This window comes from Moschus berezovskii, chromosome 6 (assembly GCF_049115385.1).
Source record: "Moschus berezovskii isolate FMDL1 chromosome 6, NW_MosBer_1.0, whole genome shotgun sequence".
In the NCBI taxonomy this organism is placed as follows: domain Eukaryota; kingdom Metazoa; phylum Chordata; class Mammalia; order Artiodactyla; family Moschidae; genus Moschus; species Moschus berezovskii.
The window spans coordinates 92,315,890-92,387,978 of NC_142465.1; the positions used below are offsets into that span (position 1 = coordinate 92,315,890).

At 39.9% G+C, this 72,089-nt stretch overlaps 1 non-coding gene and 1 pseudogene across 1 annotated transcript; both read left to right on the plus strand.

Moving 5' to 3' along the window:
- Positions 1-6,130: 6,130 nt before the first annotated feature.
- Positions 6,131-52,090, plus strand: LOC129536116 (poly(A) polymerase alpha-like; annotated as a pseudogene).
- On the plus strand, positions 27,154-27,260 carry LOC148777682 (U6 spliceosomal RNA). Its single transcript, XR_016037750.1, has one exon. It is a non-coding gene; the product is annotated as a U6 spliceosomal RNA (small nuclear RNA).
- Positions 52,091-72,089: the final 19,999 nt, after the last annotated feature.

Here is a 72,089-nt window from a genome sequence, read left to right on the forward strand (position 1 = left end):
CCCTTTACTGTTATCCTTACAACTCCCACAGCAGCTAAACTCTTGGGACACGAGTCCTGGTATCATTTGACCTGACTGAAGCCAGCACACTTACATGGGTTGCCTCCCCAGCCTTCTACTCCAACATACTCATATACTTCAAAAAGTTTAACCCCCACTAAGCTTATTATCTCCAAAACCCCATTACCACCCATTGCTGAATCTGAGTAATGATTCTTCAGCTTACTGGGTGGGATTTAGTTCTTTTATCCCTATTAGCTATAAGATGGCTCTAGACATCCTTACAGTGGCCCAAGGGGGAACATGTGTTATTATAAAGGTTGAATGCTATGTATATATTCCTGATTTATCAAATAATGTGTCATCTGCCCTAAAAGATATGCAAACTCAAATCCAAGCTATGTCTAATATTCAACCCCCATTTTGGGCTTCAGTTCTGGCCTGGATAAAAGGCAACTGGTGGAAATCGATTTTAATCATTCTTATTTTCATAATAGTGCTCTTACTGTTCGGACCTTGCATCCTACAATGTATTGCTCAAAGGATTCAGACGATGGTTCAAGCTGCCACTGGAAAAATGATGCTACTAGCTACATATTCTGGAGTCCCCTGTCAAAGACCCAACAAGACCATAAGACCTCAAATGGAGTCAAGACCACTTAGAGTCCAACCATGATCCCTTCCCACGATGCCCCTGTTCAGCAGGAAGCAGCCAGAGATGACTACGTCACCCCTTATCCTATAAAAAGGGTCAGAATGTAAGGTCGGACCCTGGTAGCCTTCTTGGCTTCCCCTTCCCGGTGGCCATCTTGGCTCCTTCTTTCCCTCTTCATCTCCCACCAGAGGGAAAAAGTCCCGCCAAACCACTGAGGAATCTCTGACGTAATAGCCCTCTGCCGAGATCTACCCTCCTTCCTGACCTCCAGAGCGACCAACCCGGTCTCACCACCTCGACTAGCTGACCATTCACAATCTCGCATTCCCGAGCTTTGCCTTATTTAGGCCTGTCAGGTTATATGATGTCACTTCCTGCCCCAAAGACATAAAAATCGCACTCTGCCTTTGTTTGGGACAGAACTCCTCGTGGCCATTCTTGCGGTCAATGTGTTCTGCCTGGGAGCGCACTGCCAATAAAGCCTGTTACTTTCCCTTGGTGTCTGGGTTATTTCCTTACAGCTTGAGATGCCTGTTTTCGCGACCTTACAGTCCAGTGGTTAGAATCTGCCGGCCAATGCAGGGGACATGGGTTCGATCCCTGGTGTGGGAAGATTCCATGTGCCACGGGGCAACCAAGCCCATGTGTCACAACTACTGAGCCCATGCCCTAGAACCTGTGCTCCACAACAAGAGAAGCTACCACAATAAAGCTCACCACAACCAGAGAGAAAGTCCACACACAAGAAGAAGACCCAGGGCAGCCAAAAATAAATATTTTTTAAAAACTGAAACTTCTTATATTAAAAAAAATGCTAACAATCAATGAAAAGACCTTTTTTCCTTTGGTAGATAAAGAAACTAGCAACAACAACAAAAAAAAAAATATATACACAACTTTGGGGCCACTGATAGTGAAGGCATGGAACGAGAGCTCAGGATACTAGTTCCTGTTTCCTGTGTATCATCTGTCAAGGGAAATGTCAGCTAGCCCAGAAAGGTAAGAATGAAACTCAGAAGGTAAAATTAAAGACCAAAACTGACAAAATCAAGTTCACAATGCCAGGCATTTTTAAGATGAGCGAAGCACTTCTGATCAAGTGAGTTCATCTCAGGCTTCTGAAAGAAACCATACAATAAAGTGGCTGAACCTCAGTGAAATTTGCATTAAGGAAACTTGGAGTAAAAGAAAAGCACCAGAAGATAGAGACAAGCTAATATTAACTTAACAGACTTAAAAGATGAGTGTAAAAGAGTGAGTTTTGTTAATTGAATTCTTAAATTCTGTGTTGATTTGAGCAGGATTAGAATTGAGAAAGTCAAACAGATCTATATGGAGCCAACTTAGATTTGTGATGAACAATTCAAGCCAGACCTAGCTCATTTTTCTCTCTTGATAAATTACTAGAGTGGGAGACAAGAAAAATACTGTGGACATATGGGTCTGAGTTTCAGCAAGGCATTTGACGGGCTCTCTCATTTTACCTTTGCAGGGAGTATTTTCCAAACTGGTGTCTGCAGAGAATAGACTTTCACGGGATATTCATAGATCTTCCAGGAGCAGAGTTCATGCACAAGTACATTTGGAAAACATGAGTTAAACAAAATACAGATTTTGAAGAGAAATATATAAAATAATATGCACCAAGGCTCTCCAAGAATAGAATAGTGAGGAGCATCTCCAAAACTTCTTTAAATGTTTGTTTACTTATTTATTTTTGGTGTGGCACATGGGTTTTGTGGCCCTGTGACATGTGGAGTCCTACCAAACAGACCAAGTATCGAACCCATGTCCTCTGCATTAGCAGGCAAACTACCAACCACAGGACCACCCAGAAAGTCCTCCAAAATTTTTAAAATGTGGCACTGAATTTTGTTTAGGTATATCTCAATGTCTTCTTGAAGTAAATTTGAGAACTGCCCTACTGAAACAAGAAATATGTGTGGAATAAAATCCACAATTAGAAAGTTTCCTGATTATTAGATCAAACATACCCATAAAAAGTCCTGAGCTGAAGAGAGATCTTCAGTGAGGGTAACAAGGCTTTGTCCTTAATGTTGCCCTTAACATCATCATCATCAACTTGTTTGAAGAATTTGGTGGTACTTTTAAAAACTATGGATGCCACAGACTAAGCACAGACAGCCAATATGTCACCACGGAGAACTAAAATTTTTTAAAAAACTCAATTGGATGCAACCATGAGTTGATTCTAACAAGATGAAGGTGAATAACGTAAGATCCAGAAAGGGTAGGGGAAAAAGAAGGGTGCGAGTGAAAAACAGAAGTGGGTTGATGGAGGAGAAAAGTTAACAGCTGGATATATGAAAAAATTTCAGATTTTGGCACAAAGCTCATTATACATTAACAGCACAGTGTAGCTGACCACAAAAACCATAATATGCTCTTATATTAACAGAATTATAGAACCAAGGATTGTTTTTGTCTCCTACAACTTGGACATTTTGTGAAAAGTACAAGCCAGTCATTTTGTAAAGTGTCCCTCACTTTGGATTTCTCTGCTATTGTCTCATAGCTAGAGTTAGGTTATGCAGTATTGCAGGAATACCACAGAAGTGATGTTGTATCTTTCTTAGTACATCATAGTAAAAGGCAATGGATGTCCATCTGTTCCCACTACTGGTGATACTATTTTAATTTTGATCATTTAATTAAAGTGGTATCTATCAACTGTAGAGACTTTCAGATGATCTGTTTATCTCAACCCTGGGGGAGAGCATGGAAACCCACTCCAGTATTCTTGCCTGGAGAATCCCAGAGGAGCCTGGCAGGCAACAGTCCAGAGGTTTGCAAAGAGTCGGACATGACTGAAGCGACTTAACACACAACACACAGAACCACGGGCAATGGAAGCAGTAGGCTACATTTACTCTGTTCTGGTCCTACCATATCTGGGAAACTGACTTCAAAGGCACATAACCAAGCTGGAAGAGTCCAAAGACATTACCCGTAGGGTAAAGATGTAAAACTGCTTCGTCTACACAAGAGGACTGAGGGAGCACAATCTGTGTGTGTGTTAGTCGTTCAGTCGTGTCTCACTATTTGCAACCCCATGGACTGTAGCCTGCCAGGCTCCTCTGTCCATAGAATTCTCCAGGCAAGAATACTGGAGTGGGTTGCCATGCCCTTCTCCAGGAGATCTTTCTGACGTAGGGATCAAACCTGTGTCTCCTGCACTGCAGGCAGATTCTTTACCAACCAAGCCACCAGGGAAGCCCAGGGAGCACAATAGTTGCCTCCAAATATTTGGAGAATTGTCTCCTAGAGATAATATAGTTAAACTTGTACAAGACAGAACTGTGCTGAGTAAAGGTGTCAGGAAGTACACTTTTGCCTGAACCTATTCTCATAATTGAAGCTTCCCTGGTGGCTCAGATGGTAAAGAATCTGCCTGCAATGTGAGAGACTGGGTTCAATCCCTGGCTCAGGAAGATCCCCTGGAGAAGGGAATGGCAACACAATCCAGTATTCTTGAGGTGGGCATTCCAGTATTCTCATAATTAGAGCTGCTTGAATATGAGCTGACTCTGACATGTGCAAATTCCCTGTCCTTGGTGTGTTCAAACAGAGGCTTGACTAACGGTGAATGAAAACAGAGTGGAAGCCACTCATATGGGGAGAGAAATGAAGTCTAAGGTTTTAGAACTTTTTTCAAATCCTACAATTCATACTTTGGTTGCAGAACATGGGCATGACAGTCCTCACTTGATGTCCTAGAATTACTAGAGAGAAGCAGAAAGCCAGAACCAAGGCTCATAGATGAGGACTAAACTAACATAAAGCACAGTCCTAAAACCTTTATTTCTTTGTCTTAGTCTTGGGCTTATTCTTGGGCTTGAGGATAACCAGTCCACTCCAGGAGCAAAGTGGAGCCTCTACCTTTATGATGGGGTCACCAACTGCTAAATCTTACCAAAGAGGATGAGTTTGAGGATGTTGACTTGCCTTGAGTTATAAATTCCCACCACCAGAACTAGCCCAGAAATGGAAATAAAATTGGGTAGGGAGTGGGTTAAGGAAGTAACAGATCCTTCCACCCATGAGAAGGAAGAGGAGTAGACACTGGGAAATGGTAAGTTCATTATTTATGAATCTTGGATCTATCATTTTTACCTGCAAAGAATATTATCTCCAATGTTACAGTTTCAGATTAAACAACACTATTTTCTGTTTCCACTTGAGTCCTAAGATAGAATAAAATGGTTCCTTTGGGGGCACAAAAATGAATTTGAGTATGAATATGTGAAAGAAATCATGCAATATATGACTAAAAGAGAATACATATATTAAACTTAAAAAGATGGCCACATCCTGGAGCATACACTAAAATTCAAATACCCAAGAAGGGCTGGATTATCTAACACATAAACATAATTTTTAAAAATAGAAAAAGTAATAATAATGATAGTAAATACTCTGTGGCAAGCACTTTTCGATGCTGTATGTACATGAAAAACTTTTATTCCCACAACAACCCTAATGTAGCTACTATTATTATGTTATTCTTACAGGGAAAACTGAGGTAGTGAAAGACAAGGTAACCACAACAGAAAGGTAATCCATTGACACAAAAAACAAAGAAGACACACATTTTAAATGGGGCACATATTAAAAAGGAAAAAGAAGAGAACAACAGAACCCAGTGATACTCAGGGTATAGGAAAGCAGACATTTCATATGCTGATGGTGGGAGTACAAACTGATATAGCATTTCTGGAAGGGAAATTGGCAATAGGTATAAGAGCTCTTAAAAATATCCACTCTCTTCTTCAATCCAGTAATTCCACTTCTGGAACTTTTCCTAAAGAAAAATAAGTATGTGAACAAAGGTTTCTCCACAAGATTATGCATTGTGTCATTGCTTATAATGGGAAACAAATTGTTCCAGTACATATGATACTATAATGCTAAAAATACTAAAATGCAATGCAGTCTCTAAAATTGAATCAGTAAATATATCTATACACATGTAAAGATACTTCTTATATTTTCTGAGTGAAACAAGCAGCAAATTTATTCTGGGAAAAAAAATTCTGGAAATGTATGTAATCAAAATTAAAATGACAGTGTATCTGAATGGTGGGATTATTAGTCAATGTTATTTTCTTCCTTTGAACTTTTTTACATTTTGGGATAGTGTGACAAGGAACCCATAACTTGAGAAATAGTTAAGTGTGTAATTAAGAGCGGGTTCTGGAGCCAACACATTGGAGTTCAAATCTTAGCTCCACTGTTACTCAGTTTCCTCATCTGTAAAATGGGAATAAAAATGATACTCACTTCTTAGGATTGATATAAGAATTAAATGAATTAATATAGCTAAAGCATTTAGAACAGTGCCTGGACCCTAATAAACAACAAAGAATGAGTATTGCTTATCATATTAAGCAAATTCTCAACAACAAAAATAATATCATCAACCAAGTCATGTGTTCAGAATAGGAAGTCTGCAACATGTACCTTTGTGAATTCTCAGATAAGAACCAAGCAACACTATACTTCAAAGAAGGGGGAAAAAAGTCAACAGATATTGGAAGTTTCACATCTAGCCACTTCATTCGCAGACAGCACCTGTGTGTTGTGTCTGTGTCTGGTTTTGAGGTATTTTACAGTTGTACAACTATTATTAGCCACACCATGTCCAGTTAAAAAGCAGCAAGTTTGAAGTATGGTAATAAGAGGCATGTGATTATGATAGAAACAAAAAGAGAAAACATTTTTTAAAACTGAAAGTAGTGAGAAGATGATGAAACGTTACACATCCAGGTGAGACGAATCATTGGACCAAAAGGGAAATTCTTTAGGGGGAAAAAAAGGCAAATCATGTGGCATGTGAAAAATGCCAGACCTAACTGATCCATAGCAATCAGCAACAGATGAGGAAAAGTGTGTAAGGGCAATGAAAACTTTGAGGGCACAGCCAGATGATAAAGCCTCAAAACTGGACATCAGGCAAGCTAATGGTAATTCACTGGCCCTTCATTTGAGAACTTAAATGCTAAGCATGGTCAATACTCTGTAGATGAAACCTTTGTTATAAACCATAGATTAGTCCATCAGTCAAGGCCTTGTTTGAATCTGCCCAATTTCCTTACGGAGCTGAGAGGTGGGATGAACTCCACCCGAAGCTCTGTGTCCCCCCACACCAGTTACACAGAGAAACAGGTGTGCATGCGTGCTGAGTCACTTCAATCATGTCCATTTCTTTGTGACCCCATTGACTGTAGCCGGTCAGGCTCCCCTTTGCCTGTGGGATTTCCCAGGCAAAAATACTGGAGTGGATTGCCATTTCCTCCTTCAGGGATCTTTCCCACCCAGGGATTGAACTCAAGTCTCTTATGTCTCTTGCATTGGCAGGCAGGTTCTTTATCACTAATGCCATCTGGGAAGCCCAGAGAACCAGGCAGGGAGCTTTTAATGGCCTCAACAGAGGCCATTTTTTGTCTACATTAGCTCTGTAGACAAAACCAGTATTTGGAGGAAAGGTATCTGATAGACTGCGTGTTAATCAGGAGAACAGCATGCCTTGTGTCAACTCTCCCAACTTACATTTTGTAAAAATGCACTTGAAAAATGCAAGCTTAAACTCTTTGTAGGAATATTGCTATGGCTTTGTTATTAACCTTAAAGCTAATCCTAAAGCCTGTATTGGGCTTCCCTGATGCCTCAGTCATCTGCATATCTGAGGTTATTGATATTTCTCCAAGCAATCTTGATTCCAGCTGGTGCTTCTTCCAGCCCAGCGTTCCTCATGATGTACTCTGCATAGAAGTTAAATAAGCAAGGTGACAATATACAGCCTTGATGTACTCCTTTTCCTATTTGGAACCAGTCTGTTGTTCCATGTACAGTTCTGACTGTTGCTTCCTGACCTGCATACAGGTTTCTCAAGAGGCAGGTCAGGTGGTCTGGGATTCCCATCTCTTTCAGAATTTTCCACAGTTGATTGTGATCCACACAGTCAAAGGCTTTGGCATAGTCAATGAAGCAGAAATAGATGTTTTTCTGGAACTCTCTTGCTTTCTCCATGATCCAGCGGATGTTGGCAATTTGATCTCTGGTTCCTCTGCCTTTTCTAAAACCTGCTTGAAGATCGGAAAGTTCACAGTTCACATATTGCTGAAGCCTGGCTTGGAGAATTTTGAGCATGACTTTACTAGCATGTGAGATGAGTGCAATTGTGCGGTAGTTTGAACATTCTTTGAAAGCATTGCCTTTCTTTGGGATTGGAATGAAGACTGACCTCTTCCAGTCCTGTGGCCACTGCTGAGTTTTCCAAATTTGCTGGCATATTGAGTGCAGCACTTTCACAGCATCATCTTTCAAGATTGGAAATAGCTCAACTGGAATTCCATCACCTCCACTAGCTTTGTTCGTGTGATGCTTTCTAAGGACCACTTGACTTCACATTCCAAGATGTCTGGCTCTAGATCAGTGATCACGTTATCATGACTATCTTGGTCATGAAGATCTTTTTTGTACAGTGTATTCTTGCCACCTCTTCTTAATATCTTCTGCTTCTGTTAGGTCCATACCATTTCTGTCCTTTATCGAGCCCATCTTTGTGTGAAATGTTCCCTTGGAATCTCTAATTTTCTTGAAGAGATCTCTTGTTTTTCCTATTCTGTTGTTTTCCTCTATTTCTTTGCATTGATCACTGAGGAAGGCTTTCTTATCTCTCCTTGCTATTCTTTGGAACTCTGCATTTACATGTTTATATATTTCCTTTTCTCCTTTGCTTTTCGCTTCTCTTGTTTTCCCAGCTATTTGTAAGGCCTCCTCAGACAGCCATTTTGCTTTTTTGCATTTCTTTTCCATGGGGATGGTCTTGGTCCCTGTCTCCTGTACAATGTCATGAACCTCCGTCCAGAGTTCATCAGGCACTCTATCTATCAGCTCTAGTCCCTTAAATCTATTTCGCACTTCCACTGTATAATCATAAGGGATTTGATTTAGGTCATATCTGAAAGGCCTAGTGGTTTTCCCTACTTTCTTCAATTTCAGTCTGAATTTGGCAATAAGGAGTTCATAATCTGAGCCACAGTCAGCTCCTGGTCTTGTTTTTGCTAACTGTATACAGCTTCTCCATCTTTGTCTGCAAAGAATATAATCAATCTGATTTCAGTGTTGACCATCTGGTGATGTCCATGTGTAGAGTCTTCTCTTGTGTTGTTGGAAGAGCGAAGAATTGATGCTTTTGAACTGTGGTGTTGGAGAAGACTCTTGAGAGTCCTTTGTACTGCAAGGAGATCCAACCAGTCCATTCTAAAGGAGATCGATCCTGGCTGTTCATTGGAAGGACTGATGCTAAAGCTGAAACTGCAATACTTTGACCACCTCATGCGACGAGTTGACTCACTGGAAAAGACTCTGATGCTGGGAAATGTTGGGGGTGGGAGGAGAAGGGGACGACCGAGAATTAGATGGCTGGATGGCATCACCGACTCGATGGACATGAGTTTGAGTGAACTCCGGGAGTTGGTGATGGACAGGGAGGCCTGGCGTGCTGTGATTCATGGGGTCGCGGAGAGCCCGATACGACTGAGCGACTGAACTGAACTGAACTGATGCCTCAGTGGTAAAGAATCCACCTTATAATGCAGGGGACATGGGTTTGATCCCTGGGTCAGAAAGATCCCCTGGAGAAGGAAACGAAAACCCACTCTAATATTCTTGCCTGGAAAATCCCATGAACAGAGGAGCCTGACAGGCTACAGCCCATGGAGTTGCAAAGAATCAGACACAACTTAGCAAGTAAATAACAACAAAAGCCTGTATTATAGTTTCAGGCTTCAAGTCATATTGTGTCATACTGATTTATGTTCAATGCACTTAGGAATGACTTTTTCCATAAGTAGAAGCACATCAGTACTTAGCCTCAATGAGGTGCCCAGAAAACTCAGAAAGAAGGAAAATAAAACCAGCTGATGAATAGACCATGTATAGATATACTAGTCACCTGGAGGAAGTAGAATGGTACCCATGCAAGCAAGACTCAATTATAACTATAGCAACTTTGTAATATATCAAAACAAACAACAAAGTAGGCAAAAAGAAATGTTCAGCGTGGAAATAAAAAATTCATTCAGGAAAAGGCTGGCAGAGTCCATCCTAACACAGTCCAATAAAGAAGAGATGAGACTAATGGATAACTCCAAACAAAGATGGCAACATCTTACTGCATCAAGCTGACACCATTAAATATGAAATTCCTCTAATTCTGCCCATTCTGTTGACTTGATCAGCAAGCAACTCTCAATTATGAGCTGGCTTCTTATGTAGATATTCCTACAGAGACATAATGCTGTGTTGACAAAATCCATTATAAACATTATGGCCCTGATGAACCATAATTTCACATTGTATATTATTAAATTGGCTGATTATTGTTTTGCTGTCTATCTAGCTTGACAACAGAAAATCCATATTAATCCTGTTGTCTATACATTTGAAGGCTTCCCTGGTGGCTCAGCTGGTAAAGAATCTGCCTGCAATGCAGGAGACCTGGGTTCAATCCCTGGGTTGGGAAGATTCCCTGGAGAAGGGAATGGCTACCCACTCCAGTATTCTGGCCTGGAGAATTCCATGGACTGTATAGTCCATGAGGTCGAAAATAGTCGGGCAGGACTGAGCGACTTTCATTTTCACTTTCTGGTGGCTTAATGGTAAAGAACCTGCCTGCCAATCACTCCAGTATTCTTTCCTGGAGAATCCCAAGGACTGAGGAGCCTAGTGGGCTGCCATCTGTGGAGTCGCACAGAGTCAGACATGATTGAAGTGACTTAGCAGCAGCAGCAGCAGCCAATACAGGATATGTGGGTTTGATCCCTGGGTCAGGAAGATCTCCTGGAGAAGGAAATGGCTACCCACTCCAATATTATTACCTGGGAAATCCCATGGAGAGAGGAGCCTGGCAGGCTACAGTCCATGAGATGACAAAAGAGTCAGATACAATGACTAAACAACAACAAGCATACATGTAAAGCCATTCCTCACTGAAATTTTAAAAACTGACATTCTTATTTTATACATCAGTCTTCCCAAACTTGGTTCATGTGAGTCAGCCTCTAAGAAAATGATCCACTCTTCTTAAGGAGAAAATGCAAGACTGAGGAACTTGACCTTGGGCATAGGTAACTAAGGTCATCCTGTTCAATCTCGATTGACTTTCCCTAGCAGAAATATCCTGATGTTGTTGATAGCTGCAGGCAAGCAGTCTACATTTTTCTAAGGAACAAAATCAAGAATTCTCTCTATACCCAATGGTGTTCCACTGAAACACTCACAATTTGAAAAGGAACCACGAGGAAGCAACAAATAAGATATTCTCATTAAATATGTGCTTTAATCCTGGGAAATATAAGACAGAGGGGAACAGAGAAGTGGTCAGAGCTGTGTTACTGCAGAGAAGAGTGGCCCCAGCAGTAGCGAGTGCATGTGTACTGTCACTTCAGTCCTTGACTGTGGCCTGCCAGGCTCCTCTGGTCATGGGGCTCTTCAGGCAAGAATACTGGAATGGGTTTCCATTCCTCTGCCAGGTGATCTTCCTGACCCGGGGATCTTCCTGACCCAGGGATCCAACCCACGTCACTTACATCTCCCGCATTGGCAGGGGGGTTCTTTACCACTAGCGCCACCTTAGCTAAGTAGACCACAGATTCCAATTACAATCCTCCCTTGGTATCCATGGGGAGCGGTTCCAGGAAGAGGTTAGTAAAATCCAAGGATGCTCAAGTCCGTTATATAAAACAACTAGTATGGTCGACCCTCTGTACCTGCAGGTTCCACATCCCCAAATTCAACCAACCACAGATAGATCCCAAATTTCGGTTAATGAATGGTGAACTCGAGGATACACAGGGCTGATTAGACTCTTTAAATATGATGCTCCTTTGGCACTGGTTTAGGAACACAGATCTGAGTGAATGTATTGTGAGTCCCTATCTAATATACAATAGCACTGCTTCTGTCCACGATTGTTATTGATCCTATAGAAGCTACTGGGCCAAGTCATAAGAGTCTATCACTTTGAATCCACTGCAGAAACTTTACAGTAAGTGGCCCACAGTCTTTTGAATGACTTCATCTACACACGGAGATCTTCTATCCTTTCCTTTACTTCCTTGAGACACTGTTTCTGACACGTTCACTAATACAACTGATTCTCTCATTAAGTCAGATTTTTTTTTTTCACCGCAAGAATGAGAATAACCAACAAAAGCTCCTCGAGAGGTTCGCAGAAAGGAAGTAGTTAAATGATAAAAATGTGAAATGTTATGCAGCAAGCTGTGTACAATTAACTAGAATTCAAATATACACCTTGTTCCAATCCAAGCCATTTATCAGATAAAAATAGTCGGCTACAAGAATGTCATGATTAATGAGGTGAGACTCCAGCTAATTACTGTTTCCTCCAGAAGTAATTAGGTTGGCATTGCTAATCAAGATGAATGAACACTCTGACCCGCTTTTTTAAATGTAAAACTATGAGCCGCTACTGCAATAACATCATTTAGTTCAGGCAATGTAGTCTTTATTAGGCTTGTAGTTTGATTAAATTCTTTTGTTACACTAGGCTTTCCACACATGAACAGATGAATGCTGTGATCTTCAAAGAGTTTTTCACCCTTAATTAAAGACTGAAAAGGCTTGTTCAATTCACAGGGCGATACATAGGACAGCTCTAAATTGATAGCTTTTAAGTAGAGAATGAGGGAAGGCGGCTTAGGGCTTGTCCACCTGAGAGAGGTTTCCTCCTCCTCTTCCTCCTTCTATAATTCCACTTATTATGGCTGAGAAATGAATGTGAAATACTTTTATTATATTTTTATTAAACAGCTTTTTCATTTCATCGCAGCCTCTTTGAAGGAACACAATGCATATATCGGTACTTAAACTTATTTTTTAATGCCATGAATATACGCAGGAGGAGTTATAGCTGATTCCATGCCATTAACAGAACAAACTGAGGTGTGGTACACAGGTCTGTAACAGCAGCACGGTCCACACAACTCATTCCTGCCACTTACAGCAGAGCAACTAACGTTTCATACTATGGTTATAATGAATATAATCATATCTCTTATGATTATATTTCATTTCCATTTGAGCAACAGGACTCACACCTTGATAAACCAGATGAACTCTGTAGAAGATCACTTATTAATCCTCTACCAAAAATGTCAGTATCTTTACCCCCAAATTAGCTTGCTAGAGGTTTGTCTTAGATGCTGGTGACTGCATCGTTTCCACGCGTTTAGGAACTTTTCTTCATCTGCCTCTCCTGTCTTTACTTCTCCACAAATTTCCATTTTCTGATTCTTAATGTTTTTCTATAGTTATTCCAAAGGGGTGGGATTATCCTCTCTACTCTTTCTTTGCCAGTTGGTTTATATTTCCACTTGCCAGGTTGGGAAATCCTATTTTTATATCTTCTACTTAATTATATTCCCAGTCTAGAATATGCTGTCTCCTCTTTGATTGACATGTTTAGACCTCCTGCTGCTCTGTTTTTCTCTGCAATTTTGTATACAGGAGGATAAAATAATCTTAAATTTTGACACCTTGTCTAGGCCTAGGAGTCAGTTTCTTTTTCGGGGTTTTTCCTTGTTGTCGAATTTTATAAATGGCTTTTAGTATTAGTGATTTCCATTTTTTAAAAATTCTGTCTTCATTTAGAAAGAGATGAATCCAGCTGACCTGAAGGTCCTACACTGTCCGTTTTGAATGCCTTTTAACAAGCAGCAGAAAGCCAGGCATTCGAAGCCTGACAGAGACCCAGAGATGGAAAATGGGCCACTGTGGTACACAAAGCCCCATTGTGCAAACAGAAAGCCTAGACGCCAGTGCCCACGGCACGGGGATAGGTAAATGTGTCAGTACATGCCCCACTGCTCCAGGGTAATTGTCAGGGTGTCATTATCCACGACACTTCATTCTCTTTCCTAATTTTCCAGTTGGGTTTTGAATTTGTCATAGTTCCGTGTCATTTACTTTACTCCATCATTATTCTACACCAGGCTGCCTTTCTTAAATGCGGCTCCCCTCACGTCTACGGGTAGCGTTAGATTTCGTCTTAGGATGTTGTATTAAATAGCTCCCAAGTTTTTTTAGACTTGTCTCTCGGGTTCTCTCTTTTCCTTGGTGCCTGTCTGTTTAGCACAAGGATAGCTCCTGTTCTGCCTGATAAACCCAAGCTGGTATCTTGTGCTTTCTGCCATGTGTTATTTAATTAAAACATGTAGTTCTTTCTTGGTCTTCTAAATAGTTCTGGCACCATAATAGTTGCTGAGACTCAGGGCAGCAAAAGGACTTATCATTGAGCTCCTGACCTTGATCTAGCCTTTCCCAGTTTCACAAAATTTTCTTTGCTGATTATAGTATGTACTCTCAACTCCCTGGCAAGAATTAAAGATAATCACTTTGGGTTCAGGTTCAATGCCAGGGACTTTCAATATATATTCCTAAGGCTACAATATATACAAGAAATTCTTATTGTACTGAATTATATTTCCTGGAAAAAAAACTTTGGAAGAAAGTTTCTATGTGAAGGTAATGTTTTTAAGCAGCACTCTTTGACTGATGGACTGGTTGAGTCTGTTCAGCAAAAATGAAGTTAAATATTAAACATGTATAATTCATACTATAAACAATATCTGTCAATAAAGTCATCCACAATGTTACCTGCTTCCTTAATTCTTTTTAAATAACATCATATTTAGTGTAATTATTCTGGTGTCTCCCAACTCTACACTTCTACAAGTTTGTTTTGAAAAATATTGCATGGAAAAAGAAGGTCAATTTAAACCTCCTCGGGCTCCCTGTTCATTTATTTTTTTTTTTTTTTCAAATTAGAGCTACTGTGTTTTTAACCCAAGATTCTAAGTTTTGTGATTTAATTTCCTGATTATAAGGCAGAATTTTTTTAAACTGACTTTTACTGAATTCAGCAAAGGTGTATGAATCCCCAGTAAATAACAACGGCTGGTCCTGAGAATCATGACCTCTAGGTGTAAGAAGGAAAGAAATTTCTATTAAGGCAGCAGTGATAAGTTTAGAAAGTCAGAATCTCTTTTCTCACAATATTATTTAGGGGTTGACTAAGGATGGATAAGGGATTCCCAGGTGGCTCAGTGGCAAAGAATCCCTGCCTGCCAATGCAGGAGACATGAGTCAGGAAAAGCCCCTGGAAAAGGAAATAGCAACCCACTCCAGTATCCTTGCCTGGGAAATCCCAGAACAGAGGAGCCTGGTAGGCTACAGTCCATGGGGTTGCAAAGTGTCAGACACGACTTAGTGACTAAAAAACAAGGATGGTCAAACAGTGGTTTCTTGAGTAAAACAGGTGAGGAAGACAGAAGTCCATACACAACAATCTCCCGAGGCCAAGACATAAACCCAGCCAACAGCAGGGGCTCCCTCAGTCAAGCAAGGCAAATGTCCAGAAACAGTGGCTAATTCTGTCTTGATTTAGCTGACTGTCAGCACTAGGGTTGCAACAGATGGTGCAAGGTCCCAGCTCGATGGATAGAATCCAGGGGACCACTGACATTTAGAAGTTTTAAGATCAACCGTTTCTAATCTAAGGCCGTCTATTCATTTAAATTATAGTCACTGGGAAAGAGGAAAAAGGACCAAGAACAGCAATGGCCTTACCCCCTTGCTGAGGTTCAAGAGCAAGGCTTCATAACCTTAGGAAGAGACTATAAGCCAATATCAAAGAAATCAAAACATTAGTCCACTCCAAGACAGTGGGACCCATGGGAGAAGAAAAGCTATGACTTCAAGGAGCAGCTCAGTGGCCAAACTGGCCTGCCAAGGGATAATCATTCATCCAACAAGCATCATACGTCAAGAATGAGGGTTCCATATGTAAAACAGGTAATCAGTGTGAATTTACTGTATAGCTTAGGGAGCTCAAACCTGGTGCTCTGTGACAACCTAGAGGGGTGGGCTGGCATGGGAGGGGGGAAGGAGGTTCAAGAGGGAAGGGACATATGTATACGTATGGCTGATTCATGGTGATATATGGCAGAAAACAACACAATATTATAAAATAATTATCTTCAAATTAAAAATAATTTTTTTAATTTCCATTACCATAAAAAAAAATGTGGGTTCTGCAGTCAGAGAGTTTACAAATGAATAGAGAAGTCACTCTAAGTTACTAGCAATAATAAAGTGTGAACAAGCTGTAACAGAATAATAGGAGTCCCAAACCTTGTCTGAGATGGGGAGGAGAAGACATCAGGAAAGACCTCTCCTGGAGGAACTCGTGTTTAAGCTGAAGTCAAATCAGAGTCTGATCTGCTGTGAAGGAGAGCCTGGGAATAATTCAGGAGACCCACATTCAACCACACCTGCTAGATCCATGAGAGTACGATAAAAAAAGAGGAAGTTAGGAAAAAACACATTATTTTTTACTGGCTAAGGATATGACCCTGACAAGTATGTGGAAACCCTGATCCTGGTGAACTCACGTGAGCAGAAAGTAATATTTTCTTCTTAGAGGATAACAGTTTAAGCCATCTAGACTTACATTTATCAAACTGTATTCCAAGGACAACTAGTCCCATAGATTAACCCACATCAAAAAGGTATGCGGTCAAGTGCCTTTGAGAGACTCTGAATATTATTACCACCTCTTCAAGAATCACAAATCATGCTATATACATTTAATTAGGCTTCCCTGGTGACTCAGACTGTAAAGGGTCTGCCTGCAATGAGGGAGACTTGCATTCAGTCCCTGGGTTGGGAAGATCCCTTGGAGAAGGGAATGGAAACCCACTCTAGTATTCTTGTCTGGAGAATTCCACAGACAGAGGAGCCTAGCAGGCTGCAGTCCATGGGGTTGCAAACAGTTGGACACAACTGAGCAACTAACACACCATATAATCTAATTTATTAAATAATTACTTTGTATATACTTATAAAATTATGCCATTTATAATATTTCTATAAATATGTCTTAATTCATTTAAATATAAAAATAAAAGGACATATTAATTAAATATATATACATTTAAGGCACCAAAAAGATTTACAATTAATAAATGTACTTAAATTTTTTAACCATGGTAATTCACAAACTTATTTAATCATGAAACTCACTTTCATGTAAAAAACTATTAATATTTCTTCGAATTAGTGTTCTGTGCATCGTACATCAGCCAAGTTTTTTTAAGGGGCAAAACAGTAAATATTTTACGTATAGAGGAACGTAACTGTCACACTAACCAGTTTTATTATAGTGCCAAACCAGTCATGGACAACATATAAATGAATGGATGTGGCTGCTTTCTAATAAAATTTTAGTTATGAACACAAGCAATAGGCCAGACTTGGCTCCTGGGTAAGGTTTGCTGAGCCCTTTTCTAGACAGTGACTCGCTACCATAGGCCCCAGGCCAGGGATTACCCTTAGCCATTCAGTGATCAGTGGACTAAGGGGAAGAATGAGAGCCAGTATAAGAGGCAGTCTTAGGCCTATAATACCCAGAGGGAAGAATCCGAAAAGAGGAACTCAGCGAGTAGAAAAGGAAAATGCCTAAGAGATTATGGTGAATGAAAGCAAGATATTTTATGGGGGATGAACCTAGAGCCTATTATACAAAGTGAAGTAAGTCAGAAAGAGAAAAACAAGTATCATATATTAACACACACATATGGCATCTAGAAAGATGGTACTGACGAACCTCTCTGCCAGGCAGCAGTGGAGACGCAGACATGGAGAACATCCTTGTGAACACAGAAGGAGAAGAAGAGGAGGAGAGGGGAGGACAAATTCAGAGTAACACTGAAACATATACATTACCATATGTAAAACTAAATAGCCAGTGGAAATTTGCTGTACCACTCAGGGACCTCAAACTCAGTGCTCTGACAACCTAGGGGCTTCCCAGGGGACTCAACGGGAAAGAACCCGCTTGCCAGTGGAGGAGACATAAGAGACTCAGGTTCGATCCCTGGGTTGGAAAGAGCTCCTGGAGGAGGGCATGGCAACCCATCCTGTATTCTTGCCTGGAGAATCCCATGGACAGAGCAGTCTGGCAGACTACAGTCCATAGAGTTGCAAAGAGTCAGACACGACAGAAGTGACTTAGCATGCACGCAAGTGACAACCTAAAAGGGTGGGTTGGGGTGTGAAGAGGAAGGGAGATTCAAAAGGGAGGGTATATGTATACCTATGGCTGATTCATGTTGCTGTATGGCAGAAACCAACACAATATTGTAAAGCAATTATCCTCCGATTATAAATTAAATAAATACATTTTAAAAGAAAGGAAAAAAGACCAAAATATTTTCATGTATTTGCTGAGCACAAGACAGCTCCAGCACACTAGGACCGTGAACCAGGCGTATCCGTGGCCAGATCCCTCATCAGCATTTTCCTGGATAGAGCAATTGGGTAGCACTTGAAATTCCCCAGCATGAACATGCAGAAATACCTGAAGTGAAACTGAAACATCAAAAGACTGGGAGGTAAAGGCAGGGACTGACAATGGTCAGACATGCCTCTTTTTATTCCTGCTCCCGTCTTCAGGCAACCAACCACCAGGGTCTGTCCTAAATGTGGGGTGATAGCTACATACCTTTTGAGATTGCTGCAAATCTCTCCCAATGTCCAAAATTCTGTCTTAGAGATGTAAATCTTGTAGGAAAACAGAAAAAAACAAGGGAACAGGTGTTGAAACAGTCAGATATATGCTGTCCATGCCTCTAGTCAATGACATCAGAAATACACCTGTAGTTAAACAAAGAGGGGTTTACTGACATGTTGCAATGGGGGAGATCACACACATGGAGAACCATGGGGCCCTCCCAGTAAGAAGCTGTAATGGGACTGTCAAGGAATATGCTATGAGACTGGGAGTTTGTCTTAGATGTCTGTGGGGAGGAGTCAAGAAGTGGGGCTCTGCTTTGGAGTAGTAGTTGGACACTACTCAGGTTTGGGGCAGTGTTTGGACATAATTATGGAGTGGTATGATTTGTTGTGATCCATCATAGCCACAAAGTGGTCTTGTCTGATGCTAATGTTCTATAACATTGTTATCTTCAACAAGAGGCCATTGTGGCCTAAATATGAGTGTTAGGACAATCCACAGCAACACTATAGCTTAGCTGGGTCAGGTTCTAGCTGTCAGACATTGCTTTTCCCTTTCTCATGACTGCATATTTGAAGCATAGCAGAGGGAAGATAGATGTGATTCAGTAGACATAAGTACTAAAAGGACAAATATTTGGAAAAGGATGAGACATTCTAAAATATGAAGTTAGGCAACACAATGTCAAGTAATTTCCAATGGAGAAAAAAAGGAACGGTCTTAAAGAAATTCAAAGTAGTAGTGCAAGGGACACTTAAGTGCTCTGTGTTTTAAAAAGATTATGCGAAAGAAAAGGAGAAACACAAAACCATTGTTGGCTGGGAAAGGAGAGCATGAACCAATGAGAAACGACAAAACAGCCTAATACCTGATGTACTTAGTGACTGCTTCTGACTGCAGAGAATTTTGGATGGAGAGGAATGCTGCATCAAGCAACTTCTATATCAGAGTACCAGAGGGAACAGATGGTACTGCTCAACTGGATAGCTGAGAAGAGGTTAAAAAAGAAACTCTTACAACCATTTAGGAAAAGCATAGGAATGGCGTAGGCCTCTGGAGTTAGCATCAGCAGCAAACTGTCACTATCTCCAGATCTGAAGAGACAAGAGGAGGGCCAAACACTAGCCCCAGACGAGAGATGTTATGGAGAGGGTTGACAGTAATGTAGCCTTTGCCAAAGGAAGGAGCCACAGTGGCTCAGCAGTGCGGAATCCAGGGAAACGAACACACCAGTGTCCCTTTTCTTCCTGCCGGTGACTCCCATTTGGCAAGGAAATCTGTGAATGCAGGCCGTAAAGTCAGCCTCTTGGGGCACAGAAAAGGTGGGATGTAAATATGGAGGGGAAAATGGAAGATAAGTCACCTTCAGCTCAAAGATTCCACTGCTCCAAGATACTCTTTAGTGCCTTCCATTCCCAACCTGGGAAATCAGGCATGCATAAAAAATGAAGCTCCAACAATGAAATCCTACTTTTCCCTTCAGCATGGGCATACTTTGTTGGGATCTGCACTCACTTTTCACTAACTGCTTACGATCTTCACTCCCCTTCACTGTCCCCCATCAGAGACCTCCCATCCCCTCTTCCCGAGCTCTTTGCACAGCTCTTTGCTCTTCCACCTGTTGCACTCTGCTAATGGGCCCCACTGGTCTGGCTCCTGGACACATTCCCCCTCCCTCAGTCTCAACCTCCTAGTCCTATTCAGTCAACTTCCCAAGTGGTCTGGTGCTCCGGAGGCCAAAACCAATCATAATTATCTATATGTTTAATATGGGAGGAGTGGGAATAAGGAAATGTATTTAGAACCAAAATTATTCACGATCACTCCACAAGGAAACTCCATAATCACGTCACGCTATTAGTCCCAAAATATCAAGGACATAATACAACTTACTATGAATTTATATAATTATAAGCACCAAAGAATTGATGCTTTTGAACTGGTGGTGGAGAAGACTCTTAAAGAGTCCCTTGGACAGCAAAGAGATCAAACCAGTTAATCATAAAGGAAATCAACCCTGAATATTCATTGGAAGGACTGATGTTGAAGCTGAAGCTCCAATACTTTGGCCACCTGATGCAAAGAGCCGACTCATTGGAAAAGACCCTGATGCTGGGAAAGATTGAGGGCAGGAGGAGAAGGGGGTGACAGCAGACAAAATGGTTGGATGGCAATGGAATGAGTCTGGGAAAACTCTGGGAGATAGTGAAGGACAGGGAAGCCTGGCATGCTGCAGTTCATGGGGTTGCAAAGAGTTGGATACAACATAGCAACTGAACAACAGATAAGTTTACACATGCTCATTTATAATTAATCACTACAGCATAACCTAGGAAATAACTGCATTCAGGGAAATTATTTTGGTTAAAAGCTTTCAGGCTAGAATTAGAAGTCGGCTATAATCTCCATGAGGGCAGAGACTATGTCTCACTTTGCTCACTGGTATCTCTAAAGGATGGAGCAAAGGGCACACTCCTGGTTCTTAAAACTATGTTAGTTGAGTAAGTATTTAAACGATGATGACATCTTCTGAATTTCTAAAAGCAAAGAAAAAAAGTAGTATCCAATTTTGAATATTACATACTTTTCTTCTTTTTTCCCCCTTTGGAAAAAAAAAGAGAGAAAGAAAACCAGGTGCAGAAATGAGTATATCATGCCTGTGAGATTATAGCTTATATGCCTAATCAATCCATTTAAAGGTCTGCTAATTTTTCACTCTATTTTCCCCTTCATGTCTGTGCCCTCCCCTCCTCAAAACAGGAAGAAGCTTAATGTATTTTTAATTGAACTTTTAATTTTGAGGTAATTGTAGGTTCATATGCAATTGTAAAAAATAGTACAGGGACCATTTCACTCACTTTCAACATCTTGCAAAGCTACAGTACAAGATCACAACCAGAATACTGGCATTGATACAGAAATCCACAGAATATTTCTATCATCAGAAGACTCTCTCTTGTTTCATACTTCACTTTCCTCCTCCCACTCTGCCTCATTCAGCCCTGGTGACCACGAATCTGTTCTCTATTTACACAATTTTGTTATCTCAAGAATGTTACACAAATGGAATTGTACAGTATGTAACCCTTTGGAGACTGGCGTTTTCACTCAACACAACTCTTGAGATTCATCCAGGTCATTGCATGTATCAAGTACTTGTTCCTTTTTATTGATGAATAGTCCATGGTATAAACATGCCAGTTTGTGTAACCATTCACTTTTGGAGGACATTTGCTTATTTCAGTTTCCAGCTATTACAAACAAAACTGCTGTGGACATTTAAGTAAAGGTTTTTGTGTAAACTTCACGTAAAGGTTTTTGTATAAACATAAGTCACATAGTCTAACTCAAAGACAAGTGAGAAGTCCACCAAGACCACCTTGAGCCCCGAAAAGGGGGTGAATGTATTACATTGCTATAGAAGAATGAAGCTTAAGGACCGAGCATTCAATCTACCACAGCTGTTTACCTCTAGCTGCTGCTGCTAAGTCGCTTCAGTTGTGTCCGACTCTGTGCGACCCTGTAGACAGCAGCCCACCAGGCTCCCCCGTCCCTGGGATTCTCCAGGCAAGAGTACTGGAGTGGGTTGCCATTTCCTTATCCAATGCATGAAAGTGAAAAGTGAAAGTGAAGTTGCTCAGCCGTCGATCCTCCACAACCCCATGAACTGCAGCCCACCAGGCTCCTCCATCCATGGGATTTTCCAGGCAAGAGTACTGGAGTGGGGTGCCATTGCCTTCTCTATCAGCTATCAAAAACAACAGAGCAGAAACCTTTCTTCAGTGTTTTCCCTTGTAAGTTTGAGTGTATTCTCAAGTGATAAGCACTTAAGAGTGGGGACAATAGATCATAGGTAACTGGTATATTTCTCCAAACACTATTAGACTACTGTCCATAATGACCATAACTATTAACACCCCCATAAGCAATACAAAAGAGTTCCTATATCTTCAGATCCTTGCCAAGAATCAGAATTTACTTGCCTTTTAAACTTTTTATTTTCTGACATATGAAAAGTGATATTTCATCACTGTTTTAATCTGTGTATCTTAGATAAGATATGAGTTCATAAATTTGCTACTATTTAGGCTCTGTTTGTTGTTGTTGTTTAGTCGCTAAGTCATATCCTACTCTTTCGCCACCCCATGGATTGTAGCCCACCAGGCTCCTCCGTCCGTGGGATTTTTCAGGCAAGAATACCGGAGTGAGTTGCCATTTCCTTCTCCAGGGGATCTTCCCGACCCAGTGATCGAACCCTGTCTCCAGCACTGGCAGGTGCATTCTTTACCACTGAACCAGGGAAGCCCACAGTCCACAAATTGCCTGTTCATATGCGTTCACATATTTTCTGTTTTATTTTTACTGATTCTCAGTTCTTTCTATATTTGTATATTATACTTTTGTCAGTTTAAGATGTCAAAATATTTTTTTTCATTTTTTCCTATTAGTATTTTCTGCAGTTTCCTTTATGAAACAAAAATCCATAATTTTGATATAGTCAACTTCATTAAATTTTTTTACTTGAATTCATTTGGAATACACTTTTATAAGCAGTATAAGAGAAGGATATAGTGATATTTTCCCCCATTTTAGTGAGTTTTTTACAGCATTTTGTACCAAATAGTTAACATATCAGTGATCAATATAACGAAATAGAGGAAAACAGTAGAACGGGAAAGACTAGAGATATCTTCAAGAAAATTAGAGATACCAAGGGAACATTTCAAGCAAAGATGGGCACAATAAAGGACAGAAATGGTATGGACCTAACAGAAGCAGAAGATATTAAGAAGAGGTGGCAAGAATACACAGAACTATACAAAACAGATCTTCATGACCCAGATCACCACGATGGTGTCATCACTCACCTAGAGCCAGACATCCTGGAATGTGAAGTCAAGCGGGCCTTAGGAAGCATGACTACAAACAAAGCTAGTGGAGGTGATGGAATTCCAGTTGAGCTATTTCATATCCTAAAAGATGATGCTGTGAAAGTGCTGCACTCAATATGTTAGAAAATTTGGAAAACTCAGCAGTGGCCACAGAACTGGAAAAGGTCAGTTTTCATTCCAATCCCAAAGAAGGGTAATGCCAAAGAATACTCAAACTACTGCACAATTGCACTCATCTCACATGCTAGCAAAGGAATGCTCAAAATTCTCCAAGCCAGGCTTCAACAGTACATGAACTGTGAACTTCCAGATGTTTAAGCTGGATTTAAAAAAGGCAGAGGAACTAGAGATTAAATTGCCAACATCTATTAGATCATAGAAAAAGCAAGAGAATTCCAGAGAAACATCTACTTCTGCTTTATTTATTACGCCAAAGCCTCTGACTATGTGGATCACAACAAATATGGAAAATTCTTCAAGAGATGGGAATACCAGACCATCCGACCTGCCTCTTGAGAAATCTGTATGCAGGTCAGGAAGTAGCAGTTAGAACTGGACATGGAACAACAGACTGGTTCCAAACAGGAAAAAAAATTATGTCAAGTCTATATACTGTCACCCTGCTTATTTAACTTATATGCAAAGTTCATCAGGAGAAATGCTGGACTGGATGAAGCACAAGCTGGAATCAAGATTGCTGGGAGAAATATCAATAACCTCAGACACACAGATGACACCACCCTTATGGCTGAAAGTGAAGACTACTAAAGAGTCTCTTGATGAACGTGAAAGAAGAGAGTGAAAAACTGGCTTAAAACTCAACATTCAAAAAACTAAGATCATGGCATCTGGTCCCATCACTTCATGGCAAATAGATGGGGAAACAATGGAAACAGTAAGATACTTTATTTTCTTGGGCTCCAAAATCACTGCAGATGGTGACTGCAGCCATGAAATTAAAAACACTTGCTCCTTGGAAGAAAAGCTATGACAAACCTAGACAGCATAAAATCAGAGACATTACTTTGCCAACAAAGGTCTGTCTAGTCAAAGCTATGGTTTTTCTAGTGGTCATGTATGGATGTGAGAGTTGGACTATAAAGAAAGCTGAGCACCAAAGAATTAATGCTTTTGAACTATGGTGTTGGAGAAGACTCTTGACAGTCCCTTGGTCTGCAAGGAGATCAAACCAGTCAACCCTAAAGGAAATCAGTTCTGAATATTCTTTGGAAGGACTGATGCTGAAGCTGAAACTCCAATACTTTGGCCATCTGATGCAAATAACTGACTCATTGGAAAAGACCCTGATACTGGGAAAGATTGAAGGCAGGAGGAGAAGGGGACAACAGAAGATGAGATGGTTGGATGGCATCACTGACTCGATGGACATGAGTTTGACATGCTCTGGAGTTGGTGATGGACAGGGAAGCCTGGCATGCTGCAGTCCATGGGGTCACAAAGAGTCAGACACGACTGAGTAACTGAACTCAACTCAGTTCACATATCCCGTTAATTTGTGATGCTGCATTTATTGTTTATTGGGTTCCTGTATTTAAATAAGTCTATTTTTGAGTCCATTAGTCAATTAGCAATTAGTCCTTTACTCTATTACTCAATTTGCTTATTCATGAGTCAGGCCAAACTATTTCTAATAACTATGTAGTTATTATCCTACAATACCCTGTAGGATAAGAATTAATGTAGTTTTTTATCAACTTTAAACATATTAGAATGTGTTTGGCCAGCTCTTCAAAATTCCAGTTGGAATTCATTTATTGTCTGTAGATTAACTGAGGGACAATTAACATCTTTACTTAGATAAATCCTGTCAACTATCAATATGGAATATTGTTGTTGTCCAGTCACTAAGTTGTGTCCTACTCTTTGCGACCCCACGGACTACAGTACGCTAGGCTTCCCTGTCCTTCATTATCTCCTGGAGTTAACTCAAACTCCAAAATATGGAATATAGTTCTGTTTACTGTAAGCTTTTATGTCCTTTAATAGGATTACAAAGTTACCTGTGTTAAGTTCTTATGCATCCTTGATATCTCGATTAGTAGATGTAGCATAGTCTTTACTGTGATGTGTATGTTATATTTTATTGTGTTCTTAGTTGATTATTGCTGATTGGAGTAATACTACTGATTTTTGTTAGACCTTTTATCTAGCACATTTGCTTGACTCTTTCTAGCATATTTCTAATAGCTTTTTTTGGTTGGTCTTATCAGATTTTCTATGATGATCAATTATTTTCAAATAATAACAGTTTCCCCTTAAACCTTATATCTCATATATTTTTCTTGTCTTATAGCATTGAACATGAGTTCAAAATCACATTAAACATCTGCAGTGATAGTGGTTATCCTATCTTATTCTTAACTTTAATGAACATGTAGCTGAATTTTCCCCAGGGTGTAAAAATTTTTCTAGAAGTTTTCAGAATATTTTATTTATCAAAATAGAGAAATCCCTTCCCTTCCTGATTTTATAAGGTTTTTTTAAAATTATAAATCAACACTGAATTTAGTCAAATGCTTTTTCTGCATCTATTCAGATAATAAAAAGAATTGTCTTCTTTGTTTTATACATGTGGGGATAAAATAATAATAATATAGTTTTAACACATTGCTGGATTCAGCTAGTCAATATGTTATTTAGGATTTTTATGGGTACTTGTGTATCTATATAGTAGATATACATTACTACAATATGCAATTTTGAAATTAAGGAGTTGTATAAAATACATTCAGTAGCTCTAAATTGTTTCCTATTAGCAAACAATAAGCTAGAAATCAACAGATCCTTAAAACTTTAATAAACTTATCTGCGAAACTGTCTGGGCCAGAACATTTGGAGAGCAAAGATACATGATTTCTATTTCCATTTACTACAGCTGTTATTTAATTTTTCTTTCTTCTTGCTTCATTGATGTCATGTTTTTAGCCTAAGTTATCAAATTTATTAGCATATAGTTGCTCATATTTTTAATCTCATATCTATAGTCATGTCTTTATTTTTATTTTTTACTTTCTTTGCACCTCTCTTTTACCTTATTAATCTTCTCAGAGAATAATTGTGAGTTTTGTTCATCTCTGGTTTTTGTCATCTATTTCATTGAGTTCTGTCTTTATGTTTTTAATTTTATTCCTTCTCAAAAAGGTCTTCTCTATTAGTATTTTTCAAACTTCTTGAGTTGAGAGTTTGGCTCACTTTTTTAAAATGAAACTTCACTTAAAGGACTGTTTCAACTGTATTATACATACTTCACCATATAAATTTTCATTAGTCATCAATTCTAATTATCTCTCCATTTTCTTAATATTTTGTATTTACTATAAGGGTTTTACAGTAATGTTGACTTCCAGCTATATGGACATTTAAAAGTATTCGTTTATTATTGTTGGGGGACTGATACAGTCAGTATGATCTTGTTCTTTGGAAATTATTAGAATTTTATCAGTCACAGTTTGGTATATATTCCTTGGATTCTTTACAAGAATATATACTTCCTACTTATTGAATAAATCTATGTAGATATGTGTGTTTACAATATATAAATAATATATGTAGCATCTATAAAACTTTATATCCAATAATACATTTTATACATGAGTTTAAGCAAATTAATTCCCCTACTCTAATCCTCAACATTTAACTTTGTCTCTTTGACTTAGCTTCTGAGAAGAAGGAAATTAACATCTCCAGATATGATTACTTAACCTTCTGTCTCATCTTATAAATGTATCATTCATTGCTTTGTATATTTTAAATCTATACTATTAGATATATGTGTATGTGTGTATGAACATAATATCTTTTTAATCTGTTTTTCCTTTTGCCATTTATAACATCTCCCTTAATCCTTCATGACCTTCGTCTTGAATTTTATTTCTCTGATATTAAATCTATTTCCTATAAAATGGGAATAATGATTATTATAATCATTATTCCCATTTTATAGATGAAGAAACTGAGGCTCGTTGCTCACTGTGGCAGCTCATACACTTAAACAGGAATGATACAAAGGAGATTAGCATGGCCCCTGCTCAAGGATGACATGCAAACTGGGGAAGCATTTCATGTTTTTATGGCAGAAACCATCACAACATTGTAAAGCGATTTTCGATGCATGATACAGGATGCTCGGGGCCGGTGCACTGGGATGAACCAGAGGGATGGGGTGGGGAGGGAGGTGGGAGTGGGATTCAAGATGGGGAACACATGTACACCCAGGGCAGATTCATGTCAATGTATGGCACAACCAATACAATAATGTAAGTAATTAGCCTCCAATTAAAATAAATAAATTTTTAAAAAATTTAAAAAAAAATAAAAAATAAAAAAAAATAAATCTATTTCCTGAAGGAATTTATTTTAGCTCAATTTTTAAAATATTTATCTATTTATTTACTCATTTGGCTGCATCGGGTCTTGGTTGCAGCATGCAAGATCTTCACTGCAGTGCACAGATTCTCTCTTAGGCTCAGTTGCTCTGAGGCATGTGGGATCTCAGTTCCCCAACCAGGGATGGAACCTGCATCTCCTGCATTGCAAAGCAGATTCTTAACTACTGGACCACCAGGCAAGTCACTTTAGTTCATATTTATCTAGCAAATATTTTTTTGTCTAGCAAATATTTTTTACTAGCAAATATTTTCACTTTTAAAAATCTTCTGTGTCTTATAGACAATATACTGCTATACTTTTAATAAAATGAGGTATTTCTCACCATCTTATATTTTCTGTTCACTCCATTTTTACACTTTCTCCCTACCTTTACTTTCTTCTGTTCAGTAAGTAAAATTTCTTCTGCTAAAAAATGATTTTACGCATGTTACTTCCATTTTCTGGTGGATATCCTTATCTGAGTAAGACCCATATTCATGTTCTTTTATTCACAGCAATTGTTTAAACTTGCAGTACTTAGGGATATCTTCGTATAGAAAAAGTTCCTTGGCATTAGTCTTGGCAATGATTTTCTGGATATAACACTAAAGCACAAGAAATAAAAGCAAGAATAAGTTGATGGGACTACATCAAACTAAAAAATTTTGCACAGCAAAAGAAACAGCAAAACAGAAAGCAACCTGTGGAACGGGGGAAAATATAGGCAAATCGTATATCAGACAAGGGGTTCAGTTCAGTCTCTCAGTCGTGTCCGACTCTTTGCGACCCCATGAATCACAGCACGCCAGGCCTCCCTGTCCATCACCAGCTCCCGGAGTTCATGCAAACTCATGTCCATCGACTCGGTGATGCCATCCAGCCATCTCATTCTCTGTCGTTCCCTTCTCCTCCCGCCCCCAATCCTTCCTAGCATCAGACTCTTTTCCAGTGTGTCAACTTGGAAACAGTGTCAGACTTTATTTTTGGGGGCTCCAAAATCACTGCGGATGCTGATTGCAGCCATGAAATTAAAAGACGTTATGACCAACCTAGATAGTATATTAAAAAGCAGAGACATTACTTTGCCAACAAAAGTCCATCTAGTCAAGATAAGGGGTTAATATTCAAAATAAATAAGGAAATAATACAACTCAATAGCAAAAATACAAATTATCTAATTAAAAGATGGGCAAATGACCTAAATAAATATTAAAAAAAAAAAACTCATGCCTTAGGTACATGCAGAAAATGTTCAAAATCAGTATTCATCAGGGAAATGCAAATCAAAACCATGAGATGTCACTTCTTATCTGTTAAGATGTCTATTATCAAAAAGTCAAGAGATAACAAATGCTGGCAAAGATGTAGAGTAACGGGAACCCTTCTATACTACTGGTGAGAATGTAAATTGGTGTAGCCACTATGGAAAACATTCTGGAGTTTCCTCAAAAGGTTAAAAACAGAATTACCTTATAATCCAGCAATCCCACCTCTGGGTATATATTCAAAGGTAATGAAATTACTATCTCAAAAATATACCTGCACACTCAAGCACACTGAAGCATTATTTAAATAGCCAAGACATGGAAAAATAGTTGTCCATTTATATATTAATGGATAAAGAAGTTGTGGTGTATGTATACATATATACAATTGGAGAAGGAAATGGCAACCCACTCCAGTAGTCTTCCCAGGAGAATTCCACGGACAGAGGAGCCTGATGGCCTACAGTCCATAGTGTCACAAAGAGTTGGACATGACTGAGATACTATAACTCACAGTTATATATACAATAGAATACTATTCAACCATAAGAACAGGGCCATGCTGCCATTTTTGATAGCATGGATGGATATTAGAGCATTATGCTATGTGAAGTTAGTCAGAGAAAGATACTGTTCTGTTCAGTTCAGTTCAGTCTCTCGGTCATGTCCAACTCTTTGCGACCCCATGACTGCAGCACGCCAGGCCTCCCTGTCCATCACCAACTACCGGAGCTTCCTCAAACTCATGTCCATTGACTCGGTGATGCCATCCAGCCATCTCATCCTATATCATCCCTTTCTCCTCCAGCCTTCAATCTTTCCCAGCATCAGGGGCTTTTCCAATGAGTCAGTTCTTCGCATTAAGTGGCCAAAGTATTGGAGTTTCAGCTTCAGCATCAGTCCTTCCAGTGAATATTCAGGACTGATTTCCTTTAGGATGGACTGGTTGGATCTCCTTGCAGTCCAAGGGACTCTCAGTAGCCTTCTCCAACACCACAGTTCAAAAGCATCAATTCTTCAGTGCCCAGCTTAAAAGAAAAGAATTAAGCTCATTGAAACAGAGTAGAATGACAATTATGAGAAGCAGGGAGTGGGGGAAATTGGTGAAGGTGGTGGAAGAGTATACAAATTTTCTGTCATTGACTGTTTTTTATCCTTCTGATTTTGTGTTTTTATTTTCACTTTTGGTTGTGAGTCTGTATTCTGTCCAATTTTTGGTTGGGGCCATGTCTTCTGCCATCATCCAGTCCATACCAATCTCAGTCTAGAGATTACCTTGCATATACCTGAGTCTGCTCTGCACATGTGCTTAGTGGCTCAGTCATGTCTGACTCTGTGAGCCCATGGACTGTAGCCTGCCAGGCTCCTCTGTCCATGGGATTCTCCGGGCAAGCATACTGGAGTAGGCTGCCATTTCCTCCTCCAGGGGATCTTCCCAAATCTGGGATCAAATCCACATCTCCAGTGTTTCCTGCATTGCACGCAGGTTCTTTACCTGCTGAGTGTTATTCACCAATGGTACAAAGGGTGATTGAAAATCTGATTTTATGGTATGGCTCTGTCAATATAATGGGGACCCAGTTTTGGTCAGATGAGAGATGACAGATAATCTGTGGTCTGTTTGACTTTTTGGTTTGTTGCTTTGTCTATGTGTGCTGCTGCTGCTGTCGCTTCAGCCATGTCCGATTCTGTGCGACCCCATAGCCGGCAGCCCACCAGGCTCCCCCATCCCAGGCAAGAACACTGGAGTGGGTTGCCATTTCCTTCTCCAGTGCATGAAAGTGAAAGGTGAGAGTGAAGTTGCTCAGTCGTGTCCAACTCTTAGCGACTCCATGGACTGCAGCCTACCAGGCTCTTCCATCCAAGGGATTTTCCAGGCAAAAGTACCGCAGTGGGGTGCCATTGCCTTCTCCATGTCTATGTGTGAGCCTAACCCAATTAGGAAAACGCTTTATGCTTATTGAAAAGGATCTCTCTGAGATCTAGACAGATGAGTTTTTCATTTTTGTGTACTTTAGACCTGTGTCTGTAGTTGTGGAATTGAAGCTACAACCCTTCTGTGTGTCTCTGTGTTGATAAATGAGAAAAGAATTCCTTTCACAGATTTACTATGAAATATTTTCCTGCCTCTGGAGGGTAATAATACATTAAATTTTAAAACCTCAAATTAAAGAAGCTCTGTTTTAGTTGGTTGTACAGAACTACAAGGGATTACATAAATTTAGAATTTCTAGAATTTTGATAATGCTCTGAATGTGCTAGCCTTTAAAAAAGCAAAAAATAGAAGCTTTCACAGAAACTGCTAGCTCAGAAGCATTTTTATATAATAATCCAAGTTCACACAATGAAAGTGAATTTTGCACAAATCACAATGAATTTTATAATTTTTCTTAAAAAGAGCTTCTGGTGGGACTTCCCTGGTGGTACAGTGGTAAAGAATCTGCCTGCCACTGCAGGGGACATGGGTTTGATCCCTGATTCAGGAAAATCCCACATGCTGTGGAGCAACTAAGCCTGTGTGCCACAACTATTGAGTTTGTGCTCCAGAGCCCGGGAGCCACAACTTCTGAGCCCTCCAGCTGCAACTGCTGAAGCACAAGTGCCCTAGAGCCCGTACTATGCAACAAGAAAAGCCACTGGATTGAGAAGCCTGCACACCGCTGCTGAAGAGTGGTCCCAGCTCCGCACAACTAGAGAAAAGCCCATGCAGCAACAATGACCCAACACAGCCAAAAACAAATATTACTAAATAAAAAATTTTTTAAAGAGCTGCTTGTTTTTTCCCTAGTTTTATCAAAGTGAAGGATAATAAAAGCATCTGTGGTTCTTCGATTTTTTTATTTTTTATAAGTTCAGATAATATTGCTATTACATAATTTTTAATTGAGGAAGATTATATTTCAACTAGGCTTCCCAGGTGGTGCTAGTTGTAAAGAACCTGCCTGTCAATGCAGGAGATGTGGTTTCAATCCCTGGGTCAGGAAAATCCCCTGGAGGACGGCATGGCAACCCACTCCAGTATTCTTGCCTGGAGAATCTCATGGACAGAGAAGCCTGGCAGGTTACAGTCCATAGGGTCACAAAGAGTCAGACACAACTGAAGCATCTTAGCACACACAAATACACACTTCAACTAATTAATTATAATTCTGATGAATATTTTACATCAACAGTAATTATGTCCTGTAGTGTGTCAGCTGAAACTTGTTTTCCAAGGTCTTTTTTTTTTTACTTTTAAGACAGAAAACTAATACTAAATTGAGTTAACAACTGGAATGCTCTTGGATACCTGACATAATATCTAAGTAAACATAGTTTTAATATATGTGTTTTTGTTTCTTTTTCTTGCACATTGTAAACAGCTATACTTCTGAGCTGGTAACACGTACATTCATTTTTCCTACTTTAAGAAGGTATAAAAAGATGTGTGTAGTTTTAAAACATATGTGTGCTCATAAGTTTTATGGACTGCTAAAAGGCTTGTGTATTACAAACAGTTCACAATGAACTACCTCCAGTGCTTTTCTGATTAACAGAAGTGAGTTACTTAGGTTAAACACTGTATTGTTGAAGGTATACTAGAACAATTAGGTACAAATGTGAAGGTAAGAAAATGGGGTATGTGTGAGTCTCCCCCACTCAAAGAAACAGAGTGGCTTTGTCTTAAAGTGTCTTGTTTCAGAACATGAAAAGGAATTATGAAAGAAAACTTGAATGAATTTAGAAAGTCATAGAAAGTTAGAGCATAAACCCCATTTGCTTTGGTTTTAAATATGTGCAAACAATGAGTCTGAAAAGAAATGAAATATGTAAAAGGAAAATCATCAGAGTATGCTTAGTTTGATGCATTAATTTCAAAATAGAAGGCTTTCATGAAAGACTAGAATTAGGTTTTCTCTCTTGAAATGAAAAACTGTTCTCAGAGTAATTAGTCTGCTCTTAACAAGAGGTAGTAAAAAGAGATTCCTCATATTCTCTGTTACCAGTCCAGGTAACCAAAATTCTATATCTCAGCAAAATAACGTTCTGTGCTTTGTGCTGCATTTTTATGCCCTTCATTGGTTTCTAAAGCAAACAACAGAATCAGGAAACTTAAGACAGACAACAGAAGTTATACAATCTGAAGAAGATAGAGAATAAAAGATTGAAAAACAAAACTGAACAGAGCATAAAGAACCTGGGGAACACTATTGAAAGTCTAATATATGTGTAGCTGGAGATGCAGAAGGTGACCTACAGAAGTTGATTTTCTGGATTAATAGCTGTTCACCACTGCAGGGCTCTAGATTTGTCAACCATACTCCAGAGAGGTTCATGTGTGCACATTCCTGGCTGCATCAATGTAAATGAACAGAACCAAGCACAATGTTACAAGAACTTCTTTGTGATTAAAATAATCTTTGGAGTTAATTCTTATCTTGGGGAGGGGATTGTAATGTTAAGAAAAAATATCAAAAACTTGAAAACAAAGCAAAGGATGACAGTTTATCTTTCCAATGTTATACTGTGGCATTCTCTAATAGGTCTGTCCAAAATTTATTTAATTTTCTACAAGAATGTCCTTTTGCTTGACTTACTATTTGGGGCTTCCCTGGTGGCTAAGCGGTAAAGAATCAGCCTGTCAATGCAACAGACCTGGAGACACGGGTTCAATCCAAGGGACCCAGGAAGCTCCCTTGGAGAAGGAAATGGCAAGCCACTCACACTTGCCTGGAGAATCCCATGAACAGAGGAGCCTGGCAGGCTACAGTCCATGTGGTCACAAAGAGTCAGACACAACTTAGCATAAACAGCAACTATTTACCATTAATTATAACCCAGACTCTAAAGTCACAATCTAATTTATAGACTTTCACCCAGCATAGATTTCTTTGACATATGTTCACTTTCTATTTGTACAAGTAATCGTTTCACTTTTTTGAAACATTTACTTTGACAGGATGAAATCACTGAAATTCCATTTTGGAAAAGTCAATTGATGGCATGTGAAACTTTGGTTGTGGGCAGAGATGGACACAGAATCTTCTCCAAAGAATTGTTTTGTGTGTTTTTTTTTTTTTGGAGACAACCGACACAGCCTTAGACACTTTCATGTGATTTCATGAGGCAAGACCAAGTGTATAAGATTAAATGCTGCTTTACGAATCATTAAAAGTCATCCTAAAATCAATTCAAAAATTGACCAGAAGCCACTGCAATTTGCTCCAAAGAGAAATAACATGCTGAGTAAGCAATGCAAATGTGCCTCACCCTTCCCCAGACTGAAGTAACCTGCTGGATCAGCACAGTGACAGATACCAGTACAGTGAAGTCAAAGGCAGCAAGACCTGCTGAACAGAAGCCAAAAAGATGGACATTTCATTTACTCTGCTGTTAGTAACTATATTAGTTTAAGTTTCTATGAAGAGCATAATGGCAGAGTGTGACGTAAGAACATATCCAAAAACTTCTTTGAAATTTGCTCTAGAAAACCATCTCAAAAATAAGAGAAAAGACTTAAATTCCCGTAAGATAAGATAATCAGGCTTTTTGTGTCATCTGATATTTTTGATCAAGAGACCTAAATCCAAATCAGTCAGATGTTCTGACTTCAAAGGACTGCAGCATCCCTGGAAACAGACGCAGCAGCTGTTTTCCACAAAAGATGAGGCTCCTATACGCGATGCTCCTAAGTATTTTCATAAAGTCACCAGAATCAGTTCTTCTAAGTTCACATAAACACACTCCGTTCTTGTTGTAATGATATCTTTGGGCCCCTCACTTGTGCTGTTAGATGATACTTTTTAAAAGTATTTTCTGCTATCTCCAAAAATTAAACAGTTTCAGTTGGGCTCAGTAAATAAGTATAATCATTTCTTTCCCCACTCCTCTCTCCAAAAAAAAAAAACCTGAAACAAGTAAATTTCCAGAACACACTGTGTAATAGTAAGGGAAGACTGCTAATTGAAGATGAGATGCAGACCTAAAAAATAATATGAGAGAATGGAACAGCAAATACCCTTAAATCCTGACATTTTTGAACATTTTTATGTGTTTGCTTTTTTTTTCTATTTGGGCTTGAGATTACTACTTCAAGAAGCTTATACTGGCAACGCGATGACAGTTATGAAGTGGAGAAGAAATGGAAAGAGGGTAACATTTCAAGTTTGTGTTTTTTTTCTCACAAAGTCCATGGATTGTGGGAGAAAAGTAAAAGACATGAGGAGAAAAATAAAGCATTAATTAGAGGGCATATCTTTGAACAAACTTGGGGACAAAATTACAGACTTTTGTTTTTGTATTGTGTTTTGTTTCTGTATGTGAACTATGCTCTGAGTTCTGTGTTACAGATTCTATTCTGGGATCCCCAAATCTTAGCCTAGGTAGCACCGAGAATTTGATAGGCATTCCATAAACATTTGTTAAGGACATGATAAAACCAAATAATGAGTGAGCTATTAAAAACTGCTATGATGATAACCTGTATTTATAAAAAAGACTTCAGCTAAGGGTAGGTATAAAGTGTTTCCGGCCAGTTCTTCTCAAATTTTAACGTTCATACAAATCACCTGGATACTCTTGTAAAATGGCAGATTCTGACTCAGTAGTTTCGGGTGGGGCCCAAGAGTCTGCATTTCTAACAAGTTCTTAGATGATGCTAATGCTGTGCATTCATGGACTACGTTTTTTAAACTTATTTTTAATTGGAGGATAATTGTTTTACAATATTGTATTAGTTTCTGCCATACATCAACATGAATCAGCCATAAGTACATATATGTCCCCTCCCTTTCGAAACTCCCTCCCACCTGCCACTCCATTCCACCCCTCCGGGTTGTCACAGAATACCAGGCTTGAGTTCCTTCTGTCATACAGCAAATTTCCACCAGCTATCTATTTTACATATGGTAATGCTGAGAGGAATTGGGGGCGGGAGGAGACGGGGACAACTGAGAATGAGATGGCCGGATGGCATCACCAACTCGGTGGACATGAGTTTGAGTGAACTCCGGGAGTTGGTGATGGACAGGGAAGCCTGGCGTGCTGTGATTCATGGGGTCGCAAAGAGTCGGACACAACTGAGCGATTGAACTGAATATATATAGTCACACGCTACTCTCTCAGTTAGTCCCACCCTCTCCTTCCCCCACTGTGTCCACATGACATGGGCCACATTTTGAGAACCAAGATCCTGGACAAGCCAACGGTCTGTGTCAATAAGGAGGCTACAGAGTTGGGCATGATAGAGAAGTGTTGGGCACATGGCCAGCAAGGAAAAAGGAAGGCATGGGCCAAACAGGCATGGCCACAGGGGAGGAGGGGACTGACCATCTGAGAAGTGTGCACACGGCCCTTTCCTTTCTGGCTCTATGAAATGAAAGGTTTTATTTCCTGCTTGAAAAGCAAAGTTTCAAGAATCAGCAAGCAAATGGGAGAAGGGAACAGAGACTGTCTCCTTACCCTCAAAATCATATTCAGACCATCCATGAGGCTTTATGAGGCCAGGTGAGAGAGGCTGTGAAAGACCAGTCTCCGCCCCTTATGGCACCTTCTCAAGTCCTCATTTCCTAGATGAGAGACCTTGGCTACAACCCCAGGAAGCCTATTCCCCAAGATCTTTGAAGCGTGGAAGAGAATATTCTGGCATCACTGGCCTCTCCAGCAGTTTTCACCAATTAACTGCCTCTTTCCCTCTCTTTTTCTACCCAGTCCATGACTCTCAGTCCTCCCTCTCTGCTCCAAGACTCAAAAACACCGAGATGAATCACGCTGAGCCTGTCCTCTTGCCTACACCTAGTCAGCCATCAGCCTCCATCACAGCCATTGTATTCATGGAGGTCATGATGCACTCAACGATGCGCCTTTCCTGAAAATTTTAGTTAAGCGTCAAAGTGACTGAATCTACTCACCTACATTCCTGGCCCACAGGTTCCATGAACCTTTAGCCCCTGACGTTATCTTTTGAACTCTAGTTTTGTACAAACACAAAAAACAAGAACAGAACTCAAGGTACGTAGAAAAAAAACATGGTTATTTTCCGGTGCTCACTCTTCACCCGAGATGCAACATGCAATAGTTTCCTGCCTGCCCTCTTATGACAGTGCTGGTCCTGGGCTGGTGCCCCCCAGTGTCAGTCAAGACACAGAAGAACAACTAAAGTAGGAAGCTGGATGGCGCTGGGCGGCCACTCTCAGAGCAACCACTTGACACAGCTTTGGGGGCATAATTAACTTAGATACCATGTGAAAGGCACCCCCTGGAGCTGTGTGATTCTGCAGTCCTGGAAGGGACTCGAGAGAAAATGACCCAAAGAAGGAGATGGGAGAAGGGGAACACATGAGGGTGAAGGAAGAGAGGTGAATTTCAGCTCTAAGGAAGTTTTCTCCAGAACATTTCTCTTTAACTGTATATGGGTATATGTACAACAATGAGGATTTAAATGTATATATGGCCTCAGGAAAGTATCCATGCCATTCGTTAACCACCAGGTCATTTCCCGGCTCTGTAATAGCAACACAAATTACTGTCTCATGTGTAAACTACTGAGCATTTATTTCTAATGCTGACGCTTTACAATAAGAATCATGCATAAAACTAAATGTGTCAGTGTATATTATTGGGAGTCTTATTTTATTTCAACAGTAACATAACTTTGATGACAAAGATCCATATAGTCAAAGCTATGGTTTTTCCAGTAGTCATGTACAGATGTGAGAGTTGGATCATATAGAAGCCTGAGAGCCAATTGGTGCTCTCAAACTGTGGTGCTGTAGAAGACTCTTGAGAGTCAGTTGGACCAAGGGACTCAAACCAGTTAATCCTAAATGAAATCAACTCTAAATATTCATTGGAAGGACTGATGCTGAAGCTCCGATACTTTGGCCACCTAATGCAGAGAGCTGACTCACTGGAAAAGACTTTGATGCTGGGAAAGATTGAAGGCAAAAGAATAAGAGGGCAGCAGAGGAAGAGATGGTTAGACAGCATCACTGACTCATTGAACATGAATTTCAAACTCTGGAAGATAATGAAGAACAGGCAAGCCTGACATTGCAGTCCACGGGGTCGCAAAGAGTCAGACATGAATTAGTCATTGAACAACAACAGTGTCCATCTACACCTGATTGTGACTGAACAACAGCAGATTTTATTGTAGTTGGTATGTTTCCAACCCTAAATTCAAGAAAAATTAGTATTAATAAAATTATTAACAAGAAATGTATGACAAGATAAATGGGCCACCAATAACATAATCTACACAAAGAGAGAAACTAAATGGGTAGTTATGCTCTGAGAGAAATGAAAGACCAATCATAACTGACACATGTCATCTTAACAAAAAATAAGCAGTGTTGAAGGCTTGCAATTTTAAGCGCAATGTTAGAAGCCAGTGTGTCTAATCCTATTTAACCCTAGCAACAATCCTATAAAATTGGTACAACTATTGTCTCCATTTTACCCCTAAGCAAATTAAAGCACAAAGGGGATCAGTAACACGTCAAAGGCCATATAATCAGTAAGGAGCAGAACTGGAATTCAAGTCCAGGCAGACTGAAGTGCCCATGATTTTGCCACTAAGATATACATGATCCCTAGAACCAGCAACCCACATTTGTTTCTCTGTACTTGACATTGGGCTGAGTGTTTTACTATTTTCTAAAGTATTAACATAAATCCATGGCATATTCAGTTCTACTTCAACTAGTCTGAAAAAAAAGAACATCAAGAAGTTTCAAGTGAGTCCAAAAGTGGAAGAATTTCTTAAAGTTTATCCAGGATAGTTCAGGGGAAGCAGCACTCTGGCCAAATAGTGTGAGCAGTTCAAATAACTTAGCCGTAGGAGGGATATTTCAGATCAGTTCAGTTCAGTTCAGTTGCTCAGTCGTGTCCGACTCTTTGCAACCCCATGGACTGCTGCATGTTAGGTTTTCCTGTCCATCACCAATACCCGGAGCTTGCTCAAACTCATGTCCATCAAGTCAGTGATACCATCCAACCATATCCTCCTCTGTCATCTCCTTCTCCTCCTGCCTTCAGTCTTTCCCAGTATCAGGGTATTTTCCAATGAGTCAGTTCTTTGCATCAGGAGGCCAAAGTATTGGAGTTTCAGCTTCAGCATCAGTCCTTCCAATGAACACCCAGGACTGATCTCCTTTAGAATGGACTGGTTGGATCTTCTTGCAGTCCAAGGGACTCTCAAGAGTCTTCTCCAGCACCACAATTCAAAAGCATCAATTCTTCGGTGCTCAGGTTTCTTTATAGTCCAACTCTCACATCCATACCTGACTATTGGAAAAACCCATTGCTTTGACTAGACAGACCTTTGTTGGCAAAGTAATGTCTGTGCTTTTTAATATACTTTCTAGGTTGGTCTTAGCTTGGCTTCCCTGATAGCTCAGTCCATAAAGAAACTGCCTGCAAGGCAGGAGACCCCGGTTCGATTCCTGGGTCAGGAAGATCCCCTGGAGAAGGGATAGGCTACCCAGTACAGTATTCATGGACTTCCCTTGTGGCTCAGCTGGTAAAGAATCCGCCTGCAATGCAGGACACCTGGGTTCAATTCCTGGGTTGGGAAGATCCCCTGGAGAAGGGAAAGGCTTACCCACACCGGTATTCTGGTCTGGAGAATTCCATGGACTGCATAGTTTCTGGGGTCACAGAGTCAGACACAACTGAGCAACTTTCACTTTCACTTTCATTTCAGATCGAGGTCATCCAAAAATCCCTCTTGCTCTGATGCTATAATTACCAAACCTTAAGGTTATACTTTTATTTCCTGGATTTCTTTTTCCCCCTACAATGAGAGAATGGGAGAACCACTGGCATCACTTCACGGCTTTCTCAGAATAAATTAATAACTGGCATTCTTATTTATACATCAGTGTTTGTGAGTTGGGACACATCAAGTCTGCCTGCTTGACTAAATTATCAAAGCTGAATTCTTTGATCTTTTACATCAAAAACCACACCAAAGTTCTGCCATTCTGAGAACCCGTTGGTAAAGCAGTTGACCTCCTGTCCTTTCAAGAGGATGTATTAATACTTATTTTGTGCTGAGCTAAATAAATGTGCACTCATTTGTTTTTGTTTTGTTCTGTTTTTCATGTGTTGTTTCTTCAGTCACACACAATTTTTAAAACTAGGGGAAACATCTCTTTGACTATGGCTTGGTTGACATGATTTCTAAGGTATACAATTCCCTTGCAAGTTTTGGCCCTGTCCAATAATCAATAAGACACCTGATAAATAAAACATATGGTCCAAGGACTTCCCTGATGGTCTAGTTGTTAAGAATCCACCTGCAAATTCAGGGAACACGGGTCCCATTCCTAGTCTGGGAAGATTCCACATGCCACGGAACTAAGCTCATGCTCCACAACTACTGAAGCCCTCGGACCCTTGAGCCCAGGCTCCAAAACAAGAGAAGCCACTGCAATTGAGAAGCCTGTGTACCACAACTAGAGTAGCCCGCACTCGCCACGACTAGAGAAAGCCCGTGCACGGCAACAAAGACCCAGCACAGCCTAAAATATGGTCCACACCTAAAGCTCCTTGAAATTTGGTCCTATTCAAAATGTCCATGACCATACTTGGTCCATGACAAATGGTTTTGAACAGAACAAAATAACAAAAAAAATTTTTATCATGGACCAAATATCTGTTAACCATACAATAACAAAAAAGATTAAAAAAATTAGAAGAGGAGGAGAAATAAACATTGATTAATAGCCAGTGGTAGTACTATTTGGGGAGAATGACTTTGAACCAGAATTATTCGTGTTCCTAGTAGAAGAAGTTGAATAGAAACATAAACCAAAGTCACATAAAATGAAGGCTAAATAAAAGCCTTAGAGAAAGTCAGAGTTCTTTGGTCTGTTCCTAATTTCCAGAAAATGCGTTTACAAATGGTCAGGCAACTGAGCATCTGAGATCTAATTGTGTCACATCTAACAAACTGGTTTGATGTTCTCCTTTTAGAAGAGCAGATGGAGTCGTCTAAAGACTATGAGAAACCCCTGAAGAAAGATGTGACAGTCTGAGGAACAGACTTAAACTAATGTTTAAAAAAATAAATGCTTTCGTGAATTAGCAAGGATTTTTGCAATCCAGATCTAAATGAGATTTTCATCATTCTTTAAACAATGCCAAAGTAATTTTCTGGTTTTGAAGAAGAAAAAAGGACAAGAATTTAAGAAGCTAAGTAAAGAGCAATTGATGAGAAGGAGTTCGGCGTGAATGCGACATCAAGGAAAAAGGCTTCTGAGGGTTTTTCTTCTATTAAAAATGTCTTTAAAATATAGGGCACTGCAAAGAATAGTATAATAAACACTTGTGTATCTAACACATAGTTTAAACAAATACTCATAATTTGTCATACTTGCTTCAAGTCACTTTTGAGAGAAACAGATCCTTATAAATACTGTTTCCGTTCTCTCTATTCCTCTTCCCAGTTCAATTCTCCCTTTCTCCCAAAAATTCATTACTATGAGTTTTGACGTGTCTACATCTACTATATATGTATGCATTATAAAACAGTACCGTATATACAAGTATATATACGAAGTAAGTGTAGTATTAAAATACAGATTGGAGGGACTTCCCTGGTGGTCCACTGGTTAAGACTCCAAGTTCTGACAATGCAGAGGACTGAGATCCTACATGTCACACAGTTTGGCCAAAAAAAAAAAAAAACAGATTGGAAAAACACCAAACTTGTATATCATGTAGGTATACATGTAACTCATATGTCTTGTATACTTTCAACTATATTCGTAAAATTGTTTTTAAACTGAGACATTTCAGAGCATAAATTTCAGAGTTAGTTGATATGGCTAAAATCTAGTGGCTATTCTTGGAAAATAATAAGAATAGAAATAAATTTAGAGTAAGGACTTTGTTAAAGTGAATTCTGAAAGCTATTTTATAAATTCTGAGAATATACAGAGAATGAAAAGGGATTTCAAAGATGATGATGTGATCAAAAATTCTACCAAGAAGCTCATGTTTTATAAATTTGAAATCAGAAATGAAACGAGTCCAAAATAGATTTCAAAGGTGAATTCAGGTACTATAAAAGATTATGGTGGCTCATTGAACTCTCTTCCAGGCATGCTAAGCTACTCTCTGGGAATAATTTACACAGCTTTGGAAACGACATTAACTCTTCAAACCTCTAGGGTACTCCTTAGTAAGTTATTATCTGATGTACTGATTTTTCTTAGCACCTATATTATTCTCACAACAGCATCTCTTTGCTGAGATTTAGTTATGGTCTCCATAAACCATATAGTTTTCTGATTACTTAAGTGTTCCTGTGACTTTCAAATGTGTTCAGCTTATTCACAGAAGTAATTTAGGCCACCTAGAAAACCCACCTAAACAAGTGAAATTCACTCTGATGCTACTGTGTCCATATGCTTAAAGACAACGGTATGAAAAAGGTCAATCTGATATATTCAAGCCTATTAAAGACAGAATCTACTGACTGTACTGCCAATCCAAATGGCCATTATGATTGGCAAGCAAAGCCAATTAAATAAGGAATGGTTCACTTATGGCTTTTATGCAGTCAGAACTTCAATAAGTTATAAATGCTCTATAAGTCTGGCTCATGGTCAGACTTCCTGGGATCATTAACAGTCCCTTGGTAATTTTATCAAAGAGAGAGGTATCGATCCCAGTATCCCAGCCAAATTTTAACTTACAGAATTACAGCTGACCCTTCCCAAATTCCCTCAGATTAAGTGATATATTCTGTGAGAATATGCACCCCTGACTTCTAATGTGCTTCACCCAACCCATGGACGTTTCTGTTCAGTTCAGTTGCTCAGTCATGTCCAATTCTTTGTGACTCCATGAACCACAGCACACCAGGATTCCCTGTCCATCACCAACTCCTGGAGCTTGCTCAAACTCATATCCATTGAATCAGTGATGCCATCCAACCATCTAATCCTCTTTCATCCCCTTTTCCTCCTGCCTTCACTCTTTCCCAGGATCAGGGTCTTTTCAAATAAGTCAGTTCTTCACATCAGGTGGCCAAAGTTTTGGAGTTTCAGCCTTCAGCATCAGTCCTTTCAAGGAATATTCAAGACTGATTTCCTTTAGGATGGACTGGTTGGATCTCCTTTCCATTGAAAGGACTCTCAAGAGTCTTCCCCAACACCACAGTTCAAAAGCATCAATTCCTCGGTAGTCAGCTTCCTTTATAGTCCACCTCTCACATCCATACATGACTACTAGAAAAATCATAGCTTTGACTAGACAGACCTTTGTTGGCAAAGTAATGTCTCTGCTTTTTAATATGCTGCCTAGGTTTGTCATAGCTTTTCTTCCAAGGAATAAGTGTCTTTTAATTTCATGGCTGCAGTCACCATCTGCAGTGATTTTGGAGCCCCAAAAAAAGTAAAGTCTGTCACTGTTTCCGATGTTTCCCCATCTATTTGCCATGAAGTGATGGGACCAGATGCCATGATCTTTGTTTTCTGAATGTTGAATTTTAGGCCAACTTTTTCACTCTTCTCTTTCACTTTCAGCAAGAGGCTCTTTAGTTCTTCTTCACTTTCTGCCATAAGGGTGGTGTTATCTGCATATCTGAGGTTATTGATATTTCTCCAGGCAATCTTGATTCCAGGTGTGCTTCATCCAGTCCAGCGTTTCTCATGATGAATTCTGCATACCAGTTAAATAAGCAGGGTGACAATATACAGCTTTAACATACTCCTTTCCCAATTTGGAACCAGTCTGTTGTTTCATATCCAGTTCTAACTGTAGCTTCTTGACCTACATACGGATTTCTCAAGAGGCAGGTCAGGTGGTCTGATAGTTCTATTTCTTTGAGAATTTTCCAGTTTCTGCCTTGCCCAACTCAATAACACAGAAGTCTTGATAAGCCCACAGAACCTCTTCTCCCACCACACACTCAACAACAAAAAATGAACCTATTCTAATTCTTCTTTAGTGTGTTTTTGATCATTCCATTGGCAGGATCAACTGAAAGTGGCATGGAGAGACATTTATTTACAACCACCTATTTCTCTACATACCTTCCCAGCAAAGAGATAGATGATGAAGTGTGAAGAGCAAAGCCATGTGCTTTGACTTCTGCTGGAGAAAGAGAAAATCATCAGCCTCACTGTCTACTCCCTTTGAAGATCAACTTTAGCTATACTGGTTCAGCAATGGAGGTCGGAAAACACCAAGCAATGACATTACTTTAGCAAAATGAGAAATCTGGTCAGTACTTTTTCCCTGAGAACACCTAGGGAAGATCATCTCTAAATGGGAGTAAACTAACATGGAGTAAAGTGGTCCAGAAGATGAGGCAACTGTAGTGTCCCACCAGTCTGCAGGATAACTTAGGATGAGAATCCACAGACTAGTGAATTGTTAATTGTCACTCTTATAATTTTGTCAATAGAAAACTAAATAATATGGTATTTATTTGCTTGACTTTATTTGAAAACTCAGTTGATTCAATGAGAAAAAAATGAACTACCAGGGTTTGATATCACTCAGGTTTTAATCTCAAACTCATTAACAAGTTAACAGAGTTCTAGTTTTCATATGCTTGTTTTGTATGTTTATATAGCTCAAGTTACCTATAAACCCTAGAGCGGGATTTCTTTGGTAATAAGGATTAGAGGCATTATTATTGTGGAAAATAATATAAATGACTATAGTTCAGAAAGCACTAATGCCATTCCTAGGAATGTAAACTACAGCATAGTTGGCTGTGAAACATAAATACATCTAGTTAACACATAAGCACATTTTGAGGGTCTAAAAAATCATCTTTTCTCTTTCTGAGCAATACTGACACTCATTACCACCTTTGAATATAATTTCATGCAACTTAATTTTCTTATTTATAAAACTGTTTCCAGGTGTGATTATTATTCATCCATTACATGATATATTTTTAAAAATGAAAACTGACAGCATTCACTTCTAAAATTTATGTATGCTGGTAGAATGCTCTAATTATACAACAAAGTAATTTAGTTAATATAATTTTTTTGGTACTCGGTTATACTCCCTAAAGATGTTCATAAAGTTAAAAAAAAAATTAAACTCCAAAGTCCATGTATTTTTTCATTAATACTATTCACAATTTCTTCGTGGGTTGTAACTATATGATGTTAGAATCTGCTAATTGTTTCTCAAGTGATGTCTGCTAATTCTTTCTCAAGTTCCTTTTCTTAATCTGCATAATAAGAAACCCCAAGGATAGACAGAAAGATCATCTTTGATATAATTGTGGGCTCACAGCAAACTCTGACAGTAGAGTGTGAAAGGATTATTTCAGAAGGAAGGTCCTGAAAGTGAGAAAATTCAGGGAAATTTCAGACAGCCTTAATCTATTTGTGAATGCAGACAGCAGAAGTACAACAAATGACCCCAGTACTAAAGAACTCGAGAAAGGCATTCCACTTTGCATTAAGATATAGGTGCAATCATTCATTCATTCAACATTTATTGAGAGTCTATTAGATGACTGGCACCAGTTTGAGCTTCCCTGGTGGCTCAGCTAGTAAAGAACCCATCTGCCAATGCAAGAGATACAAGAGACATGGGTTTGATCCCTGGCTCAGGAAGATCCTATGAAGAAGGAAATGGCCACCTGTTCCAGTATTCTTGCCTGGAAAATCTCATGGACAGAAAATCCTGTGGTCTACAGTCCATGGGGTTACAAAGAGTTGGACACGACTGATCACTGATGCACCTATGCCTACTAAGGTACCAGGGAGCAGGGATTCAAGAATGAAAAGGATGAGTCTCTGCTCCAGTCTGAGGAGGGAAGGGGGAAGACAGATGCACAAGGGATTTGCCTGTAGTGGTTAAGATTGAACGTGGCTGCAAGGTTCTCCTGGAAATGATGGTAATTCAAGTAAACATCAGTCAAACCTGCTCTGAAGGAAGATCCGTGGTAAAGAACAATCAAGAGCAAAAGACACTGGCTCCTGGGGTCCTCCTCCAACTGAGCATCAGAGTCTGCTGGCAGAAACCCTGTAGCCTCCAGCTTAGAAATCCCTGCCCCGTTGCATCAAGACTGCTCACAGACCTTGAGTCCTACAGCAGGTGTCCCCAACCTCCGGGATCTAATGTCTAGTGATCTGAGGTGGAACTGATATAGTAACAATATAAATAAAGTACACAATAAATGTAATGCTCTTGAATCATCCCTAAACCAATCCCCCTCCACCCACCGGCCGTACATGGAAAAACTGTCTTCCATGAATCCAGTCCCTGGTGCCAAAAATGTTGGAGACTGCTGTCCTAGAGGACACCCCCCAACAAAGGGGCCTGGTGGGCCTTTCTGCCTGCAGCACTATTTATTTATCCTCTCTCATAATTAAACCTTCTTCGAATCCTACAAGGTAATAATATTTGCAAATGGAGAACACCTGGGTATCCAACATGATGAATTTTCCAGGCTTCTGGGAAAAGGGTTGTTCAAGCCAAAAGAAATCTAACACGCCCCCAGAAAGTAACCTGAGCCCTTCACAATATGAATACACAGGAACAGGGGTTAAATGTATAATGTATATTCAGCACAGAGAAAGCATGAATATTATGTCTCTGTGTGTGTGCGTGTGTGCGTGTGTGTGTGTGTGTGTGTGTGTGTGTGTGTGTGTGTGTAACCACAGAATTCTAAGCTTGTAGGGTGTGCTTTACATCTATATCATATGTTATCCAGATACCAGTTGTATATTATAAGCTGCATATGCAATACCATATGGACATCATAAAATATCACATGTGTTGTCAAGATAATTTTACATTTAGTGCATGATTAAAATGCCTTATATTATACACCTATCTTTTCTGTGTGTGCATGGATTTGTCTCACAAATTGCTTTCATTAGCAAATTCAGATATCAATCAAAGTTAAAGTGTCTTTACTGAAATTTAATAAAAAGCAATATGGAAACGTGACTACAGTTTGTTTTTCTTCCCTAGATTTTTCTGCCATGCAGCATTTAACACTGGTGCAGCTGTCAATACCCATTCATCTGCTATCGGGCAGCTTTTTCCTTTCACTCACTGTGACATTTTTAAAGTGGTAAAAAAAAAAAAAGCTTAAAACAGCATATTTGTCACTTTTTTCTTTCTAGTGACCTTTTAAACACTAGGGAAAATTATATGTACTAAACCCTTTAATCACTCCACGTACAGTTCACAATAGTACTTTCTGTAGGGGTATCCTTTAATTAAATTTAAGAAATTTACATTGTACACACTGCTGTTCATTTAATTATTCAAACATTTAAATATAAGAAAACCTCATAACTTTTAGCTGTGGCAACCATATGATGTAACTGTTATCTATATTAAGAATCATTTTTTATAAGGAGAATTTCAGAAATAACTTGTACATATCCTCAGTTTCCAGTCTTTAAGTCCTGATAAATAGCTACATGAAGCACTTTCCTTCAGTATTTAAGAAATTTAAGAATTTAAATTTAAATCCAGTGAAGAAAAACAGTCTTTATGTTTCCATATTGTTTTTAATTAAATTTAAGAAAAATTAAGAAGACATTACAGGGAATGTTTCTAGGAGGAAGATGTTATGATTGGGTCTCTGGGCTTCCCTGGTGGTCCATTGATTAAGAATTCCAGTGCTGGGATCCTGGGTTTGATCCCTGGTCGGGTAACTCAGACCCCACATGCCATGGGGCAACTAAGCCCAGGAGGCACAACGTAAGATTCCAAGTGCTACAACTGAGACCTGACACACCCAAAAATAAACAAATACATAAGTAAATATTAAAAAGAAAAACTGAACCTCAACCCTATTTTGGATCAGCTGTGTGACCTTGAGGGAGACTGTGTATCTTTGATTGCACCATTATGTCACCGTTTGCAAAATAAAATACTGATAGCCACTTCTTTTCATCATAGTATCATTGTGGGAATCGAATTAGTAAATATCTGTGAATATTCCTGAAATCTACTTTTAAAGTGAAAAGTAACATGACTTTTAGTTCAAAAACAAATATTCTCTGTTTTCTAGAAGTGGAAAAATTGTAAATTCTTGTAACACACCAGAAAGAAATCAAAGGTTTAAAACAAGCTAAAATATCAACATTAGCAGTACATTATTTAAAATCAGTGTCCTTTCTAAAAACAGAAACAGAAATACTGCTGTCCCTGCTATAGAATGGTACTACAAATTGCAAAGAGTAGTAATTCTGGAGTGCCCATTTAGTTTCATTTTTATTCTCATCATTTTCACTATGACTGTCATACCTTTAGATGCGAATAAGTCTCACATACATAGAAAACAAATGTATGGTTACCAAAGGGGAAACAAGGAGGGATAATTAGGAATTTGGGATTAGCATACACTATATATAAAATAATATATATATAGCTACTATAAACTACTATATATAAAACAGATAACAAGGACCTACTGTATAGCACAAGGAACTCAAAACTCTGTAATAATACATAAAAGAACCTGAAAAAATACATAAACATATATATACATATATAACTGAATCACTTTGCTGTATATTAGAAACTAACACACACTGTAAACCAACTATGTGTGTGACTTCTAAGTCACTTCAGTTAAGTCAAACTGTTTGTGACCCCATGGACTGCAGCCCACCAGGCTTATTCATTCATGGAATTTTCCAGGCAAGAATATTGGAGTGGGTCGCCACTTCGTAGTCCAGGGGAACTTTCCAAGTCAGGGATCAAACCTGCCTCTATTCCATCTCCTACACTGCATGTGGATTCTTTACCACTGAGCCACGTGAGAAGCCTGTGACTTTCATACTAGAAAAGTTAAAAAAGGAAAGTGAATGGGCTGCACACCCTAGGTTCAGTTCAGTTCAGTTCGGTCGCTCAGTCATGTCCGACTCTGCGCGACCCCATGAATCACAGCACGCCAGGCCTCCCTGTCCATCACCAACTCCCGGAGTTCACTCAAACTCATGTCCATCGAGCTGGTGATGCCATCCAGCCATCTCATTCTCTGTCGTTCCCTTCTCCTCCCACCCCCAATCCTTCCCAGCATCAGAGTCTTTTCCAGTGAGTCAACTCATCGCATGAGGTGGCCAAAGTATACCCTAGGTTAGAATCTCTTATTTCACCACTTATGAGTTAGCCACCAAGAGAAACTTAGCTTCTCAAATTGTCAGTTCCCTGGCCTCTGCAACTGAGAACATAATACTGAACACAGAAAGTTCTTAGGAGGGTCATAAAGAGTGTATCTTAGTCAGTCAGTCAGTTAATTCGCTCAGTTGTGCCCAACTCTTTGCGACCCCATGGACTGCATCACACCAGGCTTCCCTGGCCATCACCAACTCCCAGAGCTTGCTCAAACTCATGTCCATCGAGTCAGTGATGCCATTCAACTATCTCATCCTCTGTCATCCCCTTCTCTTCCTGCCTTCAATCTTTCCCAGCAGCAGGGTCTTTCCAGTGAGTCAATTCTTCACATCAGATGGCCAGGGTATTGGAGTTTCACCTTCAGCATCAGTCCTTCCAGTGCATATTCAGGACTGATTTCCTTTAGGATGGACTGGTTGGATCTCCTTGCAGGACAAGGAACTCTCACGAGTGTTCTCCAACACCACAGTTCAAAAGCATCAGTTCTTCGGTGCTCAGCTTTCTTTATAGTCCAACTCTCACATCCATACATGACTACTGGAAAAACCATAGCTTTGACCAGATAGACCTTTATTGGCAAAGTAATGTCTCTGCTTTTTAATATGCTCTTAGTTTGGTCATAGCTTTTCTTCCAAGAAGTAAGTGTCTTTTAATTTCATGGCTGCAATCACCATCTGCAGTAATTTTGGAGCCCAAGAAAATAAAATCTGTCACTGTTTCCATTGTTTCCCCATCTATTTGCCATGAAGTCATGGGACCAGATGAAATGATCTTTGTTTTTTGAATGTTAAGTTTTAAGCCAGCTTTTTCACTCTCCTTTTCACTTTCATCAAGAGGTTCTTTAGTTCCTCCTCACTTTCTGCCATAAGGGTGGTGTCATCTGCATATCTGAGGTTATTGATATTTCTCCCAGCAATCTTGATTCCTGCTTGTGTTTCATCCAGCCCAGCATTTTGCATGATGTGCTCTGCATATAAATTAAATAAGCAGGGTGACAGTATACAGCCTTGACGTACTCCTTTCCCGATTTGGAACCAGATTGTTGTTCCATGTCTGGTTGTAACTGTTGCTTCTTGACCTGCATGCAGATTTCTCAAGAGGCAGGTAAGGTGGTCTGATATTCCCATCTCTTGAAGAATTTTCCATAGTTCGTTGTGATCTACCCAGTCAAAGGCTTTGGCATAATAAATAAAGCAGAAGTAGATGTTTTTCTGGAATTCTCTTGCTTTTTCTGTGATCCAACGGATGTTGGCAATTTGATCTCTGGTTCTTCTGCCTTTTCTAAATCCAGCTTGAACATCTGGAATTTCACGGTTCACAGTACTGTTGAAGACACTGTTCACTGTCCTGGCTTGGAGAATTTTGAGTATTACTTTACTAGCGTGTGCTGCTGCTACTGCTAAATCGCTTCAGCATGTGAGATAAGTGCAATTGTGCAGTAGTTTGAGCATTCTTTGGCATTGCCTTTCTTTGGGATTGGAATGAAAACTGACCTTTTCCAGTCCTGTGGCCACTACTGAGTTTTCCAAATTTGCTGGCATGTTCCGTGCAGCACAGTGTATATTAAGGGTCTGTTATGTAATACACTCTGGAGAAAAGGTATTTATTACTGTTGTTTTGGCAAGAACTCTCTTACCACAGTTTGCTCTGATAGTAAGGTGGAAGACTGACTCTGGAGTTCAACAAGAGTCCAATCAGCGTTCTAGAAAGTTGCTGTGCCCGTCTTTGGGCACCACATGAGGACAAAGAAGAAAGCGGAGCAGTGCTGAAAGTGACCAGCGTTGAAGCAGTGAGGGAGGTGGGGCTGAGGCTCGCCCCTTCTCCCTTTCCCCTTAGTGGCCACGCCCAGAGCAGCCCCTGAGTCCTTACTACTCCGGGATCCAGATAGACACAGTCACCTCCAAAATCACTATGGCATCACCTCTCCCATCAGTTCAGCAGACCCTGAGGAAACTGAGTGCCTACTTACACAGAAACTAGTTGAGACTATGAACCCCTTTGTGGTTTGGGAAGAGGAACTACAATGCAGGAATTTCATTTTGGGAAAATGAAGTTTTCGGTAAAGTATTTTACTTTTGGATCTCATAGATGAAGAGTATACACAGAAAGGTGCTGATAATAAGTGATGTGTTGTGTTGCCTGAAGACATGTTAATGGGAGTGTCTTCTTCATTCTATGATAAATTGAAATTACAGGAAGAAGTAAATGATGTAAGGGGCTTCCCAGGTGGTCCTAGTGGTAAAGAACCCGCCTACCAATGCAGGAGACATTAAGAGATGCAGGTTCGATTCCTGCATCTGGAAAGATCCCCTGGAGGAGGAAACGGCAACCCACTTCAGTATCTTTGCCTGGAGTATCCCACAGACAGAGGAGCCTGGTGGGCTGCTGTCCATGGAGTTGCAAAGAGTAGGCACCACTGAAGCAACTTAGAACGCACCTAAAAGATGGAAGAGCTGTTGAAGAGGTGTTGGTAACCAGTTATCAAGTAGAGCTTTTGTGGAATAGAAATTGATATTTTGTTTGCAAGATGGACACTGCAGAAGACTTGGATTTAAAAGATGACAGTCTGCTTAAATTTTTAGATATAAGATGCGTAAGAAGTCTTATTGGTTGCAGCATAACCGATGAAATTTTATGACTAGTACTAAACATTGCTTCGGAGCCAGTGCGGTGGCAAAGAATCTCCCTGCTATATGGGAGACTTGGGTTCGATCCATGGGTCAGGAAGAGCCCCTGGATTATAAAATGGCAAGCCACTCTAGTATTCTTGCTGGGAGAATCCCATGGACAGAGGAACCTGGCAGTTACAGTCCATGGGGTCAAAAAGAGTCGGACAGGACTGAGTGCGCACACACACACACACACACACACACTAAACCTTGACAACTTCAGGTTAACCCTAAGAGCTATCAAACTGTGGGCCAAATGCTGCAACAACTATTCCAATATATTAGGTTTCCTTGGTGCTATTTCCGGGGCTATAATAGTAGGAAGAACTTGCCAGTTTTATCCAAATGCAGTAGCATCAACTCTTACACATAATTGTTTTTTTTCGGTATTTTCCAAATGGAAATGACCAAATCCAGTCCTACTGAAACAGCCTGAAGAAAACAATCTTAATTTGCCTGTATGGGACCCAGGGCTTCTCAAGTGGCACTAATGGCAAAGAATTGCCTGCCAGTGCAGGAGGTGCAAGAGACTTGGGTTTGATCCCTGGGTGGGGAAGATCCTCTGGAGGAGGAAACAGCAACCCATTCTGGTATTCTTGCCTGGGAAATCCCATGAACAGAGGTGCCTAACAGGCTACGGTCCATTGGGTAGCAAAGAGCTGGACACATCTGAGCGACTGTGCATACACACAGTTTATATCAAGGTCAGAACTATCTTATAAGCCAAAGTTGTATGGGCATTTGTGCTTTAAAAAATAGTAATAGAGATGTCCCTGTGGTCCAGTGGTTAAGAATCTGCTTCCAATCAGGGGACATGGATTCAATCCCTGATCAGGGACCTAAGATTACACATGCCTTGGGGCAACTAAGCCCGTGCCCCACAACTACTCAGCCTACACGCCACAACTAGAGAAAGCCCAAGCACCTCAATGAAGATTCAGTGAAGCAAAAAAAAAAAACCTAATAAAATACTAAAAAAAAGATTCCAGCCAGGAATCAAGATGAAGTTCTCCCCATCCTTCAAGTGGTCGTCTTGGAGCCATCTTCATTTGGCTTTCATCCTAATGAAACAAAGTCTGGAAAGGACAGCGCTCCCCCTCAAGGCTAAAGATCACTGTTAGTTTGCAACCTCAGGAGTTTGGTTTGTCACCTGCGTGAAATTCAGAGTTGCCCCTCCTCTACATGGAGGACAAAAAGATACCAAAGAAAGAGGCAAACCCTCCGTATTGGTAGGTGGCAGGTGTAATCAGCAAGGAAACTTACTTAAGAAGCTTGTCACAGGACCACAAGATGATTAGGTCTCTGCCCCTGCTGGTCAGAATTTTTTAAATGAATATAGAAGTCATAACTATGTTTAGTCATGTATATACCATCCAGATGGTCTCAACAACATCTCATCCCCTCAAGGTTCTGTCTTTGAAATAGCTCCTAGTGTGCAAATGGTGGGTGAAATGTATATTTCAAAGACAGGGGAGAGGGTGTGGAGCCTCTGATTGCCTGCATCCAACTGGCAGGTCAACAATCGTCCTGGAATGTCCTGAGACTTCCCTGGCAATTCAGTGGTTGAGACTTTGTGCTTTCACTGCAGAGGGCATGGGTTGGATTCCCTGGTGGGGGAACTCAGATTCCGCATGCCTCGTGGTAGAGTCAAACAAAAACAGTCGTGACATCTTTGTCCCTTCCCCATCATCCTCTCATATGAACAGGAAGTAGGGTAATGAGCTACTGTCATGCCTGGCAACTGGACTGTTCTGATAGAGTACACTGAACGATGTAAGAAAGGAGAGTACTAGGATCACTTGAAGCCGTCGTGTCAGGGAGGTTCTGAACAGGGTCCTGGGCTGGGTCTTAAAGAATGAATAAAATTTACTAGCTGGCAAGACTGGGGGGAAATATTCCTTAACAAAGACAACATGTGTCCAAATCTCAGAGAAATGAAAGGACATGGATGGTTCACTGTGTGGAAGCCTGATTTGAAATCTGAGATTGGATGGGAATCAACAGTGACTGTCTCATGGCACCATACTGAGAAGTCAAGGTTTTAACCTCTCTTCTGCTAGGACCCAGCGAAGTGTTCAGTGGGAAAGAAACTTTTCCAGATTCTGTGTTCTGGAAAGATCATTAAAAGTTTGTATACAGAATGGGTTGCATGGGGGGAAGGGAGATTGCACAATAAGAAATTAATTAGGGGCTTCCCTGGTGGCTCAGTGGTAAAGAATCCACCTGCCAATTCAGGAGATGCAGGTCTGATCCCAGACCTGGGAAGATTCCACATGCGGTGGAGCAACTAAACCTGTGTGCCACAACTACTAAGGTTTTGCCTTAGGGCCCACGTGCTACAACTACTGGAGCCGGCATAACCTAGAGCCCATGTTCTGCAACAAGAGAAGCCACTGCTATAAGCCCATGCACCTCACAAGACAGTAGCCCTTGCTCCCAGCAACTAGAGAAAGCCTTGCACAGCAACGAAGACCCAGCGCAGCCAAAAATAAATAAATTTTTTAAATATTCTTTTTTAAAAATTATTCTAAGAAATTAATTAGTAGACTTCAGAACAGTCTAGACAAGAAATCATGTGCCCCTGGACGAAGGCAGCATGGGTGTAAGTTCGAGAAGGGGACAGGTAGGAGATGGAATCAGCAGAACATAGGGACTGAGTATAAGGAGTGGGAAGGAGAGAGGAGCTAGGTTTTCTAGCTTCCTGACTAGGGTGCCTGAGTGGATAGTGGGCAGATTAAACATAATGAAATGTTTTTCCATGTGAAAATGCTCAAACACGAATACACCAGAAGACATAATGAAGCAGTCCTATGTTTGCACTTATTTACAACAAATGTTTAGATTTCTGAGACACTTTTGTTTATATTTGACATTTGGAAATAAAGGCTAAACAATTCTATTCTTATATACTTAAAATCACTTTGAATGTGCGGTAGCTCCAAACACTAGGCCATGTTCCGGGCAATGATATGCTTTCCTAAATTGGGACATAATTCAGTAATAATGTGTCATGCTTGATAATGTTCTCAACAAAACATGACACAATTTCCCTTCCATTTACGTGGTAGTTGCAGTCTTAGAAAAGTCTGTATATCTTTACACGGTACAAATTTACTGTACGGTGTGTGTTAATTACTCATCGTGCCTGACTCTGCGACCCCATGGACTGTTGCCCACCAGGCTCCTCTGTCCATGGAATTCTCTAGGCAAGAATACTGAAGTAGGTTGCCATTCCTTTCTCCAGGGGATGGACCCTGGGTCTCCCACATTGCAAGCAGATTCTTTAGCATCAGAGCCACCAGGGAAGCCCCCAAATTCTGTGTATCTTTACATGGTTCAAGTTTACTGTGTGTTCATAGGTAAAATGGTATTATACTCCAGGCTTAGAAAATTGTAAACAGCGTTTTCACTTAACATGGATGCCTGTTGAGACCATCTGAAGTTATACAGAATACAAGACCATTCTCTGTGTAAGACTGTCCTGAGTGTTACAAAATCTTGAGTGTCTCTGCCTCCTCATATACTATGGTGACACTTAAGTGATTGTAGCAACCAAAGCATTGAGGCAATTAAAAATATTCCCAAGACATTTCCTAAACATTCGCCAGGAAATCTATCACTCTGACCCCATTTATGATAAGTGTGCTTGAGGAATATTCCAGAGAAAACACCACAGCATACTCTTTCTCAGCATCTGTGGGTATCATTTCAGCCCAGTAATTAAAAATCTCCCTCTTTAAAGAGGGCCTTCCCTGGTGACTCAGACGGTAAAGAATCTGCCTGCAGTGTGGGAGACCCAGGTTCAGTCCCTGGGTCTCAAGGATTCCCTGGAGAAGGGAATGTCTATCCAGTCGAGTATCCTTGCCTGGAGTATCCCATGGACACAGGAGCCTGGTGAGCAATAGTCCATGGGATCACAAAGAATCGGACACGACTGAGTGACTAACACACATTGTACTAAAGGGAACTAATGATCTTGTTAATTGAGAAATCTTCTTAGGTTTGAATCAAAAGGTTTGACTCAAACGGCACTAATGGTTAATCAGAAAGCATGAGAAGAAAAAAAATCAGTATCTGTAAGTTATTCTTTAGTTTTTAGAAGAAGTCTCTTCTCTGTCTCTGACTGTTGGTGGGGCCTTAGGCACTTCATGAACTATAACAGGACCTGTCAATCTAGCAGTAGAGGTCAGGGCAAGACATGGAGAATGAGCCCAGCTTTACTTTATGGCTGCCCTGGCCCACTAGATTGTTGAGTCTAGAGGCACACTGGAGCTAACTCAGGCTGGCTTCTGAAAGCCAACCTAAATTTTGCTGAATTTGTGAGCTGGTTAACAATATATTAGAAACTCAAAATTAGCCATGGGGACAGTATTCAAGGCTTCCCTGATGGCTCAGTGGTAAAGAATCTGCCTGCAATGAGATTTAAGAGACATCAGCTCAATCTCTGAGTCGGGAAGATCCCTGGGAGAAGGGAATGGCCACCCACTCTAGTATTCTTGCCTGAGAAATCCTATAAACAGAGGAGCCTGGTGAGCAACAGCCCTTGGGGTCACAAGAGTTGGGCATGACTGAGCAACTAACTAGTATTCAAATGATGGAAACTGGAAGACACTGTGAATCAGGCCTCTCCTCACTGCCCAGAGCCAATGGGTAAGCATTTACTGGTACTCCACTGGTTGAAGTTCTCCATCCTGCAGGACAGGGAGATTGCCCCAGAGGAGGCATTTTACAAAAGTCCATCATCCTCTACATCTCATCTTGGCCACAGGTTGCTCATTATAACTTCAGTGCTTGGTGATCGTGCTTATGTGTGATCGCACTTACTTGTGGACACCGCAATGCTATTTCTCTGAAGCATCCGTGCAGGGGTATCATGGACAAACTGCCTCTACCCTGGGCTAAAATGACTCACCCCAAATAGACACTTTTGGGAAATCCTAGCACTGCTATCCAACAAGGAGTGCATTCCAGGCTTCCCATAACCCTCTTAACAGCAGCTCAGTTTTACTCAAAGTTTCAGCATGAGTATAGAAGTAGATTCATTCCTTCTTCACTATCGTCTGTCCCTGCAAGACCAAGCTTGGGGAAAAGCCACAGTTGCCTCTGAAGTGACTTGAAACTTACAAATCCCTGAGATTTAGTTTCTGGGTCAAAAAGAGTAAAGAGTTTTTTCAGCCTCGAGTTACTAGAGGCTTCAGAAGTCCATCAAATCTGCTGACTCAACACATTTTGCTTTAAGTATTTAGGAAAGATGCCAACTGAAGCTGAACGACAAGAGAATTCCAGGGAGTGGTAAAACTAAACAGAAGGCAGGAAAAGGACTATGTGTTATTATTATTCCTACTTCAAACAGTCTGACAGCATTTTTACTAGTTATTCTGTCTCCTTTTTTCACCATATCTTCTGAACTAGCTATTATTTTGGCTATTTTACAGGTGGAAAATTAAATTGGACTTCCCAGGTGACTCAGTGATAAAGAACCTGCCAGCCAAGCAAGAGACACAAGTTCAGTCCCTGGGTTGGGGAGAACCTCTGGAGAAGGAAATGGCAACCCACTCCAATATTCTTGCCTGGAGCATTCCACAGACAGAGGAGCCTGGTGGGCTACAGTCCATGGGGTCACAAAGAGTCAGACATGACTGAGCGACTAACACATAATACTTAAATTAGGTTGGTCAGATAAATAAGCTAGTTTCAGGACATTTGGAGAAATCAGAGCTAAAATCCTGGTCTTCTAAGATCTTCCTCTCAATCACTCTGACTTCAGTATGTGTTTCCCATTTGGTAACATGAAGGTAGTGCAACTAAGGTAGATTCAAGGTAGGTTGCCCTTGAACCTCACCCATGCTTAGGCTTTTATGTAAATGAACCTGTTTTAAAATAGTTGAAGAGTCAAACATCCATTTAGTTCAACTGAATTCTAGAACATTTTTAAAAAATCAGTATAAGCTACAATAGTTCATGTTGTTAATATTTGATCTTTGTATCTTTTTTCTCTTTTTCCTTCTTTAAACAAAATTTATTCAGATATAAAAACATGCAATAAACACAATAAGTGTACAACATGGTAAGTTTTATGTATGTATCAACCCACGAAACCATTTTTACATTCAAGATGATGAGTTTTTTATTACCCCCCAAATATCCTCATGCCTTTTGTAATTCCTCTCCCTTTCCCATCCCACCTACCCCTGCAGGCAAGATCTGATCTGCTCTGTCAATATAGATAATTTTCTATGCTCAAAGTGTCATCAAATTGACTCACTTGCCTGAAAAATCCCATGGGCGGAGGAGCCTGGTGGGCTGCAGTCCATGGGGTCATGAAGAGTTGGACACCTCTGAGCGACTTCACTTTCACTTTTCACTTTCATGCACTGGAGAAGGAAATGGCAACCCACTCCAGTGTTCTTGTCTGGAGAATCCCAGGGACGGGGGAGCCTGGTGAGCTGCCGTCTATGGGGTCGCACAGAGTCAGACACGACTGAAGCGACTTAGCAGCAGCAGCAGCAGCAGCAGCATATTATATGTACGCAATTTCTGGCCCCTTTCATTCAGCATAGCAATTTTGAGATAAATTCATGTTGTTATATAGATCATTAGTTCCTTCCATTTTATTATTAAGTAGGATGCGTGCTGTGATTCATGGGGTCGCGGAGAGTTGGACACGACTGAGCGACTGAACTGAACTGAACTGAGCATTTCTTTGTATGAATATGTCACAATTTGTTTATCCATTCACCTATTGAAAGACCTTTAGCTCTTTTCCCAGTTTGGGGTTTTTACAAATAAAGCTACTATGAACAAACATGTATATGTCTTTGTTGTTGTTTTTTTTTTTTTTAATTTTTTTAAAATTTATTCATTTTAATTGGAGGCTAATTACTTTACATTATTGTATTGGTTTTGCCATACATTGACATGAATCTGCCCCGGGTGTACATGTGTTCCCCATCTTGAACCCCGCTCCCACGTCCCTCCCCATCCCAACCCTCTGGTTCATCCCAGTAAAGTCTTTGTATGGACATATGGTTTCTTTTCTCTTAGGTAGAGAGTAGCTCTCTCAGCTCAGAGTAGAATGGCTGGATCATATGTAAGTGTACCTTGAACTTTTTTAAGAAAGTTAAACTGCCCAACTTTTCCGAAGTGGCTTTACCATTTTATATTCCCAATAGCATAGTTTGGAAGTTTCAGCTCCTCCACATCCTGGCCAACACTTATATGTCTAACTTTTTCATTTTAGCCATGGTAAAAGTAGGTGGTGGTATCTCATTGTGGTTTTAATTTGTATTTTGCTGATACATAGTGATATTAAGGATCTGTTCATGTGGCTATTTGCATGCCTGTAGCTTTTTTGGTGAAATCTGTTTAAATCTGTTGCCCATTTCTAATCGGGTTATTTTCATATCATTGAGTTATGAGCGTTTTTTATGTATTGTGGATACAGTGCTTTAGCAGCTATATGCTTTGCAAATATTTTCTTCCAGTCTGTGGCTTGTCTTTTCAGTGTTTTAACAGCATCCTTCAGAGAGAAGGAGTTTTTAATTTTGATGAGGTTGAATTTATTAATATTTTATTTTACAAATCATATTTTTGAGATCATATCTGAGAAATCTTTGTCTAACATAGTGTCACAAAGGTTTCTACGTATGTTTTCTTCTGGATGTTTTATAGCTTAGGATTTACATTTAAGTCTATAATCCATTTTGAGATTTTGAGTTAACTTACATATACACTATAAGGTTAAGATTGAAGTTTGTTTTGGTTTGTTTTGCATATAGATATCCAATTATTACTATTATTATTTATTATTTTGCATATACATTTCCAGTTATTCTAGCATCATTGTTGAAAAGACTATCCTTATCCATTGAATTACTCTGCATCTTTTTCAAAAATCAATTGTCCACATGTGTGTGGGTCTATTTCTAGTTCCTTTTGTTTCTTTGACCTTTTTCTCCTATCCTTATGCTATTACCATAGTTTATTAATTAATGTAAATTTATAAGTCTTGAAATTAGGTGATACTAGCCTTCTGAATTTGTTCTTCTTCAATCATTTTGGTTATTCTAGGTTCTTGTATTTCCTTGTAAATTTTGCAGTTAGCTTGTCAATATCTCACACACACACACACACATACACAGAGCCTGTGTTTGGTTGGGTTTGCATTGACTCTGTGGATCAGTTTGGAAAGAACTGACAACTATATTTTGGAGAAGGAAATGGCAACCCACTCCAGTGTTCTTGCCTGGAGAATCCCAGGGACGGGGGAGCCTGGTGGGCTTCCATCTATGGGGTCACACAGAGTCGGACACGACTGAAGTGACTTAGCAGCAGCAGCAGACAACTATATTTCTATATACTTGCAACAAACATTCAAAATTTTGAAATGAAAATTAATATCACAATAGTATCAAAATATTAAACACTTTAAATATGATAAAAGATGGGAAAGACCAGTTCACTGAAAGGCACAAGACATTGCTAAGAGAATCACAGACCTAAATAACCAGAACAATGTACCCTGTTCATAAGTCAGAAGACTCAACATTGGAATGATTTCTTCTTCCCTGTAATAATGGAAGCAATTGCATTTTTGCTTCTCTTTGACTATGTTCTGCCTAAAAGAATCTGAGTAAAAAAAATATGTGTAACTTCTGAGTCATATATTTTTCTATTTTCATTTTTTCTTTCCTTTGGGTCAATGAGAATGGGGATAGAATTTGAGGGCGGTATCTCTTCAAGTCTAGTCTTCAGACCAGCAGCATCAGCATTACCTGAGGCCTTTTTAGAAATTCAGGTTCTCTGTCCTCACCCCAGACACACTGAATCAGAAACCCTGGTGTTAGGGTTCAGCACTCCCCGTTTAAAAAAAAAAAAAAAACCCAAGTGGGTCTGATGCAGGCTAACATTTGACAGCTACTGCCCCCTGGGAATGCAAAGCATCAAGTAGGGCCTGACTGGCTGATATCCTCACTGAGCAGAGTTGCCCACTCTCCCTGGACCACCAGCCTAACCCCATTCTCTTATATGATGGAGAAATAAACTTCTTTTGCTTGAGACATCTGTAATTTTTTCTTGCTTTTTGTGTTCCTGAAATACCTTTTTATTGGAGTCTCACTGATGTAGGCGTTTGTAATTTTTGTCTCTTTGTTATACCAATTTAACCCATCCCTAAATAAGGCCCCTTCTTGCCTCCCTGTGATTTTGCCTATCCTTATGTCTGGGCAGTTTCTCTTTTAGGATATACTGTTCATCTAAATGCTATCAAGAGCATCACTTCATGTCAAGGATTGTATTTGCAAGGACTGTACACTAAAGAGTTCATCATAATAATAGGCAGTACCTTTCCTGTATACATCTTGACACCTGGAAAAGTTGGATAAATAATAAAGCTATATAATATGTTATATTCAAAGATATAAATTATCATATTCAAGTCAATCTTAAAATTTTAAATATGAAACATGCATTTCCCTTTTTGCATAATTTCTTCTCTTTTTCTCTAACTTTGATGAGGAACTATGAGGTTTTTCCTTTCCCTTCAAAGTATTAACTTTTTTTCAATCCATTCCTATCATGTAGGTACTTTAGTCATCAGTAACAGCAAGAATTATCCTGAAGACTTGTTGGAAAGAACTGAGAAGGTATGAATAGCCCTAGTTGCTAAAAGTAAAAGAAAAACTCTTTAAATAATACTCACACTTGACTGTTAACCAAATCTTCAAGCAGGAAAAAAAGAATTATGATGTGGACAAAATTTAGTATTATTTTAATCATTTGGGTAGGTAGGTGATAGGAAGATAGACATAAAGATAGATAACTTCCCAAAATATAGGGAAATACACTCAATAAGTTGATGGAAATTTTTCAATGACTCATCAAGAAGCACTTCTTATGATGCTTGAAACAGCCTGTCAAACAACTTCAATACTTCCTGGTGACAGGAGATTCAAGTGTTCACAGCTCATTCAATATTCCACTTATTTGTGAAGCACCTACTCTGTACTATGCAGCCTCTTCAATTTTTGAACAGTTCTAATTGTTTTAAAGTTCTAACTCATACTGAGATGAAATCCTCCTGGAAAGAGCTTCAACACAGCTCTGGAGAAGAAACACACTCTGCTGGGGGTTGGAGAGAGAGACACAACTGCCTCCAGGGAGCTGAAAATGTCATGCGGGCAGGGGTTGGGGGTCTGATAATAGAATAATAAACACTGAGCTATATGGGGGTTCCCAGGTATCTCAGCTGTAAAGAATCTGCCTGCCAATGCCAGAGATCTGGGTTCGATCCCTGGGTCAGGAAGATCCCCTGAAGAAGGAAATGGCAATCCAGTCCAGTATTCTTGCCTGGGATATCCCATGGACAAAGGAGCCTGGTGGGCTACAGTCCCTGGAGTCACCAAAGAGTGGAACATGACTGAGCAACTAAGCAATAACACAGATGCACAAAGTCTCTGAGAAGCCAGATGCAAAAGCCACTACTTCTGCTGAGAGAGTGGCCAGAAGATGCCAGAGAACGCATGGTATTAGAAAAGGGTGAACGGGATTCAAAAGAGAAAAAACATTCTAGGTTTGAGGAAGAGTGTGAATACAAGCATGGAAGCCTAAAAAAGCATGATTTACTTGAGAAACTTAAAGTGGCTCAGTAAGTCCAGAATAAAAGTTTGTGGAGCAGAAGATAGGACTGACAAAAGTTGTTAAGAGGCAAGTCAGGAAAACACTTGTTCTTCATGATAAGAAGTTTGAATTCCAGGTTTTGGGGGAATCAGTAAAGAATGTTAAATGAGGTCTGTGACAACCTACAGGGATGCGGTGGGGAGGGAGGTGGAGGGACATTCAGGAGGGAGGGCACACATGTATACCTCTGGCCAATCCATGATGATGTATGGCAAAAACCATCACAATATTGTAAAGTAATTATCCTCCAATTAAAATAAATAAATTGAATAATAAAAAAGAATGTTAAATAAGGAAGTAACATGATTGGCTTTCATTTTTCTTTTTGAATTTTTATTAATAAGCTTTATTTTAAGCAGATATGGTATATAATATCCTAGAATATTTTTTTTAGTTTTTATTTTATATTGGAGTGTAGTTGATTTACAGTATTGTGTTAGTTTCAGGTATCCAGCAAAGGGATTCAGTTATACATATATCTATTCTTATTCAAATTCTTTTCCCATTTAGGTTATTACAGAATATTAAGTAGAGTTCCCTGTGCTATACAGTAGGTTCCTTTGTGGTTATCTTTTTTAAATATAGTATGGTGTATATGTTGATCCCAAACTGCTAATTTATCCCTCTCCCATACCTTTTCCTTTTGATATCCATAAGTTTGTTTTCTGATTTGAACAATTACCCTGAAGTACAGGATGAATCTGAGAAAGGAGAAAACATAAGAAAGAATAGAGGGAAAGTATTGGGCTTCCTTGATGGCTCAAATTGTAAAGAATCTGCTCGCAATGCAGGAGACCCGGGTTCAATCCCTGGATCCAGGAAACTCCCCTGGAGAAGGGAATAGCTACCCACTCCAGTATTCTTGCCTGGAGAATTCCACGGGCAGAGGAGCAATCTGAGAAAGGAGAAAACGCGAGTAGAAAATAGACCTGTAAATGATTTGCTTCCTCCTCTTTCTCTCTCCTGCCCTCTCTCTGCTCCTTTCTCCTCAAATAGCAAATATGTCTAAACCAAGGTGCTACAAGTGAGGAGAGAGAGGAACCAACAGACTTCAGAGATAAAATAAAATCATCATCAGTACTTTTCAACCAACCAGATATGGGGGTTGAAGGAGTGGGCTCTAATTCTGCCCCCTGGAGCGTCACAGAATTCTTCCCTATGATAACTCTTCACCCATTTGAGAATAATCATATTCTTTCCCTCATCTCTCAGACAAAGTGCTCCTTCCCTTTGACCCAAGAACAATAAAATGCCATTCCCCAGTATTACCATCCTCCAATGCTTGATTAGATAAAGAAGGTGCCTTCTCTGAAATTTCTCAACTCAACTATGTGCTCAAAACTCAGTGAACAAATTAATGCATTCTTCTTTAGCCTATAGGTATTTACACCAGCCAAAACATCTCCCTCACTGTTCAGTTGTCAAGAAAATATACTAATGCTTCTAAATCGAGAACAAAAATAAAATCCCTCAGAAATAAAGTTTAACATTTCATATTTTTGGCTCTTAAAACATTCTTCTATTTGTGCTATCCTGAACATATGACTTGCAAAGTGAAGTAGCCATAAATCAGGCTACAACACCCCTCCTCTCAGACATTTGTCAGGAAAAATAATTAATACACTGGCTAAGAGAACACTAATAAAACAGTGCAGTGCATTGCATTTGGTCCTTATTCAACAATGGCAAAGAGTTCCAAAGCAAAAGACAAAGAAAATTAGAATGATCATTATCCCATACCCTGTTCTACTGATGAAGCACATTCTTGATGCTGGCAAAACTCCTGGACCTGATCTTTATTTTTTAACCTACTGATTATTTTCCATCAGTGACAGACTTGTTCTGCCACAAGAGATGCATTTCCAAATTGGCCTGAGGGAGACATGTGGGTTAGAAACAATATTGTCATTGGCCTAGTTCTGGCAAGATGGGTGGAAAATCAGACAACTGTTATGTTTTGCAGTTGTGGGCTAATAGTGCCCTCTGTTTTCCATTTTTGCTCCCATCAACAGAATTACCAGATGGCTAAGAAGCTACTATAATAGAAGTAATGTTCCAATATAGTGGGAAAAGACCAACCCAATAAACACCCTGACATTTATCTAGTTACAATTAGCAATCTTCGTGTTTAAAGTTTTTTAAAAAGAATACATAACAGAAACCCTTGAAGATTCACTCCTTTCACCAGAATACTTGTGTGTATAATCTGTAATTTCAAAAAATCTTTCCAGATGATAGGGAACCATTTTGAGAAGTCTGAGGTCTACCTATGGGAGAAACTCTTAACTCAGGCTGCTGGCCAAGGAAGCAATCAGCTGGGTGGATTTTCAGTTCAGACATCCTCTGCTCCTACCTCCAGGTTTCTTGGTGCCTCCTAGTGGATGGAGGGCAAAGTACCCATGGTGAGTGTGTTTCCTGAGCTGAGAACCAATGATTTTTAGAATAAAGAGTCATGGAACTGACTGGAGGAAAAATAAAAAAAGCTTCCTCTCTTAAAATGTGAACAAGTAAAACTAGTAGGACTCAGTTAATAAAACCACTGTTTTCTTCACCACCACCTTCGAATTTGGTTCATTCCATGGAGTTAATGCTTCAGTTCAGTTCAGTTCAGTTCAGTCGCTCAGTCGTGTCCGACTCTCCACGACCCCATGAATCACAGCACGCCAGGCCTCCCTGTCCATCACCAACTCCCGGAGTTCACTCAAACTCATGTCCATCAAGTCAGTGATGCCATCCAGCCATCTCATTCTCTGTTGTCCCCTTCTCCTCCCGCCCCCAACCTTTCCCAGCATCAGAGTCTTTTCCAGTGAGTCAACTCGTCGCATGAGGTGGCCAAAGTATTGCAGTTTCAGCTTTAGCATCAGTCCCTCCAATGAACACCCAGGATTGATCTCCTTTAGAATGGACTGGTTGGATCTCCTTTCAGTACAAGGGACTCTCAAGAGTCTTCTCCAGCACCACAGTTCAAAAGCATCAATTCTTCAGCGATCATCTCCTAAAAGAAATTCTGGGAAGATGAAATTCATTTTTCCAGGCATCCTCAGATAAGAAAACCATTTTGTCTGAAAGAGTCTCATCTTGTAATTATAAGTTAAGTCAAGGGGACTTCCTAGGTGGTACAGTGGTTGAGACTTAGTCTTCCAGTGCACTGGGTTCGGGTTTGATTCCTAGTTGGGAAGCTGAGATTCCACATGCCTCGGGGCCAAAAAAACCAAACTAGAAAACAGAAGCAATATTGTAACAAGTTCAATAAAGACTTGAAAGATGCCCACATCAAAAAAATAAAAAAGTCGAAAGTGCATAATTCAAAGCTAGAATGTTACTCCTCCCAGCTTGTACCGGTACTCCCAAATGAGGTCTGCACAGTCAGACTTTTCTCAGTATCCTCTCGTTTCTCCCCTCCTCCACCTCACTCAGTCAGCCTCCTCTGCCCCAGGCAAGACTGCAGGTGGAGCTGGGGTCGGAAGAGAGAAGGGAGAAGGACTCTAGAAAGTCTTGCCTGACTAAAACCATATCACCTGCCACTGGCTCCCTCTGCTGACTTCTGTGGAAAGCGTGAAGGGCCTTTGTGGAGCTCCTGCCATCACTGAGAACTCTCACCTGCAGAACTCGACCAGATTCGTTCTGGCTTATGGCTCACAGGCCCTCCATCAGTTCTCGACTTCCTCTGCACAATTAAAGCCTTTCTTTTTTTTAGCTGACGATCTTGTTTTTGGTTTTGGTTTTGTTTTGATCGATTACTATAATAAGTTGATTTAACATGTATCGTCTCATATATATGCCAAAAAATGAATATGATTTTTTCTCGTGATGAGAAGTCTTAGGATCTATTCTCTTAACAACTTTCAAATATACCATAAAGCAGTGTTGGGGCTTGCCTGGTGACTCAGACGGTAAAGAATCTGCCTGCAATGTGTGAGACCTGGGTTCAGTCCCTGCCTGGGTCGGGAAGATCCCCTGGAGAAGGAAATGGCTACTCACCTCAGTATTCTTGCCTGGAGAATCCCATGGACAGAGGAGCCTGGTGGGTTCCAGTCCATGGGATCGCAAAGAGTCGGACACGACTGAGCGACTAACACATTCATAAAGCAGTGTTAACTATAGTTGTCGTGTTGTACAATACATTATAGCCACAGAACTGGTTTACCTTGTAACTGAAAGTCTGTGTCTTTTGACCTTCATCCAATTCCTTTACCCAGCCCTGCCTCTGCTAACTGCAAATCTGTTCTCTTTTTCTAAGAAGTTTTTTTTTTTCTTCTTCTTCTTCTTTGTTTGGATTCCCCATACAAGCCAGATCATACAATATTTATCTTTCCTGTCTGGCTTATGTCCAAGGTAATACCCTCAAGGTCCATCCAAACTGTCACCAATTCAGACTTTCCTCCTTTCCATGACTAAATAATATCCCATTGTATATTTAAGCCACAGCTTCTTTATCCATGCATCCACCAATGGACACTTAAGTTTTTCCATGCATTGGATACTGTAAATGATTACAGCCTTTCTTGATGAGTTCTCTTGCTCTCCCTGCCCCTCAGAGCTTGGGCAGGATTCAAGGCAGTTCAAGGCCAGCTTTCTTTCTCACACGTGGCCCACATCTGATCCACTGAAAAGACTCCTGTGTCATTCGCTGTCCCACCATCAAAGCAGGAATATCGAACAAAAGAATCTTGCTTTTAGGTGCTTCAAGCACGTATCAGACATCAGTCAACCATGTTCCTCCAGCAACAGGAAACCAATGTATTCCTTTGAAGTGCATTTTGGTTAACATAAAGCAAAGAAGCCTTCCCTCTACTTCATCTGCATGAGGAAAGAGGATGGGCAGCATACTAAAAACCCCCTCTAAAAATCCTCTTATCTCTCTAACCAGCTCCTCTCAGGCTCTCCAGCTTCTTCTATAACCCAAGGTAGATGATCTACAAAACCAGTCTATTGTTGTTATTCAGTTGCTAAGTCATGTCCGACTCTTTGTGACCCCATGGATTGCAGAACCCAGGCTTCCCGGAGTTTGCTCAAACTCATGTCTATTGAGTCAGTGATGTCATCCAACCATCTCATCCTCTGTTGCCCCCTTCCCCTCCCGCCTGCAATCTTTCTCAGCATCAGGGTCTTTGCCAATGACTCAGCCCTTCGCCTCAGGCGGCCAAAATATTGAAGCTTCAGCTTCAGCATCAGTCCTTCTAATGAATATTCAGGGTTGATTTCCTTTAGGATTGATTGGTTTGATCTCCTTGCTGTCCAAGGGACTCTCAACAGTCCAAAATGTGTTTAAGTGACCCTGCGCCCCCTCCTTGGCATGCAGTACTTCTATTGTCTTGAGTTCTCAGATGAAACAGGCATTTACAGACTCCCGTTTTACATTTGGGCAACTTAAATCTTAGTCTTTTAGACTGAAAACTGAGAAGGGCAATGGATTTCCAATAGAGGATCTGAACATGCCCTGCATTCAGTTGGCTCTTTGACATTTGAAGTCTGGGCAGACTGGCAGGTCCCATTTGCCAAGGAGCAATTATTTCTGTAGTAATTAGGTCTGAAATCATGTTGCCTCTTTGAATCAAAAGCAGTTATCTGTGCAAGATAACATTCAACCAGTGCAGACACAGAAGAGTAAACAAACAGCCAGTGTTTCCTCAACCAGACACAAAACTGAACTTCACAGCACACAGAGATTCTGAGAGTATTAAACAATCAGTTCAGTTCAGTTCAGTTCAGTCGCTCAGTCGAGACTCTAATTCTAAGAATACCGAAGAGATTTATTGACTAAAGACAAAATCTAAAAATATAAACTGATCATTTCTATTATAATAGGAAAAGAACAGAGGGACAAAGTGAGGGGAAAAGGAGAAAACTTAAATAGCAAATGGAAAGCAAAAATTAAGATGTATTAACTATTCTGAAGATCGACAGTTTGATTGCATTGTTTTACATAAATAATAACAATAGGGACTTCCCTGGTTAAGACTTAGCCTTCCAATGCAGGGGGCCCAGGTTTGATCCTGAGTCGGGGAGCTAGATCCCATGTGCTGAAACTAAGACGTGGCACAGCCAAAATAAATAAATACAAATAAATATTGAACACAAAAAATTATTTTAAAGAAAGAGCAATTCTGAATTGCTAAGAGAACTAAAAATTTTCCGCCTCCCTTTTTTGTTTTTATTTGTGGTCTGTGTGAGATAAAGACAAGCAAAAGGACAACTACAGTTTTGACTCAAGCAACAAGCATATCGGCTTAAAATGAACAAAGATAACGCAAATTGGCAAAAGTTTTTCATGCAAAATGAACCATCAAATCCCAGGACTAGAAGCATATAAACCCTTGGCATTATTCAGTGGGTGTTTATTGGTTGTTCATGCAATATTAAGCTTGGGGCAAAGATGGCAGTGGGGAGTGGGTGCTTATGGAGTGGTTAAAAATAAAAGTATGAGAGAGATCTTCCCTTGAGAAATTTTACCCTCATTAAAATGTAATTCTTGCAGGTTCAAATCATTGCTTCAAATCCCAAGACATTCAGAACTGCATGCATGTAAAGCCGTAATTTGCTTCAAAAATAAATTTCAAGACTTCCCTCATGGTCTAGTGGTTAAGAATCTACCTGACAATGCGAGGGACATGGGTTCAATCCCTGATCTGGGAAAACTCCTCATGCCAGAGGGCAACTAAGGCCATGTGCCACAATTACTGAGCCCGTGTGTTCCAACTGCTCCACAACTAAAGAGAAGCCACCACAAGAAACTCTCACACCACAGCAAAAAGTAGCCCCTGCTCGCCCAACTAAAGAAAAGCTCACATGCAACAACAAAAACCCAGAACAAGCAAAAATAAATTAAAGATTCACATCCTCCATAACGATTTTCTAAATAAATAAATTTCAAATTTGCTAACAAACAAAAACAGTTATCCCACCCCCAAATAAAACCCACAGCAAACATCAACACAATAATGAAAATCATAAAGAATTAACTTTAGAATTAGAAAAAAGACAAAATTCCTGATATCACCATTTCTCTTCACATACACAGGATATCTGAACCAGTAAAAGAATAAAGAGAAAAAATGTAAAAAACATGAGAACTGAACATGGAAAATCAACAGCCAGTATATGCTTATATACATTTGTTGTTGCTGTTGTTGTTTTGTTGCTAAGTCATATCTGACTCTTTTGCAACCCCATGGACTGTAACCTGCCAGGCTCCTCTCTCCATGGACTTCTCCAGGTAAGAATAATCAGTGGGCTGCCATTTCCTTCTCCAAGAGATCTTCTGAACCCAGGTGCGGTCAAGAGATCTTTTACCCTGAGCCACTTGGGAAGCCCAACACTTGTATACATAGAAAACTCAAAAAAAATTATATAGCTCAACTGCTAGAACTAATAAGAGATTTTAACAAGGTAGCTGGATATAGGATTATTAGTTTTTAAATCCATATTAAAAAGTCAACTGTACTTTTACACACCAGGAATAGACATTTACAATATATAACTTTAAAAGATATCACTTAAAAATCAACAGTTAAAAAAGTTATATAAATAAATTTAACAAAATCTTTGCACAATCTCCAAGAAGAAAAATATAATACTTTACATGAAAGATGACTTAAATAAATGAGAGCTATACCATGTTCATGGGATCAGTTCAGTTCAGTCGCTCTCCACGACCCCATGAATCACAGCACGCCAGGCCTCCATGTCCATCACCAACTCCCGGAGTTCACTCAAACTCATGTCCACAGAGTCGGTGATGCCATCCAGCCATCTCCTTCTCTGTCGTCCCCTTCTCCTCCAGCCCCCAACCTTTCCCAGCCTCAGAGTCTTTTCCAGTGAGTCAACTCGTCGCATGAGGTGGCCAAAGTATTGCAGTTTCAGCTTTAGCATCAGTCCTTCCAATGAACACCCAGGATCAATCTCCCTTAGAATGGACTTGTTGGATCTCCTTGCGGTACAAGGGACTCTCAAGAGTCTTCTCCAACACCATGGGATACATGAACATAAATATACTGTAACCATATCAGTTATCCTTAACTTATTCTGTATATTCAATTTCATTCTAATCATAGTTCAATAGGTTTTATGGAACATTAAAAGCTAATTTTTACTCATATGTAGATTGATGGGTAGATAAAGAGATGAACAGTTATTTAACAAAGCCATATAACAAAACATTATAGAATCTAAGCAGTGTATAGTCCCTTGAGCTGCAAGGAGATCCAACTAGTCCATCCTACATGAAATCAGTCCTGAATATTCATTGGAAGGATGGATGCTGAAGCTGAAATTCCAATACTTTGACCACCTGATGCAAAGAACTGACTCATTGGAAAAGACCTTGATGCTGGGAAAGATTGAAGGTGGGAGGAGAAGGGGATGACAGAGGATGAGATGGTTGGATGGCATCACCAACTCAACGGACATGAGTTTGAGTAGGCTCCGGGAGTTGGTGATGGAAAGGGAAACCTGGCATGCTGTAGTCGCTGGGTCACAGAGTTGGACATGACTGAGTGACTGAACTGAACTGAACTGAACCGGTGTGTTTATGAGTGTTTGTTTGCTATAAAGCTCTTTCAACTTCTTTTCATTTTTGGAACTTTTCATAATAAAATGTTGCGGGGAAATCATATGTAAATGTCAACAGCTAAGAATAGCCCAGAGAGTCCTGAAAAGGAAGAACCAGGTGCTTTAATACATAGGAAAATTTTGACTAGAAATTATAATAATTAAGAGAGTATGGCATTGGTGTGGAAATAGGAAAACAAATCAATAGAATAGAATAGAAATAAGTCATTTATGAAAACCTAATTTATTTCAGCTCTGACCTTATAGATCACTGGGGAAAAGGTGGGTCATTCATTAAATGGTACAAGGAAAATTGGTAAGCACATAGAAAATAATTTAAATGTTAACAACAAAACATTAAAATCTTTAGGAAAAAATAAAGAGAATATATTTAAATATCTTTAAATCAGTGAAGGCAGAAAAGATATATAATAAAACCATTTGCAAAAAAGATTTAAAACAGACAAGGTTAAAATATATATGTATATATTATATATATTAAGGATACTAAAAGGATAAGCAAAACATTACTATTATTGTTCAGTTGCCAAGTCGTGTCAGACTCTTTGCAACCCCACAGACTGCAGCACATCAGGCTTCCCTGTCCTTCACCATCTCCCAGAGTTTGCTCAAACTCATGTCCATTGAGTTGGTGATGCCATCCAGCCATCTCATCTTCCGTTGCCCCCTTCTCCTCCTGCCTTCAATGTTTCCCAGAACCAGGATCTTTTCCAATGAGTCAGCTCTTTACATCAAGTGGCCAAAGTATTGGAGTTTCAATTTCAGCTTCAGTCCTTCCAATATTAAATGTATACAATTTATGAAATGTTTTTTTTTCCTATGCCAATAGCTCTTTTGTGAACATGGTGAACATTTTTGAAATCCACTGGACTTTCTGTATGAAGTGTGGCAACGCCAATCTCACAAAATGACACAGTACAAGAAGGGCAAAGATCCTCTGTACGCCTGGGGAAAGCAGCCTTATAACAGGAATCAGAGTGACTATGGTAAGCAAACTAAGCTGTTTTTCTGGAAGAAGGCTAAAACTACAAAGAAGATTGTGTTAAGGCTTGAATGTGTTGAGCCCAATGCAGATCTAAAAGAATGCTAGGGGACTTCTCTGGCTGTCCAGTGGTTAAGACTTCACCTTCCAATACAGGGGGGACAGGTTCCATCCCTGTTCTGTAAGCTAAGATCCCACATGCCTCAGAGTCAAGAAACCAAAAGATAAACAATATTGCAATGAATTCAATAAAAACTTTA